This window comes from Grampus griseus (genome assembly GCF_964374135.1).
Source record: "Grampus griseus genome assembly, chromosome: 17".
NCBI classification, from domain to species: Eukaryota; Metazoa; Chordata; class Mammalia; order Artiodactyla; family Delphinidae; genus Grampus; species Grampus griseus.
In genome coordinates, this window is record NC_139011.1 from 69,741,560 (window position 1) to 69,802,507 (window position 60,948).

General features: G+C 42.9%; 2 protein-coding genes across 5 annotated transcripts; one reads left to right on the forward strand and one right to left on the reverse strand.

Moving 5' to 3' along the window:
* Positions 1 to 15,417: 15,417 nt before the first annotated feature.
* On the forward strand, positions 15,418 to 16,005 carry CRH (corticotropin releasing hormone; the record flags this gene model as incomplete). The annotated part of the gene is made up of 1 exon (XM_082675250.1): positions 15,418 to 16,005. The coding sequence occupies exon 1, from the start codon at positions 15,424 to 15,426 to the stop codon at positions 16,003 to 16,005; it is 582 nt and encodes a 193-aa protein (XP_082531376.1). The 5' UTR covers positions 15,418 to 15,423.
* Positions 16,006 to 17,395: 1,390 nt separating this feature from the next.
* Positions 17,396 to 59,840, reverse strand: TRIM55 (tripartite motif containing 55). 4 transcript variants are annotated; one of them, XM_082674495.1, is made up of 11 exons: positions 59,534 to 59,840; positions 58,864 to 59,036; positions 52,095 to 52,260; positions 50,035 to 50,130; positions 38,593 to 38,826; positions 38,220 to 38,242; positions 37,991 to 38,115; positions 36,536 to 36,747; positions 34,952 to 35,204; positions 33,493 to 33,580; positions 17,396 to 18,442 (listed from the first exon to the last, which is right to left on the reverse strand). In XM_082674495.1, exons 1-11 carry the CDS (start codon positions 59,699 to 59,701, stop codon positions 18,337 to 18,339), a joined length of 1,644 nt encoding a protein of 547 aa, XP_082530621.1. In that variant the 5' UTR covers positions 59,702 to 59,840; the 3' UTR covers positions 17,396 to 18,336. The 4 variants fall into 4 exon arrangements, with proteins under 4 accessions (XP_082530621.1, XP_082530618.1, XP_082530620.1 ...); XM_082674493.1 differs by having other exon boundaries at positions 18,311 to 18,442; positions 34,917 to 35,204; XM_082674492.1 differs by lacking the exon at positions 33,493 to 33,580 and having other exon boundaries at positions 34,917 to 35,204.
* Between the last annotated feature and the right edge of the window lie 1,108 nt (positions 59,841 to 60,948).

Below are 60,948 nucleotides of genomic sequence, written 5' to 3' on the forward strand. Positions count from 1 at the left end.
GAGTGTTTCCTTCAATTCTCTTTCAGATTTTTCATCATTAGTGTATAGGAATGCAAGAGATTTCTGTGCATTAATTTTGTATCCTGCTACTTTACCAAATTCATTGATGAGCTCTAGTAGTTTTCTGGTGGTATCTTTAGGAGGCTCTATGTATAGTATCATGTCATCTGCAAGCAGTGACAGTTTTACTTCTTTTCCAATTTTTATTCCTTTTATTTCTTTTTCTTCTCTGATTGCCACGGCTAAGACTTCCAAAACTATGTTGAATAATAGTGTGAGAGTGGACATCCTTGTCTTGTTCCTGATCTTAGAGGAAATGCTTTCAGTTTTTCACCATTGAGAATGATGTTTGCTGTGGGTTTGTCCTATATGGCCTTCATTAGGTTGAGGTAGGTTCCCTCTATGCCCACTTTCTGGAGAGTTTTTATCATAAATCGGTGTTGAATTTTGTCAAAAGCTTTTTCTGCATCTACTGAGATGATCATATGGTTTTTATTCTTCAATTTGTTAATACGGTGTATCACATTGATTGATTTTCGTATATTGAAGAATCCTTGCATCCCTGGGATAAATTCCAGTTGATCATGGTGTATGATCCTTTTAATGTGTTATTGGATTCTGTTTGCTAGTATTTTGTTGAGGATTTCTGCATCTATATTCATCAGTGATATTGGTCTGTAATTTTCCTTTTTAGTATCTTTGTCTGGTTTTGGTATCAGGGTGATGGTGGCCATCATAGAATGAGTTTGGGAGTGTTCCTTCCTCTGCAATTTTTTGGAAGAGTTTGAAAAGGATGGGTGTTAGCTCTCTCTAAATGTTTGATAGAATTCACCTGTGAAGCCGTCTGGTCCTGGACTTTTGTTTGTTGGAAGATTTTTTTTTTTTTTGCGTTATGCGGGCCTCTCACTGTTGTGGCCTCTCCCGTTGCGGAGCACAGGCTCCGGACACGCAGGCTCAGCGGCCATGGCTCACGGGCCCAGCTGCTCTGCGGCACGTGGGATCTTCCCGGACCAGGGCACAAACCTGTGTCCCCTGCATCGGCAGGCAGACTCTCAACCACTGTGCCACCAGGGAAGCCCTGTTTGTTGGAAGATTTTTAATCACAGTTTCAATTTCAGTGCTTGTGATTGGTCTGTTCATATTTTCTATTTCTTCCTGGTTCAGTCTTGGAAGCTTATGCCTTTCTAAGAATTGGTCCGTTTCTTCCAGGTTGTCCATTTTATTGGCATAGAGTTGCTTGTAGTAGTCTCTTAGGATGCTTTGTATTTCTGCAGTGTCTGTTGTAACTTCTCCTTTTTCATTTCTAATTTTATTGATTTGAGTCCTCTCCTTCTTTTTCTTGATGAGTCTGCCTAATGGTTTATCAATTTTGTTTATCTTCTCAAAGAACCAGCTTTTAGTTTTATTGATCTTTGCTATTGTTTTCTTTGTTTCTATTTCATTTATTTCTGCTCTGATCTTTATGATTTCTTTCCTTCTGCTAACTTTGGGTTTTGTTTGTTCTTCTTTCTCTAGTTCCTTTAGGTGTAAAGTTAGATTATTTATTTGAGATTTTTCTTGTTTCTTGTGGTAGGCTTGTATAGCTATAAACTTCCCTCTTAGAACTGTTTTTGCTGCATCCCATAGGATTTAGATTGTTGTGTTTTCGTTATCATTTGTCTCTAGGTATTTTTTGATTTCCTCTTTGATTTCTGCAGTGATCTCTTGGTTATTTAGTAACGTATTGTTTAGCCTCTATGTGTTTGTGTTTTTTACATTTTTTTCCCTGTAATTGATTTCTAATCTCATAGCATAGTGGTCAGAAAAGATGCTTGATATGATTTCAGTTTTCTTACATTTACCAAGGCTTGATTTGTGACCCAAGATGTGATCTTTCCTGGAGAATGTTCCATGCACACTAGAGAAGAAAGTGTAATATGCTGTTTTTGGATGTCCTATAAATATCAATTAAATCTATCTGGTCTACTGTGTCATTTAAAGCTTGTATTTCCTTATTAATTTTCTGTTTGGATGATCTGTCCATTGGTGTAAGTGAGTTGTTAAAGTCCCCTACTATTACTGTGTTACTGTCAATTTCCTCTTTTATAGCTGTTAGCAGTTGCCTTATGTATTGAGGTGCTCCTATGTTGGGTGCATATATATTTATAATTGTTATATCTTCTTCTTGGATTGATCATTATGTAGTGTCCTTCCTTGTCTCTTGTAACATTCTTTATTTTTAAGTCTATTTTATCTGATACGAGTTTTGCTACTCCAGCTTTCTTTTGATTTCCATTTGCATGGAATATCTTTTTCCATCCCCTCACTTTCTGTCTGTATGTGTCCCTAGGTCTGAAGTGGGTCTCTTGTAGACAGCATATATATGGGTCTTGTTTTTGTATCCATTCAGCGAGCCTGTGTCTTTTGGTTGTAGCATTTAATCCATTCATGTTTAAGGTAATTATAGATATGTCTGTTCCTATTACCATTTTCTTAATTGTTTTGGGCTTGTTTTTGTAGGTCCTTTTCTTCTCTTGTGTTTCCCACTTAGAGAAGTTCCTTTAGCATTTGTTGTAGAGCTGGTTTGGTGGTGCTGAATTCTCTTAGCTTTTGTTTGTTTGTAAAGCTTTTGATTTCTCCATCAAATCTGAATGAGATCCTTGCCAGGTAGAGTAATCTTGGTTGTAAGGTCTTCCCTCTCATCACTTTAAATATGTCATGCCACTGCCTTCTGGCTTGTAGAATTTTTGCTGAGAAATCAGCTGTTAACCTTATGGGAGTTCCCTTATATGTTATTTGTTGTTTTTCCCTTGTTGCTTTCAATAATTTTTCTTTGTCTTTAATTTTTGTCAGTTTGATTCCTATGTGTCTCAGCATGTTTCTCCTTGGGTTTATTCTGCCTGGGACTCTCTGTGCTTCCTGGACTTGGGTGGCTCTTTCCTTTCTCATGTTAGGGAAGTTTTCAATTATAATCTCTTCAAATATTTTCTTGGGTCCTCTCTCTCTCTCTTCTCCTTCTGGGACCCCTATAATGCTAATGTTCTTGTGTTTAATATTGTCCCAGAGGTCCCTTAGGCTGTCTTCATTTCTTTTCATTCTTTTTTCTTTATTCTGTTCTGCAGTAGTGAATTCCACCATTGTGTCTTCCAGGTCACTTATCCGTTCTTCTGCCTCAGTTATTCTGCTATTGATTCCTTCTAGTGTAGTTTTCATTTCAATTATTGTATTGTTCATCTCTGTTTGCTTGTTCTTTAATTCTTCTAGGTGTTTGTTCTTTAATTCTTCTAGGTCTATGTTAAACATTTCTTGCATCTTCTCGATCTTTGCCTCCATTCTTTTTCTGAGGTCCTGTATCATCTTCACTATCATTATTCTGAATTCTTTTTCTGGAAGGTTGTCTATCTCCACTTCATTGAGTTTTTTTTTCTGGGGTTTTATCTTGTTCCTTCATCTGGTACATATCCCTCTGCCTTTTCATCTTGTCTGTCTTTCTGTGAATGTGGTTTTTGTTCCACAGGCTGCAGGATTGTAGTTCTTCTTGCTTCTGCTGTCTGCCCTCTGGTGGATGAGGCTAAGAGGCTTGTGCAAGTTTCCTGATGGAAGGGACTGGTGGTGGGTCAAGCTGGGTGTTGCTGTGGTGGGCAAAGCTCAGTAAAACTTTAATCCACGTGTCTGCTGATGGGTGGGGCTGAGTTCCCTCCTTGTTGGTTGTTTGGCCTGAGGCGACCCAACACTGGAGCCTACCTAGGCTCTTTGGTGGGGCTAATGGTGGACTCTGGGAGGGCTCATGCCAAGGAGTACTTCCCAGAACTTCTCCTGCCAGTGTCCTTGTCCCCATGGTGAGCCATAGCCACCCCCCGCCTCTGCAGGAGACTCTCCAACACCAGCAGGTAGGTCTGGTTCAGTCTCCTATGAGGTCACCACTCCTTCCCCTGGGTCCAGTACGCACACTGCTTTTTGTGTGCCCTCCAAGAGTGGAGTCTCCATTTCCCCCAGTCCTGTCGAAGTCCTGCAGTCAAATCCCACCAGCCTTCAAAGTCTGATTCTCTAGGAGTTCCTCCTCCTGTTACGGGACCCCCAGGTTGGGAAGCCTGACGTGGGGCTTAAAACCTTTACTCTAGTGGGTGGACTTCTGTGGTATAAGTGTTCTCCAGTTTGTGAGTCACCCACCCAGCAGTTATGGGATTTGATTTTATTGTGATTGTACCCCTCCTAGTGTCTCACTGTGGCTTCTCCTTTGTCTTTGGATGTGGGGTATCTTTTTTGGTGAGTTCCAGTATGTTTTTGTCAATGATTGTTCAGCAGTTAGTTGTCTATAGTTAATATTCTTAAAGAAATTAAAGAAAATATTATACCACAAAGCAAATATAGGAACTATGAATAAAGGATGGGGAAAAAAAACCTAAAAGCCTGTAAGTTGAATATATGGTTATAAAATAAAACTAATTGAAGAGCTAGAGGATATTTAAGAGCCCTTCCAGAACATAGAAGACAAAACAAATTGTCCTAAAAAGGAGAGGAAAATAATAAACACAGAAGGGCAATGGAGGAGGAACATCTCATAATAGAAGTCCCAGAAAGAAAAAACACAGAGAAAATGTAGGAAATTATCATAGAGATGATGTAAGAGTCGGGATTGTGAGGGCAGCAGCTGTACCACAACCAAGCTGGATGAGCACACTGTGCCCTGCCTTCTCTGCACAGCTACTGCAGCCCCACCACAGCTGGTGGGCAAGTGCAGCCCACACAAGGGACACTCCTTGAAGCACCTGGCCTCCAGGAGATTTTGTGATTCTGGGCCCCACTGATCATCTCCTAGACAAGACCACTCCTTCAAGGCTGGGATAGGTAGCTGTTTCACCTAATACATATACACAAACAGAAAGAGTGAGGCAAAATGAGACAGGGGTATATATTCCAAGCCAAACAACAAGATAAATCCCTAGAAAATGACCTTAATGAGGTGGATATAAGCAACCTACCACATAAAGAGTTCAAAGTCATGGTCATAAAACTGCTCACCTCAGGAGAAGAATGGATGAACACAATGAGAACTTCAATAAAGAGATAGAAAATATAAGAAAGTACCAAACAGAAGTTATAAGTGAACTGAAAAATACACTTGAGAGGGTTCAAGAGAAGACTGGATGAAGTAGAAGTACGAAGCAGTAAGCTGGAAGACCAAGCAATGGAAACCACTCAGACAGAGCAGCAAAATTTTTTAAAAAAATTTTTAAGTGAATATACCTTAAGCGCCTCTAGGACAACATCAAGTGAAATAACAGTCGCATTATAGGGATCCCTGAAGGAGAAGAGAGAGAGAAAAGGCCAGAAAAGTTTTGAATAAATAATGGCTGAAAACTTTCCTCATCTGGGGAAGGAATCAGACATCCAGGTCCAGAAAGCCCAGAGGATTCCAAATAAGATGAACTCAATGAGAGCCACACCAAGACACATTATAATTAAGGTGGTAAAAGTTAAAGATAAAGAGAGAATCTTAAAAGCAGTAAGAGAAAAACAACTTATTACATACAAAACCCCATAAGGCTATCAGCAGATTTTTCAGCAGAAAGTTTACAGGCCAGAAGGGAGTGACATGACATATATAAAGTGCTGAAAGGAAAAAAATATTCTCCAGGATAGATCACATGTTAGGCCACAAAACAAGTTTCAATAAATTCAAGAAGATTGAAATCATATCAAGCATCTTTTCTAACCACAATGGTATGAAACTAGAAAACACAAGAAGAGAAATGGAAAAGCCACCCAAAAAAGTGGAGATTAAACAACATACTACTGAATAACCAATGGGTCATCAAAGAAATCAAAGGAGAATTTTTTTTTAAATCCCACAGAAATATGACATACCAAATCTATGAGATGCAACACAAGTGGTTCTAAGGGAAATTCATAGCAATACAGGCCTACCTCAAGAAACAAGAAAAAGCAATCTAACTTTACACCTAAAGGAGCTAGAAAAAGGAGAGCTACAAAGCCTAAAGTTAGTAGAAGGAAAGAAGGAAATGATAAAGATCAGAATGGAAGTAAATGAAATAGAGACTAAAAAGACAACAGAAAAGATCAATGAAACTAAGAGCTGGTTCTTTGAGATAATAAACAAAATCAATAATCCTTTAGCTAGACTAACCAAGAAAAAAAGAGGGCTCAAATAAATAAAATCATAAGTGAAGGAGGAGTAATTATGACTGACACCACAGAAATACAAAGGATCATAAGAGAATACTACAATTATACATGAAAAAATTGGACAACCCAGAAGTGGACAAATTCCTAAAAATATACAATCTACCTAGACTGAATCATGAAGAAATGGAAAACCTGAATAGATCAATTACTAGTAAGAAGACTAGATCAGTAATCAAAAAAACTCCTAACAAGCAAAAGTCCAGAACCAGACACTTCACTGGTGAATTCTACAAAACATTCAAAGAAGATGAAATACCTCTCCATCTCAAACTTCTGAAAAAATTGAAGAGGAAGGAATGCTTCCAAACACATTTTATGAGACCAGCATTCCAAACTCATTTTATGAGGGCAGCATCACCCTGATACCAAAACCAGACAAGGACACTAAAAAAAAGAAAAGAAAAGTAGAGGCCAGTATCCCTGATGAGCATAGATACAAACATCCTCAACAAAATATTATCAAAACAAATTCAACAATGCATTAAAAGGATCATACACCAGGATAAAGTGGGATTTATTCCTGGGATGCAAGGATGTTTGAACATTCACAAATCAATCAATGTGATACAGCACATCAGTGAATTGAAAAATAAAAGTCATATAATCCTCTCAAAAGATGCAGAAAAACCATTGATAAAATTCAAAATTTATATATGATAAAAACTTTCAATGAAGTGGGTAAAGAGGGAATGTACCTGAACACAATAAAGGCTGTGTGTGACAAACCCAGAGCTAACATTACACTCAAGAGTGAAAGCTGAAAGCTTTTCCTCTAAAATCAGGAAAACGACAAGGATGCCCACACTTGCCACATTTATTCAACATAGTATTGAAAGTCCTAGTTACAGCAACTAGACAAGAAAAAGAAATAAAAGGCATCCAAATTGGAAAGGAAGAAGTAACACTGTCACTTTTTGCAGATGACATGTAACTATATATAGAAAACTCTAAAGACCCCACCCCCCAAAAAAAAACTGTTAAAACTAATAAATGAAGTTGCAGGATTCAAAATCAATATGTAGAATTCTGTGGTGTCTCTATATACTACTAACACACTATCAGAAAAAGAAATTAAGAAAACAATCCCATGACAATTCCATCAAAAAGAATAAAATACATTAGAATACATTTAAGCAAGGAGGTGAAATACCTGTACCTTGAAAACTATAAGACACTGATGAAAGAAATTGAGGAAGACACAAATAGATGGAAAGATATTCCGTGCTTGTGGATTGGAAGAATTATTAAAATGCCCATAGTACCCAAAGCAATCTACATATTTAATACAACCCCTTTCAAATTTCCAATGACATATTTTACAAGTGATTCTAAAATTTATATGGAATCATGGAAGATTCTGACTAGCTGAAACAATCTTGAGAGAGAAGAACAAAGCAGAAGTATCATTCTCCCTGATTTCAAACTATAGTTGCAAAGCTACAGTAATCCAAACAGTATGGTACTGGCACAAAAACAGACTCATACATCAACGGAACATAATAGAGAGCCCAGAAACAAACCCACACATATATGGACAATTAATTTATGACAAAGGTGCCAAAAACTTACAATGGAGAAAGGAGGATCTCTTCAATAAATGGTGTTGGGAAAACTGAACAGCCACAAGCAAAGGAATGAAACTAGACCACTATCTTAAACCATACACAAAAATTAACTCAAAATGGATTAAAGACTTGAATGTAAGACCTGAAACCATAGAATTCCTAGCAGAAAATTTAGACAGTAATCTTACTGAGATGCTGGTCTTAGCAGTGTTTTTGTGGATCTAACTCCAAAGGCAAGGGAAACAAGAGCAAACTAAAGAGCAAACTAAAAAGCTTCTGTACAGCAATGTAAACCATCATCCAAACAAAGAGGCCATCTATTGAATGGGAGAAGATATTTGCAAGTAATATATCTGATAATGGGTTAATATCCAAAATATATAAAGAACTCATACAACTCAACAACAAAATAACAACCCAATTTTAAAATGGGCAGAAAATCTGAATAGACATTTTTCCAAAGAATCCATTACAGATGGCCAACAGGTACATGAAAAGATGCTCAACATCACTAATTAGTAGAGAAATACAAATCAAGACCGTAATGAGATATCACCTCATACCTGTTAAAATGGCTATTATCAAAAAGTCAAGAAATAACAAGTGGTGGAAGGGATGTGGAGAAAAGGGAACCCTCATACATGGTTGGTGAGATTGTAAATTGGTTCAGCCACTATGGAAAGCAATATGGAGATTTCTCAAAAAATTAAGAAGAGTACTACCATATGATTCAGGTACTATACTTCTAGGTATTTACACAAAGAAAACAAAAATGCTAATTTAAAAAAGATATATGCACTTCTATGTTTATTGTAACATTATTTACAATAGCCAAGATATGGAAACAATCTATGTATGTACTGATAGATAAATGGATAAAGAAGATGTGGTACACACACACACACACACACACACACACACATACACACACACACACCCCAAATACTACTCAGCCATAACGAAGAATGAAATCTTGCCGTTTGTGACAATGTGGATGGTCTTTGAAGGTATTATGCTAAGTGAAATAAGCGAGACGGAAAAAGACAAATACCATATAATTTCACTCATGTGGAATGTGAATAAACGAACAAACAAAATAAAACAGAACTCACAGATATAGAGAACAGATTGGTGGCTATCAGAGTGGAAGGGGGCTTGCGGGTGGGCAAAAGGAGTAAAGGAAGTCAACTGTACGGTGAGGGGTGGTAACTAGACTTTTGGGGGTGGTCACTTATAACGTATATAGATATTGAGTTATGTTGTACACCTGAAACAACAATAATGATAATAATAATGGTAATAATAATAAAAAAAGGATGAGGAGAGAAGTGGAGAGATGGGAAAAGACAATCCTAACTAAATAACATTAGTAGCTTGATCCAGCCATGTCCGTAGCTAGATACATTCCGGAACGTCCCAGCTATATAAGCCAATAAATTCTGTTCTTGTTTTAAAAAAAAGAAAAGAAATGAGAATCAGAATGACATTGAATTTTTTTATCAGCAACCCTCAATGGTAAAACACAAGGGAACAATACTTTCAAAGTTCTGGAGGAAGATTATGTTAAACCTGGAATTGCATACCCTTGCTGAAGTATCACTCAATTATCTTGGTTAAATAAAAACCTTTTCAGAAATTCAAGAACTCGCACTATTTTTTATTGCTGAGGAATATTCCATTGTATGATACCACCAATTGGAAGTGTTTCCAATTTGAGGCCATGAAGAATAAAGCAGCTATAAACATTTTTCTGCAAAAAAAAAAAAAGCAATTCAAGAACTCAGAAAATTTACCTGCCATACATCTTTTCTTAGAAAGTTATCTGTGGTTGTGCTCTAGCAAAATCAATGCAGAAATCAAGAAGGAATAAATCATACGACTCTGGATAGTGAATTCAATCAATAAACAGAAAAGAGAAGTCGCAGGAAGCGAGCTGTGCACCAGACCAGTCCGAAAGCAGCAGGTTAGAGTACTCAAGTAGAGGGGTCTTAATAATAGGGGAAGGCGGGCTTCCCTGGTGGCACAGTGGTTGAGAGTCCGCCTGCCAATGCAGGGGTCACGGGTTCGTGCCCCGGTCCGAGAGGATCCCACATGCCACGGAGTGGCTGGACCCATGAGCCATGGCCACTGAGCCTGTGTGTCCGGAGCCTGTGCTCCACAATGGGAGAGGCCACAACAGTGAGAGAGGCCTGTGTACCACAAAAAAAAAAAAAAAAAAAAAACCAAAGAAAACCGGGAAGGGCTTGATAGATTGCTGTCGTAATTGAAATCTGAAAGAAATTGGGAAGAAAAGTAAGACAGTAATTCTGGGAAAAACCAAACTGGGAATATAAAAGTAATTGGTAATTGTAGAAAAACAAAAACAAGAAAGGAAATATATCAGAGTCTATGACTTTGTTCTGCAGTGAACACTTTTTACATAGTCAATAATTACAAACTATATTGATTTTTAACTTTTAGATCAATCTATAGTCCACACACAGAGTGCTTTAACTATAGCTATGTAAGTATTAACACTGACAATTTAAAAGTACAGTTGAGAGATCCTGGGATATCAAGGTGCAGGAGGGTGTGTGAAAAGCTGAAAGGATACTAACATTTTACAATCCAGAGAGTTAAGAGATATTGTTTATATAGGAAGGATCAGGAGACTCTTTGAATGTATTACTTAAAGGTGCAAGGGTAAGATGTAGAAGAAAAATTAAAAAGCAGATCATTAGGATAGTGATCAACAATGAAGAATGAACAGAAAGGGGTACATTTTGACGGAATGCCATGCAGTCAATCAAACAGATGTCATTTAGATATAGGAAAATGTTTGAGATATTATTTTAAGTGGAAAAAAGTAGATTATAAATTTTTAGTTATAAAATGTTATCTAGTAATTTCTATATGGTAGGTTTGTAGATTTTTAAAAATACTCCATTCATTGTCTACGGTTCATCCTTTCAAAAGGTTTATTGGGTATCTACCATGTTTCAGCACTGTGCTAGGGGCTGGAGTAACAAAAATGGCAGTTTATAAAGAAAATCAAGTCTCTGCCACACATTTGACAGTCCACCAAGGAAGATACATATTGTATCAGTAAGGATGTAAAAATGTGAGCTTTATGATGGAGGACATTCATGATGTTAGGAGAACATAGAGCATAGGTCCCAAACCTGATCTAGGAATCTGGGAAAGATTCCTCCGAGCAATTACTTTTAAGTTAAGAGGAGGGGGAGGCAGAGGAGTTGTTGTTAGGCAGAAATTCACAATTAGGAACACAGTCTGATCCCAATTACATAAAATACATGAGCTCAGGAAAAATTCTCAAGGGAAACAACAAAATATTAATGGAGATTATATTCTGGAATGTGAGGAATTTTGTATTCCTCTTTATACTTTTCCAATTTTTCTAAGTTTTCTGTAAGGAGGATGAATGGCTTTGATAATCAGAAGAGATTAATAAAAGTTACTGTTACTAGTGAAGCAGTTAGATATTTGTGCTGTTTGAGGTCCTCTCCGTAGCCCTACCTATGGAAGTTACAAACGATTGCCAAACCACCTATCCACCCTTGGCGCTGTTAAAGGCTGTCATTGGATGGTAGATTCATTTCAACAAATGTTTCAGTTAGCAAACCTGGCTTACATCTTCATTTGCCATGAACTTTGCTAGTAGAAGCATATGCTGGGATCTCCTCAAAAGTCAGGGAGATGCAGATGGCAGGAATATGCCCAGCAGGTACCTATTATTTCTAATATTTCTTTATTCATTGGACTTCTGTGCCATCTTTTTAAATTTAACTATACCCTGTATTATGTTCTTATTCAAAAATGCGGTTGAAAGCATGAAGTAATCCTTGTTTTGTGCCCGTATTTCTTGGATTGTGTTTTTAGGTTCTAAAAGCATTTAAATTGGTTCTCCAGTGAATCCTTTCAAGAAGTTATTCCTACATGTAAGATTGAACCTGTCAGTGGTGATTTTTACAGACTTGGGTATTTAGTTTGCTGTACATATAAGTCCTGTTGCAATATGTTATTTCTTCAATCACACATTTGTATCATTATTTTGAGAACCGCATATATACTTTATCAAAAGATCTCTTTTTTTCCAAAGTAAACTAAGGTGGAAAATCAAATTAATGCAATGTAAGTTGGCAATGCCTTTAAAACTCTCATGTTATAATGATGAGATTCAGCTGACAGGTGAATTGCAGTGTGTGCACAGAGATCAGGTGCTAGGGCATCAGCATGCACGGAGAATCCCTGTGATCTCACGCCTTAGGAGATTTATCAATATACAAAAGTCGGAGAAAAGGTAACTCAGGATGGATGTGTGAACATGTTGCTTTACCTAAATTCAACTTCTCACTTCAATTTGTTTCTGTGTCTCTCTGCTGGAAAAGGCGGTTCAAAGGGTATTGTTATATTATGGAAATACTACAGCTGGTAGTCAAAAGAACTGGATTCTAATTCTGACTTTTATCACTAACTAGCTGAGAGACTTCAGGTCAGTCCCTTAACCTCTCTGGTTCTCATTAAAACTAAATGATCTCTTCCAGTCATTTCTAATGTGAATGCTGAGATCTAACTTTTGGCTAAATTGTGGCGAGTAGGGGCTACTCTGCACAGTTCCTCCTCCGCTGAGATCTAGGCCTTTTGTTCTTCACCCCTAGTCAGAGCCACTTTGCGCAACCTACTGCCTACTCTAGGAAAATCTCACAGCAAGGATTCAGCAGTGTTGAGGGAGCCATACTAAAACAACATCCTCCATATGGCCCAAGAGGAGAGAGATCTGAAAAGGTTTGGGGTTAGTCAAAGCCTAGAGTAAGTTGTATCTTCTCTGGAGGAACCTCCCACGTCTCCCCAGCTAAACCCATGGTCTTATCCCTTTCCTAGTTCTTCTGTATCCGTTAACCTCAACTTCCCCTTTCAAATCTACTTTCACCTCCAGGTTGGTATCCAAGCTGAGATATGCCAATGGGGACAGAAGAGGGTTCTTTTCTTACTAACATAAAACACAGTTTTCCTCTAAAATCTCAACCAATTTCATAATTATGATCTTCTATTGACAACTCACATCTTCCCCAGAAGACACATTTCTTTCTCTGTTCTCTTATGTCAAAACTACATTCCATAGTGCAATGGTCCAACTATGGGCTGACTTCTCTGGAAACTGCCAGAATTTCTCTTTCTACCTTCCTTTTGTTTCTAAGAGCAGTTGTGGATTATTATAGACCCAAAAATAGGAGTTGAAATAAGCATTGCATCATTTGTCATGCTAGCTACAAAGGAAGTAGCTACGAAGGAAGTAGCGGAGGTAACCAGGAATGAGGAAAAGGAAATTTCTGATAAACAGCTCTGATGGTTATATAGAAGCTGAACTGAATCATAGACACCAGAGTTTGGAATTGAATTTTGAATTGCAGAATTAGAGGTAACTGCTTCCCACCTATATGATAGTATCGATTTATTTTGAAATTTGAGTGTGGTTTTATAGGCATTCCATTCTGTGGTACTGCCAGAGAACATTTATTTATTTACTAGTCTCCCATGCAGCACATTTGAATTTGGAAAAAGAAATAATTAAAACAACAACAACCTGGGTGCTCCTGATGTGGATAGTATCATGGATATTAATAGTATTTGGAACTAAAATGAATTAGGTTATCTTTTCATCAGTGAAAACATGTAACTGACAAATTCAGCCCTGTAATCAAGCAGTTTAAGCCTTTCCCATTATAGAATAGGAAGTTAGAAGGAATGCTCCTGTCATTGGGCTTGCATTGAGTAAACTAGATAAAGATCGTTTAACTCACTCACCTCTCACTGGTACTTTCTCTAATTTGGAGACAGAAAAGTCCAAAATTAATTTCAGATTCTGAGAGAAGAGACAAAGGAGGAACAGTGAGTTTCTGGGAGAACTTAAAATCTTTCCTGACTGAACCTGGTTTGTGCCTCTTCATCATGGGAGTAGCTCTTGCATCATTTTAAAAACTTGGGCAGTGTTTCAAGAGACTTATTGGTCTTGCCTCTGCAGACTCGTAATTCCTTCATCTGTTCTTGGGAGGAAAAAGCAGTTAGAGGCTTAAAAGCTGGACGTCTCTGCACTCCCATCTCCTTGTTCTTCATTCTTATCCGGGCAGAAAGGTAATGGGACACTTTAGCAAAGGGATATTTTCCAATACTGAGGTGTTGCCTGACACAGCTGGTCAGAGAAGTTAGGTGGGAGAGGGGAGGGGAGGATCCAGAGCCCCCCCATAACTGGTTACTGCTTTTCCCACAAGACCGTGTGTTGATAGACCTCCCCTCCTTCACTCTTTCCCTTCCTCTCCCCTCTCAGTCACTGTCTCTTTCCTGACCTTCAGTTTGGCCTTTCCTAGTAAGAGGGCAGTATGTTTTCACACTTGGGAAATCTCATTCAAGAATTTTTGTCAATGGACAAGTCATAAGAAGCCCTTCCATTTTAGGGCTCATTGACGTCACCAAGGAGGCGATAAATATCTGTTGATATAATTGGATGTGAGATTCAGTGTTGAGAGAGCAAAAATTCTGCCCCTCGTTCCCCGGCAGGGCCCTGTGATTTATGCAGGAGCAGAGGCAGCACGCAATCGAGCTGTCAAGAGAGCGTCAGCTTATTAGGCAAATGCTGCGTGGTTTCTGAAGAGGGTCGACGCTATAAAATCCCACTCCGGGCTCTGGTGTGGAGAAACTCGGAGCCCAAGTCCGTTGAGAGACTGAAGAGAAAGAGAAGAGGGAAAGAAGAAGAGAGTGGGGAAAGAAAGGAGAAGGGAAGAAAAGCCCTGAGAAAGCCCCGGAGCCGTTCCTCTGCAGAGCGGCGCAGCGCTCCGCTCACCTGCAGAAGCGCCTCAGAAGGTAGGGAGCGCCTAGACGGAAACGCGCCTCCAACTTTGCACTGCCTGAGCTGCCACGGTGTGCGCCGCGCAGCCAGCTGTCCCTAGGCGTGCTTGTGTGTGTGTGTGTGTGTGTGCGTGTGTGTGTGTGTGTGCGCGCGTGTGTGTGTTTACCGACTGTGCCTCAGGATTCCGATAGTAGCTGGGATGTGGCTAAAGCGAACTTAGACGGCTGCTCATCGTTACCCGAACTGGCAGTTATCCCTCGCTGGCTGCGTAAATGAGCCCCCCATCCATCCCAACCGCCGAGAGAAGGATGCAAGGGCTGGGATGGAAAACGACGAGGAGGAGGCAGCAGTTCTCAGTTCGGAGGAAAACGCTGAAACATCCGGAAAGGGTGGGGTGGGGGGTGGGGGGAGATGTGTAGAACAGGTGAGATCTTACATTTGTAGGTCTTCTCTAGGGCTCGGGGGATTGGTTTGGGGGACCGTTACAAAGGGCACTCAGGGACCGTCCCTTCGTGAGTCTCGTAAGAAGAGTCAGTCCGGCCTGATGAGGGGCTGAGCTTTGGCGCCGAGCCCCGCAGGCGTCCCTTTTCCTGCTCCCCGTCTCGGCCTGCCTCCAACTCTGGAAGTCCGAGTTTGCGCGCTTCAGCACCGCGGACAGCGCCCGCCCGAGCCCCCGAGCCAGGTCTGTGGGTGTCGTCCTGTAGGAAGCCCCCCATCCCCCGAGTGCACCTCCCAGTTGAGCGCAACTCTGATCAACTCTTGCTTTCTCTCTTTCTCTCTCTCGTTCCGCCCTCTGCCCACCTGGGTGCCGCACCTAGCGCCCCTAACATGCGGCTGCCGCTGCTCGTGTCCGCGGGCGTCCTGCTGGTGGCTCTCCTGCCCTGCCCGCCATGCAGGGCCCTCCTTAGCCGGGGGCCCGTCCCGGGGGCCCGGCAGGCCTCGCAGCACCCCCAGCCCCTGGATTTCTTCCAGCCTTCGCCGCAGTCTCAGCAGCCGCAGGCTCGGCCCGGCCTGCTCCGCATGGGGGAGGAGTACTTCCTCCGCCTGGGTAGCCTCAATAAGAGCCCCGCTGCTCCGCTCTCGGCCGCCTCCTCGCCTCCTGCCGGCAGCAGCGGCAGCCGCCTTTCGCCGGACGAGGTGGCCGCCAACTTTTTCCGCGCGTTGCTGCAGCAGCTGCTGCTGCCCCGGCGCCCGCTCGACAGCCCTGCGAGTCCGGTGGAACGCGGCGCCGAAAACGCCCTCGGCGGCCGCCAGGAGGCACCGGAGAGGGAGAGGCGAGCCGAGGAACCTCCCATCTCCCTGGATCTCACCTTCCACCTCCTCCGAGAAGTCTTGGAAATGGCCAGGGCTGAGCAGTTAGCGCAGCAAGCTCACAGCAACAGGAAACTGATGGAGATTATTGGGAAATGAAACGGTGCGTTTGGCCAGAAAGATTCTGCATTTAACACAAAAAGTAAAAATAAAAAATAATGCAGTATTCTGTACCACAGCGTTGCTCTGATACCATTTGTTTATTTTTATATAGCTTGAGACGTAGAGGATGTACAGCAAGAGCGCCCATACTCCTTAGCATGCACAAAGTGTATTCACGTGCAGTAACAGCAACATCCTGTAATTTGTACCGTGTACTTATAGTTTCTATTTCCAGGTGTCTTTAACAGTGTTTTATAGAGAGTATAGACCCAGGAGGAAATGTTTTGAAGAAGCAGACAGAAGTCACCCAATTGATTTTGTTGTGGTTTGAGCCAAAAAGAATGTCATTCTCTTGGGTGGGTGAGACAAAATCTGTAAGCTCTTTGAACCAACTTTTCCTTGTAAACGTTTCAGTAATAAAACAGCTTTCCAATCCTTGGTCAATTTGGTTGTGTAAGAGAATGTTGAATATTTATATTTCTAATAAAAGCTGCAAAGGTAATCATGACTTTATTTTTCCTCTTCAGTGCTCACAGGGGAATATACCCTGAGCTCCTTACTTCCTCCAAATTGACTTCAGCACAAGAGAAAACAAAACTCCTTGCATTTTATTTTCTACTAAAAACACGAACCTATGTCAGTGGCTTACACTGCAACCACCTTGGACTCATCTCTGCACCTCAGATTACTCCTCTGAGGTTAAGTTAAATAATTTGGAAAGTTGTTTCCAGTTCTAAGGCTTGGTAATTCTATAGATGGAAGATTGATTCATAATGGAAATAACATCTAACCCTGATTACCTGTAAGATGTGAAATAATTGGGGACAGTGGGGAAGGAGGAAAAGAAAAGAGGACAAGGGCTGTGGTGGGGCTTTCCTCCAATTAGGGGCCAAAATGCTGCATTGTTTTCCCACGAGAAAGGCTTACTTTATCAAACGATTACTTTGGTACCATTAATTATCTTTTTTTCTAAGCTATTTTCCACTGCTGTCTTCTAGTAGGAGAAACTTAATAGCCCCTCCACTTAAAAGAACTAAATGTAGTTGCTGTAAAATGGCCCTTGGGAACATTTTTTTATAAAGCACATTTTGACTTTAATAACTTCACAAATACCTCATGTATGTCTATGCCAACCCTAATCACTTTAATTCTTAGGAATACGAACTATCTCTATGCACTTCTAAAATCAAACAGCACACCTAATTAGTTTTACAATGCACTCGCCTTTGGTAGTTTAGTTATAACTTTAAAAATTCAGTCGAATGTTTAATACTTCAAAATCAATTTGGATGGATGAGAATGCTTCTTCTCTTGAGACCCTTTAAATTCACTTGATTAGTGGATCAATAAGATGATATGAAACATAATAAATCATTGTAAGACTAAGTTGTTAAAAACAGCATTTATTTAAGAGTTCATACAGAGTAAAGTTAAACTTATGTTTCGAAGGAGGCAAAATTATGGTGGAACAAATAAAGCATGATTTAAAAACATATAAATATATTTGTACATGTATAATGTGTATTGTGTGTGTGTATATATATATTTAAGTACATGCAGTTATTCTACGGTTCAGCAGATTGGTGCCTCAGTGGATACATAAGAAAATAGACAGTTCCTGTTGAAAAGTCTTCTTTAGTTAAAGTGCCTGATATCTGCATATCTAAAACTAAGATTAGAAAAGTGTCACAAGAAGTGTCCTTGGCCTTTAGCCTTCTGGACTATGAAAGTATCACCAGAGTCAAAGAACATTTCTGGATATCCATTCAGCGACATCTGTTGTGGAAAAGAGGAAAGCTTTGTGAAGCATCTCATATCTTTGGTCAATGATTTACCTTTTGTCCATATATTGATAAATCAGTCACTTCTGAATTAACACTGAATTTCACTGACCACCTGCACTGTTAAAGAGGAAAGAGAATAAGAGCTACTATGATTTCACAACAAAAGACAGTGCCTATTAGAGATGAGAGAGTAGTGCCCACATTTTTCAACACCTGCCACTTGTTACTGAAACACACACACACACACACATATCACACCTACAAACCCTTCATAATGTTTCCCACACAATAAAAGATTTGCATAAGATCAAGTTCCTTTTTTCCCAATGCTTTCTGCAGCTGTTTTCTCAAAGCATTGTTTTCCCTCAATGTGTTAGCTAAGTCATCTGGAATTAAAGGATATTTTTGGTAGAAATCCCATTCAGAGGTCCCTTTCATCACCTGCATACTACTAGTTTTATCTAGGTTCCCTGCTGCCTGTGTGAATCTCAGCCAAGCAGACAGAGGTGCAGCAGTTGGAATGAACATCATTCATTCAGGGAGTTCAACCAGGAAAAGGAGAAGACATGGCGAGCTGGCTGAGAATCAGCTCCATTCCCACTCCCTGAAGCTGCGGCCTGTCCCTGGAGGGGAGTGTCCTCAAATCCAGTCTGCAACAGAAGAAAATCTGCATCAGAGGAAAAAGAGGCCAGTCCTTTTTGAGTTGATCCAGTCCCTTTTCTATTGAGGAGAAAGGATAATAATAATTATATAGGACATAATTATTGTTAGGAGTGGAAAGTAAGCTCAGGTTATCTTGGCCATGACCAAGAGCCATGAAAGGAATTCACACTCATGATCTAAAAAGGGGCAACAGCAATGCATGCCCCTTGGGAAACAGTACAGGCTATTCTACTTTTTTTTAAAGTCCACTTGTACATGATTTACTGAGATGAAAATAACATTAAAACTAGTAGGAATTTGGGTTTAGAAAAATCTGCAAAATAAATAAAATCCTGATTTAAATGACTTCACTACATCACATGACATAATCTCTCCACTGCTAAAGAATTTCTACCAGCATGTGAAGAATATATATATATATATATGTGTGTAATTTTTGCAAAACTGCAGGCTTAGTTTTGAGCAAATCATGAATAAAAGGACTTTTTTCTCCAGGCAATAAAATCTAATTACATAGACATTCCTAAATAGATATCTATCTTTTATAGATACCAGACAGATACAAGTTATGATTTTGAAGTCATTGATCTATCTAATCTCCTAAGTGAAATTTATTTATGATGCCTTGAGTTTAAAAAATAATCACTCAGTGGAATGAGGGACAATCATAAAGAAGTCTTGCTGAAATGCAACTTGATGTAAAAATGCAGACTGCTTACATTGAAGGTACCATGACAAACACAGTTCTCTGAGTTCTTCCTCAGAGAACTACCAAACACAGACTAACATTCTGATGACTTCACTGGTAAAGTTATCCCATGGGATTAGAATGCCACTGATACCAAAGCAATGAGGTAGGCACATGCATTCAACCCAGAAGCCCTGGGTGATGTTATGAAGCTGCTGTATGAATGGACAATACCTGGCACAGGCAAAGCAGAACTTCAGCAAGTATGTTGTTTTGTTGCCACTCAAACTATTTTCAAGAGAAAAAAGAGTACTTGTCCTGCATTTTACCAGATTTTACCCTAAGCATATACTGGGTGCTGATGTTTCAAGTTCACTAAAATTTTCCCAAGTCCTTATGGCTTTAGGATTATCCTTCCCCCTGCCATGTCATGCCCTGATAGAGAATTAAGAAGGGCCATGGAATCATATTAGCCACAGTAGAATAAAACTAAAGCAGGTAAAAAAATAAAACTAAAGCAGGTAGATTTCTATAAAGGAATAGTTGAGACATCAAGTGTGATAGGGCTTTTTTTTTTTTTTTTTAAAGAAGATGTTGGGGGTAGGAGTTTATTTACTTATTTATTTTTGCTGTGTTGGGTCTTCGTTTCTGTGCGAGGGCTTTCTCTAGTTGCGGCGAGCGGGGGCCCCTCTTCATCGCGGTGCGCGGGCCTCTCACTGTCGCGGCCTCTCTTGTTGCGGAGCACAGGCTCCTGACGCGCAGGCTCAGTAACTGTGGCTCACGGGCCCAGTTGCTCCACAGCATGTGGGGGTCTTCCCGGACCAGGGTTCGAACCTGTGTCCCCTGCATTAGCAGGCAGATTCTCAACCACTGTGCCACCAGGGAAGCCCGATTGGGCTTTTTTTAAAAGGCTGTTACTAGATTCTGTTGGTAATGGGTTAGCCACTTCAATGTCCTTGAAGTTGACATGGAATAAACATCGTCCTGACAGAAGCCGGTGCCTGTGCACTCGTGCTGAACTCTTCTCTTCCCCGTCATAGTCACCTTACTCTCGCGAATCCTGAAAAAACCCAAGTGATCTAGGCATATCATTAATGTGTAAAGTACTTTTCTCTGGCCATTCTGTGTGAGTGAAGAGTGAATTCTGCCTCGATGAACAGACCATCAGGCTGCATTTTGTAGCCTCTTTTCCTTGAAGGCAATTTCTAATCTAGAGGAAACTTCCATGACAGTTGTTCTGAAATATCTGAAGGGTGAAACTAGAGTTGGGTGAGGTATTTTCTGCAGAGGGACGGAATCTTTGTGACACTGCTGGTGGCTTGCAAGCCATTTGCGGCTGCTTTTGGAATCTGTATATATTTTAGTGCTTTTTTTTATACTCGAAATTAAAATCTATCTTCCATTTTCAATGTTTTAGCTGTTAATACCCTACAGCCTTCAAGACTTGGTATTAAATAGTTTGGGTTCGCTACTTTTACACTCTCATGTTTTCAGTCAGTTATTAGATTCCAAACAATATGGACCAATGCTATCTTTCAGAGAAGAAAGGCTGCTTCCAGAGCAGGGGACTAAGAGCGGAGATTATCCTGAGTATCTACAGGTGATTATACCGTCTCCCTGGTTTTACTTATGTGAACTTGAGGACCACCCCGCCGTGAACCATCTCAGCAAGGAAGTTTTATGCAAAGAGGCTTAGCCTGGTTTTGAATTCCAGTTTAACAACTTATTAGCTGTATGACTCGGGCAAGTCACTTAACGTCTCTGAGCCTTAGTTTTCTCTTTTGTGAAATAGAGGTGACACCCTATCTCACAAGGTTGTTGTAGGGCTGAATAAATAAAGTAATGCACCTAAAGCACTTTGCACATGACTCATTTATATTAACTGCTTCATAGATGTCCGTTTCCTCCCTCCCTCCTTTCCTTTTCCTCCCTTCCTTCCTTCCTCCTTCCCTCCCTCCCTCCCTTCCTTCCTCCCTCCCTCCCTCCCTTCCTTCCTCCCTCCCTCCTTCCCTCCCTTCCTTCCTTCCTCCCTCCCTCCCTCCTTCCCTCCTTCCCTCCCTTCCCTCCTTCCTCCCTCCCTCCCTTCCTTCCCTCCTTTTCTTCTCATATTAGCAAAGAGGCTCCTCTGCCACACAGAAACACCTGGGGACTGTTTGTGAGGAACGATATACAACAGCCAAGACGCCCCGGTAAAGAAAGACAATAGTATTTGTGATGCTCATCTTTCCATCATGTATAAGTTTTAGTTCCTTTGGCATGCTGTAATCGTGGTTACTCATCACCCAGTCCAGTGTGCCTCCACGTGGCCCAACTTTATATATGGCTCTCTCATAAAGGAAGAATGAGTTAAAAATTTAGAAATCTTTCTATAAGCACAGCCCATTCAATCATAAGCAGACATTTTCCCTACAGCCTTCCCCAAGAGAACTGTATATATGTATTCCTTTAAATAGTTTTCCAAATGCTGGCTCTCCTTCATCACAGGAAGTGCTGTTTCTTGGGAATAATGATGTCTCATTGAAGCTGAACAAAGGACAGAGAATAATAAGCACTGATCTCCTCTACCTGCTTTTGAGTTTGCCCTGCATTCCAGTCTATTCTGAGATGTGTGCCAAGGGGAAGAAAGGATTGTTAGTCCGATATTATTTCTAAACTTTACACACTTTCCTCAGGTAACAAATGAACAAACTTACAACCATCATTTAACACTGCTCTATCAGCATGGGGCTTCAGATACGTTGAGAAATGTGATTTTTAGTCATAAAGTAAAACCAGGAAATGGAACAGAGAGGCAGAATTTTCCATCTCAACTGGGAGACCCAGTTCAGTCAAGATCCACAGGAGACTAGCTGAAGGGAATGATATACCTTTGCTTAAAGGAAAGACCATTTTTCTCACATGAACTTGACCAGAAATCCTGGGTATCCATGAACCAGACTCACTCAGAAACACAAAATCTTTTATTTTCCTTTGATTTATTTCCTGTTACTATCAAATGCTGTTTGAAAGGAAAAAAAAAAATAGTGTCAGATTCTGATGCTAGGCTATCCTTTCCCTGCCGTGAAGAGCAGGTGGTGAGAGTTGCTCCTGCTTAGGGCTGAGTGATGTGTGTAAGCATCATCCTTGTTATGTCATCGAGAACCGTTTCTTGCTGATGGGGATAAAGTAGCATGAATTCTGCCAGAGGCTTGTGGATGTCTTCCTCTGTGTATAGGACAGTTCCAGGTTCTGGCCTGAACTGTGTTTGCTTGGTGTTTGTTTCAAGTGTTTGCGTGGCCTGAACTGTGCATGGTATTTTGAAAAAGGCTTGAATGAGTTGCAAACATTAAAAAATTAGGAGCAAGGGTGTGGAGAAATAGAAACTCTTGTGCACTGTTGGTGGGAATGTAAACCAGTGTAAAATAGCATAGCGATTCCTCAAAAAACTAAACATAGAATTACCGTATGATTCTGCAATTTAGTAAGAATTGAAAACAGGAACTCACACAGATATCTGTACAACCATGTTTTCCAGTGGCGCTAGTCACAATAGGTGAAAGCAACCCAGGTATCCATCAACGGGTAAATAGATAAACAAAATGTGGCGTATACATATAATGGGATATTACTCCATCCGAAAAAGGAAGGAAATTCTGACACATGCTACAACATGGATGAACCTTGAGGACATTATGCTAAGTGAAATAAGGCAGACACTAAAAGACAAATTCAGTACAATCCCACTTACATGAGATATCTAAAGCCGTCAAATTCATAGACAGAAAGTAGAATGGTGGTTGCCAGGGGTTAGGGGGTGGGGGCAATGGGAAGGTATTGCTTAATGGGTATAGAGTTTCCATTTTGCAAGATGAAAAAGTTCTGGAGATTGGTTGCATAATAGTGGGAATTTACTCAGTGCTACTGAACTGAACACTTAAAAATGGTGGTTAAGATGGTCATTTTTATGTTATGTGTTTTTAACCACAATTTTAAAAACAATATTTTTAATTAGGAGATTTCCCATTAAAATTTGGATTAGCAGGTCCTCTTGGCAAAGCAGAAATTTAGCAACCCAGAACCTACAGGAAGGTCTGAGAAGCACGGTCACTTTGGGCTGGGATGCACTCTCCCACAGAGTTTTCCACAGTGCTCACCACTCCCTTTTGCCTCCCCTGCTGCAAGGCTGTTTTCAGCGGTCATTTGCCACTGCGCTTGTACAGTTGCTATGCTCAAAGTAAGTTAAGAGGAAAGCAAACAATATCATGTATTATATTTGTGCTTCTATCAACATTTTTTCTTTCACCTCACCTGCTTTTTCATTAATCATACCTTCTTGGTCTCTAAAGGCACACAAGCTTGTTGCTCTTAACAAAAGGTTAGTTTTTAGTAGGAAGGTGTCAAAGAAAAGAGAAGATAATACTCAATGGAGTCTTTGGCTTGACTTTTATGCTGAATGGGATGAATATTTTTAAAAATCCAACATGCTTCTTGTGGCAATATTCTTGACAATCAAAGCGTGAAACTGCCTTCCGCGTTTCACTGAGGCCAAATGTGTCCCTGGACACTTAGCGCAGGGGATATAACTGGGTGCCGTTTTGGAGGAAATGCTCTTGTTTGGGCTTGGGGGCAACACCAGTAGCCCCCTTTACCTAAATGCGGCCCGGCCCACTTGATTCACTGACTGAACAAAACGAAACAGACGCTTTCCTGATATTCACTCTGGCATAAGACAGGGTAGCCACATTTATAAGAGGAATTATTTTTTGCTAGCCTAAAATAAAAGAGTGAGCTGTGCCAGGTCATTGTGATGAGTAACCAGTGCCCTCAGGCGGCCTCTAAGCTTCCCAGGGCCTCTGTAAGGTGCCAGCCTCAGCCCTTCCCCAAATGAGCATCTGTGTACACCACCCACGATTCTGATCCGTTACAATGTAACTGTCCTGCGTTCCATTCCCTCAGGCTTATCCAAGTGATAGTAACTGATTGGATAAACTGAATTGCAACTGAGACGTTAATGGGCGCTGATGGCTCCAGGTCCACCCCTGCCAGATACCATTTTACCTAGAAATGGCCCTGCCTCACCCTGAGGGCCGGGCTGTTGTGGACATGTCAGCCACATGCCCAGCACGCAAGGAGGTGCTGGGGGCAGTGAGGAAACTGTGTCCAGCCCCACACCTGGGCCCCCCGACTCCTCTCTGCCGCCGTGAATGCCAATGACAAATTCAACCTGACGGAAGGATCTGGTTACCATGCATGTTAAATGCCAGTCTTTCTAGGTCAATCCAAAAGAAGCCTTGAGCCTCCACAGTGAAAGCCATTTGCCTTAAAGGAATGTGGGTGAGAAGGGTAAGGCTAGACTTGAGGCCACTGAGTGGGCGACCACCAATGTCTGTCCCGCACCTGCTGGGCTGGGTCAGCAAATCAGAGCCAGATGCTGGAAACAGGTGTAAGGAGGAATGCCGAGGTCAAGGGTAGAACGTTTATTCAGAAAGATTCAACCCAAGCATTGGCCTGCTCCCTGCTTAGCCTTCCTGAACCCCAGGCCCTTGGATAACTTAAGCATTATGGATTCCAGACTGGAAAAGAGAGTACAGCCAAGACCCTGGGCCAGTCATCAATGCCTGAGAAGTGACTGGGGCGTGGTCTGTGACTCACAGCCAAGGGTCTAAGCCCTGGAAACTCGGTTGGGAAGGTCCATCATGGGCAATCCTTTCACAGGAATGCAGTCATCTCTGCTCAGTGGCAGAGAAGTCAAGGTATGTTAGGAAGGCAGCACAGAGCTGTGACAATACAGCACGTTCTCCGCAGACGCCAGAGGAAGGAGAAAAGAGGTACCCCTCGCCCCACCAAATGAGCCCTGGAAGGAAAACATTCACTAAAGAGCATTTTTTGCCCTTGGGAAAATTTACAGTTCTGCACACTGAGGGATGGAAGGGATGGATGAAGGGAGTTGATCTCGGGGCTTCGTTGCCATTAGCTGTCTCCCTCTTGCTAAGTTAGGGAAGATCAGAAACCAGGACTATGAAACGAGAAGAAATTAAACTCACTCACTTTTTCTTAACCTGGAGGAAGATGTGTGGTGTGCTGTCTTTGGTCTGTTTCAAACATGGTGTCTAGGAATTGATGGGGTCGGTGGGGAGCAGGAAGGAGAAGTGAAAATGCTGATATCACAGTTCTGCAAAAACCTACAGGCAGGGCTTCCCTGGTGGCGCAGTGGTTGAGAGTCCGCCTGCCGATGCAGGGGACACGGGTTCATGCCCTGGTCCGGGAAGATCCCACATGCTGCGGAGCGGCTGGGCCCGTGAGCCATGGCCACTGAGCCTGCGCGTCCGGAGCCTGTGCTCCGCAACGGGAGAGGCCACAGCAGTGAGAGGCCCGCGTACCGCAAAAAAATAAAAAAATAAACCTACAGGCAGCCCTCTTCTCAGGCATAGACCTGACATTGTGTGTCCAGCACAGAGTGTGTGTGTTCTCAGCCTTTCTGAAAGGAGAACAGAATTACAAAGGATGCTAATTAGATCATTAATTCCTCACAAACGGGACTTCTTTGCCTTGTTTGGGGGGAAACAGGCAAACAGGTTTTCAAGAGCCGTGGGAGGCTGATGGTATTGCTGTGCCCAATTCATGGACAGGAAAGCATGGGATGGTTGAGCAATTGGCTCAGAGTAACGCTGTGGGCTATGCTGAGACCATAAACCCAAGGAGAAAAGAGGCAGCGAGTGCTGCTGAGCATGCGAGACTCAGGGCGCAGGCTGACATCACCCCAGGAAGTCAGAGACAGGGAGGCAGGTGGGTCAGCAGCCTGGGGTGCAGCTGAAGGACTGGTGCACTCATTTGCAAGGTATGCGCACATCACTGCAGGCAGTGGAGGCCAAGAACCGACTTCTCTATGCCCATGTGTCATGAGTGGTGAGTCAATGCGGAGAACCCTTGGTCACACTATTTTTGCCTCAATCCCATCAACCCAGGTAAAGTGGGGATTCACCCACTTATCCTAGATGTGGGCACGGCCTCCATTCTGCTGCACGCACACACTCCGTGGTGGTGGACAAGGGGTCACCGGGCACCAAGCTCCCAGCTGCTCCATGATTTGGAGCAGGTCACTCATCCCCTATAATCTTCCACTAAAAAATGAGGAGGTTTAACAATTCTTACTGTGCAGGGTTGTTGTGAGGTTTGAGTGAGAGAATCTGTCAAAGACCTTGCCCATTAGTTACAGTCATTACCACGTGGCACTGGTTTCTCACGATGGTGGATTCCTTCTTTGCTTTGTTGGTTGTAGTGGGGAAAAGGCCTGGAAATCACTGAGATTCATAAATAAAGACAGAAAAAAATCCACAGGATGTACAACACTAACAAGAGTCTTAGAATCAGAATAATAAACATTTAAAAAGTACGGGAAGCAAAACCCAACTAGCTATGTCATAACAGCTCCCCCAGAGAGCTCTCCCCAGTGCCTGCGTTACTGTTTTCAGGAATCGTAGAGCTGTAGGTGCAGGTTGCCAGGGGAAATGAATTCATTACGCTGCTCACAAACAATTTACATTACATTTCTTTAAAACAGATACATCCAGTTTAGCTTCCTATTAAAGTGACTTTTACTAAGGAAGCTATTTGATCCTGAGAAATATAGCCTACAGTTTCAGTATAGAATTTTTTTTTGTGGCCCTTCTAGCAAAGTCCCCAAATTGACAGTTATTAGGATGTCACTTTCCCAGCAGGAAAAAAAACAAACAAACCCAGAAAGAGAAAATTGCAGTTGCAGGATACAAATGAAAAAGCATTAATAATATTCATATAATAGTCTCATTAAAACTGACTTTTTTTTGCGGTACGCGGGCCTCTCGCACTGCTGTGGCCTCTCCCGTTGCGGAGCACAGGCTCCGGACGCGCAGGCTCAGCGGCCATGGCTCACGGGCCCAGCCGCTCCGCGGCATGTGGGATCTTCCCAGACCGGGGCACGAACCCGTGTCCCCTACATCGGCAGGCGGACTCTCAACCACTGCGCCACCAGGGAAGCCCAAAACTGACTTCTTTAAATAAAAACCTTACTTCAAAATTTTTTCTATGTAAAAATGCCTGCATTTCATTATCAGAACTTCTTATAATTTCCGGGACTATTAAGTACTGGACAATGTTATGCCGTAAATGTAGGCTAGTCCTGAGTGCTGATTGGTTGTCTCTCTATTTTTACCAAGTGAAATTCCAGCATAGTCAGGGTTCCTGGCTTATCAGCGATTCGATTCATAAGCTTGAATCTCCTAATTTGTAAAACACAAGCAACTGCTCTCAGTAGGGGTTTCTATTTGAAAATAATTTGACACCCTGAATCCCTCAATTCAATTTGGAGAACATAGTTAAATTTTCATTCATTTCAGTTTGTTTTGGAAAATTAAATAGATCATTTCAAAGAACACAGGACCTATAGTCACACTCATGGGAAATCATATTCTTGGTCTCCTGCTTTATTTTTTAAAACGTTCTGTGATACCTTGTGAAATTAATCTTGCTCAGAAAAGAAGCTTTCTGGACCTATGGCCTCAGGCATCTCTCGCCTCTCAGTCCCTAGTGGCAGCTGGAGTTGATATTTGCCCTTCAGCTCGGAGTGAATGATTTGGTCTCAAAGGTTATTTGCATGAAAATTATTTTATCTTTTTGTGTGTGACAGCTCGTGGGGACCCAGAGCTCCACACACCTGCTTTTCCTTGGAACGTTGGCTATTGTTCATCCCAGTTTAAGAAAATATTAATATTTTCAAGGGGACTGAATCTTGGATTCATGAGAAATTTGCTAAGATCTCGGGTCTGGGGTCACATGTATTGGTTTCTGAGACTCTAGGAAATAAACTCTGGGCTTTAAGAATCTTGGCTAGAGCCGTGTGTCTTTCTTTCCTCCTTCCTGCCTTCCTTCCTTCTTTCCTTCTTTCTTCTAAGAAATGTTTTCTATTTTCCCTTTATACACCTTTATAACCTCACAGGACAACATTTATAGAACCTGGGCTGGGAACTAAGATGGCCATGGGCTGGTTTTCCTTGGAGGTACTTCCCGCACTGGACTCCACATATCCCTTTTGCTATTTTAGAGTGAAGAGCCCCAAGGTGTGGGTAACCCACATTGTCCCTGATGTTCTGTCTCTGAGCTCATGATATATTCAATAGGAAGCATCTGGGAACACTCAAGACAGGAGGAAGGACCATCTGCACCTTCTTGTCAACACTTGGGTTGGGAACCTTGGACCTTCTCAGCCAAGAGGACAAGCCCAGGGTTGGAAGTCCCTGGCCCGCGACAGGGTGGCCTCTGCAGTTCCGTGGAAAGTGGTGTAGCCAGGACAAGTAGTGAACGGGGCAGAGGCATGTCATTAAAATGTACAGACATATTAGCTCATAAAGCAATTTACATCTAAACTAAAAATAGGGCCCCACAGACCGGTGAAAACGAATCATCAGGCTGCAAAGTTCAGCCTTGTCACTTAAAAGCATCAGGGACCTCAGCCATCGCGGCCCTTGCTATGCTTGGCCCTGTGCGTGGCTGTGAAAGGAAGGGGAGGCCGGTGTGTTGGATTTAGGCCGTGAGGTCTTCCGTGGCCAGCCGTTTGGAACGTCTTAAGGATCGTCAGCATCTTCCTCCTCCAGGCTCTCCCCATCGGCCCTCTAACTTTTCTACCCAACCTTAAAAAACGGTATTGATCTATGAGGGCGAGGACCTCTCTGTATCCATTCAAGCAGGCAGACACAAAAAGAGTTGTTTTTTGTTTCAACACTTATCTTGGGATAAATTCTTCAAGAAAATATAACAATGCTAATATAGGCACCTAAACAGAGTTTCAAAATACATGAGGCAAAGCTGATAGAACTGCAAGGATGAAGAGGCAAATCCACAATGAGAGTCATAGATCTCAAAATTCCCCTCTCAGCAATTGCTCAAAGAAGTAAGCAGGAAATTGGTGAGGATGGAGTGGAGCTGAACCACACTCTCTGACCCGGTGGACACTTACAGAACGCTCCGCCCAACAACAACAGAAAATACAAGGTTTTCAACTGCACGTGGACATTCACCAAGTTAGCTCATACTTGGGGCCATACAACAGATCTTAATACATTTGAAAGGATTGGAATCATATAACGAATATTCTCTCTCCACAATGGAATCCAACCAGAAATCAAACGGAAAGCAATCTGGAACGTCTCCATACAATGAAATACTGCTCAGGAATAAAAAGAAATGAGCCACTGATACATGCAACCGCACGGATGACTCAAGAGCGTTATGCAGCGTGAAGAACGCCAGTCACAGGAGTCTATGTATTGGATGTTTCACTCATACAATCTCCTAGAACTGGCAAAACTATAATGACAAGCAAAACAGCAGCTGGGATGCAGGAAGGAGATCAACCGCAAAGGCACGTGAGGGAACTTCTTGGAGTGACACAAATACCCTACAGCTGTACTGTGATAGTGGCTACACGATGCTACGTACTTGTCAAACGTATTGGCCCGCACACTTAGAATAGGCGCATTTAAAAATTCACATCATCTGTCATCTCTTCATCCATCTACTATTCCGTGACTACCTTCACTGTGTACGTTCTAAGTCTTTGCTCTACTGGGCAATGAGGCCTAAGTACCTTTAGGTGGACTTAGACATGGACTTTGTGGAGTTTATGGCATCTCAAGGGGTAATCACGGCTGTGTAAACGTTCAGCTCAGTGGGTGCCTAGGAGGAGATTTGGAAACAGTTTGGGAATTAGGGGTTTATGTAAGAGCTTCAAGGCAAGAAATACATTTTGAGAAATGCAATGGGCTATCTATTTCACTGAAAATCTATTATTATTATTGTCGCCCAGAATGATTTGTGTCAGGCCTAAGTCCATAACCCTCCCAATGAACTCATCCTGAAACAATTTATAAAATTCTCAGTACTAGATTTTTCATTCTCTAATGTTGTGTAAATAGATGAATCCTTTCATCGAGTAGTTGCTTCCTTTTCCTCATGAGAAAACTAAGGCTCAAAGAAATTAAATGTCAAGAGTCAGATGCAGAAGGAACAGGACAGGAACCTAAGTCCTGTGTCTTGATTTCATTGATCTTTCCTGAGCCCCAAGCCTTAGCAGAGTTTCTATCCAACTTGTTTGTCTATTTTCAGACTTGAAGAATGGAATGTGGAAGGTGGATATTCTATCCTTGCAACTACAAATAGCTGCGATATGGTGAAGGCTTTTAGGGTCTCTGACAACTACAGCTTCATGCTCTGGTGAACTAGATAAGTTGTGGTTCTTTACAGAGGTAGACGTGGCAGAGATTTTAATGTCAACAACCCCATCTCCAAAGCAACTGGCTTTCTGCAGGTGTGTGTGTGTGGGGGGTGGAAGTGGGGCTGGGGTCCTCTGACCTTGAGGCAGCTGCCAAGTTAATCTACCAAATAGGGAGACATTTCTCTGGAAATCCCTGTTCCCTGTACAGCTCTCATCAAATGGTTTGCATAAATTCTTCCAACCAAAGCCACTAAGCCTCACTGGGAAGGGAGGAAGGGGAACACAGAGGGGCTTTCAATTGTTGCTGCTCCCACTTCTGGAAAAATCTAATGGCCATACATATGCCCAACAAAATACCCAGTTATCCATGAGGGCGTAGTCCCTGTGTTAACACTTGGGTGTGATTTGCTTGTAAGTAGGTAGGAAGAGAAGGGCAGCAGAGGAAGCAGGTTGGACAAGGAAATCACCCAGGAGATGGGGCTCACAGAGACTGCTTTCCAAGGGCAGCCGACCTCATCACAGTGTGCTTCCCATCTTATTATTGCCCTGTCTTCTGAGGTTGACTAGGGCGTGGTGCAATTTTTAAAAAAATAAATTTTAAAATTAATACATGAAGTAGATCAAACTCTCTTTGCATTGACTGAGCATACAGCAGCCCTGGTCTAGAAGGGTGGGAACTTAGAGGGCCATTTTGCAGCTAAAGACCAGTTCATGGGATTTCCCTGGTGGTCCAGTGGTTAAGACTCCACACTTCCACTGCAGGGGGCACGGGTTCGATTCCTAGTCTCCTGACTGGGGGAACTAAGATCTCACACACCTTGCAGTGCGGCCAAAAAAAAACAACAACCAAAAACAGTTCATGTATATGGGCTTTGCACAGTGTGATATAGGGCTGAATCCAAACCTTGTTGAGAAATTAGTTTTTCTTTGAGAATGAAGGTGGGGAAGGCAACATGTACCTCTTCTCAAACAAAAAGCAGGATCCCGGTTCACTACCAGTGCAGAGTCAACGTCTGTTTTTTTGCCATGGCCAATTTCTGACGCATAATCTGCCTACGTAATTAGCTGAAGAGAGAAGGTATGTGATAAAGTAGAGTTAACACAGCATCAGAAATCACAGGCAGCAAAAGCAAGGGCAGGCTGTGCGAATGGCCATGAGGAAAGCACCTGGAAACATTTGCCTTCTTAAAAGGTGTGCAGTTCCACGGATGGGGCTGAAGTGAGTTTACAGATCCGCCAGACCCTTAGATGCTTCTGAAATTCTAAGGCAACCTTGTTTCCTGACAGGGGACCGTATGGTTAAGAGAGGTAAGGCTACCAGTGAATCAAGAACTTTTGTGTCACATCCTACATGTTCACAGAAAGACTAATGACGAAGTGTGAAGTTCTAACAAGCTAACACTGCGTTGGACAAATATTAATCTAGTGAGCTGGGTTCTGAGGTAGTGAAGGTGAATCAAACCTGCGAAACCTTCACAGAGGTGGGGAATTTGACCTCTGTCCATCTGTCCATACCCTCTTTGAGGCAGGGATCAAAGAGTGGTCCTGCATCATGAATAGGTTTCCTTCGCTACGTGAAAGGCCCTTTCTCAAACACCAGGAATGACACAAGCAAGGTTCTTTGAAATAAGAAGGTCAGTTCACCCTATCCACCCCGCCCCACCTGCCTCAGCCTCATGACGGGCATGTGAATGACACAGCATCCATGACATGGGCTCAGTGGATGGCAGACAAGAAGCGTGACTCTCCCCCTGCAGCCTCAGAGAAGCATTACACAGATATGTGGCGACAAAGCCCCAAACCTGAATTCTCAGAATGTCAACTGAACTCTTCAGACAATTATTCAGATCCAGTTATTCAGGATATTCCAATGATGCATGGAGTTTGCTCTCTCCCCATTTGCCCCACTGAGTCCATGGCCAATACTTCCTCCCCTGCTTTTCACCACAAATAATGACAGGAGGAGGAGTTACGCATCTGAGCGTACGATAAGGACACTCAGAACATTCTAGGGTACGCAGGTTTCTGGCTGACTATTAGACACTGGGGCGGGTCCTACTCACAGTTATAGACATGACAGGGACCCATGGAGAGCCGACTGCCATTGCTGAGCAGACAGCTAATGAGGCAGAAAGGAGCTATGATTGGAGCTTCCAGAGGAGTCAATGTCAACCAGGGAAAAGTCAGCAAGCCAGAAATAGCTGAGTCGTTTCGGCACTAGTCACCCCGAATCACTTCTGAGCTACAGGCACAGGGAGCTGGGTCTCGGGTCCAGCAAGGTCATTTACTCAAAAGCACATGGGGTTTGAATCTTTAAATACGATTCATTAAAGCTGATAATTTTCAAAAGGCTGCGAAAGGAGAAGGATGTCAGTCCCTAAGCAAACCTTCTAACAGTAAAATCAAGAAAAGCCTTGACCATGAGAACGTGTATCAGAAATAATGTGCTGTTTGCTGGCTTTATGACTCTTCTTTGGTTCTGATTCTTTACGGCCAGTAGATGAACGTTGGCCGCTGGCTCCTTATGCACTCAGATCTCACCTGGCTGAAATGTCCCTGATGTTGCTGTCCCCGTGGCACCCTCCTCTCAGGGCTCCCCTCTCCCAGGAGAGACACTGTAGAGTCTCAGGGTTCAGAAAGAACTAGAAGTCGCCTGGCCCACCTGCCCATCAATGCAGTTACCTGGCCACGTCCTGGGCACCTGTCTGGTGAGGCAGAGGAAATGCTGCTACATAATCGATGGAAACCCTGCGTATTCCTGAATCAGGCCTTTGCTGGTCCTCGATCTACCTGGAGAGCAGTGAGTCCTCACAGCATTACGGACATCTTTTGAAACTGGCCTCCCCTAATGGCTATTCTGGAGGGTCCCCTCCCACTGGATTACTGAATAATTGCCCACGGAGTCTCTGTTCTGAGTCGGGATCCCCCTCCATGCAGGATTAGATGATGGAGTGACTCTCCTCAGGGAGGTGCCTCAGGGCCACGAGTGCTAAGAACTTGGTTCTTTCTAGGTGGCTGAGCCTCAGAGTCGGGGAGAAATCCATCCCTGGGCCTACGGAAGAGGAACACGTATGGAAGAGCTACGCGAGATGTTAGTCAAGGGAAAAGAAAATATTTCCTACCCATTAGAGTAAAAATCAAGCACTGAATCTGACGCCAGATGTAGTGAAGTACAAGAAAAGCCAAGAGTGCTAGGCAGATTGCTAACTCCTGCGAGAGAACAAGAAGACAGCTTCACTGATATTATCACAAATAATATTTTTCAACATCATTTAGATAGATTTTTCATTTTCATTTGGGGCGTTCTCCTGTTTCGGGTTATTATCGTATTACTGTTTTCAGAAAACAGCTCCTCCTGACTCAACTTCCACTAAATATGTAAGGAATCCCATAAACTTTCTAGAAATAAAGTTCCCATCAATTTTCTAGAAAAGTTTCTATTCCATTTTTTTAAACCTAAAAACAACCACAAAAGGTTTCCTTACACCAAACGTTTAGTTTTGTCATTTTTCATCTGTGAAAATGAATACATGGCACAAAAGCATGTTCATCTGTGAATTTTCCAAAAATCATTTCCAATTGTTACCTCATGGAAATCGAGGTTCACTTGAGCAGATAGTCAAGAGACTAATTTTATGATTTCTGAAAAAAATGCTATTTGTTGTTCGTAATCACCTGATGACCCAGGAGCACAGAACGCGAGCATATTTCTCTGCCAGCCCCGTGTCTGGGCAACACTCACACGCACACGTCACGTAAGAATACTCATGGGTATGGAGTAACCATGAACATTCTTCTGTGTGAAGAAACTGTGCAAGATTTCTTCTATGGAATCTTTGAGCCATGCAAACATCTAACCCAGCGTTAGGGAGAAGACGTGGACTTCAAACTTGCATTATAAAAAGAAAACAAGAGGTATTTAATGACCCTTTAAAAAATTCCAAAGGAAGAAGACCTGTGCTTTTCTTCTCCCAGGAGCACATGCTTAGGAAGCCCCAGTTTAATTAAGCCAACACTAACTTTGCCCAGCTGTCACTGGCACACTCCCAGAACCCGTGAATCAGGTTATTTTTTCCAGAGTGGACACAGAACTCAATTGAAACGTGTTCCTTGGGGGTTGTTGGGAACGACACAAAAGCAGGTGATTAGTCTTTGGAAGCTCAAGGAGGATGCAGAAAAGGCCGAGCAAGGTCAGGTGGCCTTTGCAGAGGGGAGCTAGGGACACCAGCCAGTCACTGCAGACGAGCCACTTTCACCTGCAGGCCTAAGGGCCGGGCTCGCTTGCATCCCTCCCCTGGGAAGCCAGGTGTGAGGTCGCCACGCAGGAGCAGAGTGAAGTCAAATTTGTGTTTCTTGTGTTTCATGTAAGGCTTAGAGAAACAAGCCAACACGCGGCGGGGGGAGCCGGGGATGAATTGTTTCTGTTTTTCCCAAGGCCCTGGGTTCTCTCTGCCCCTTTGGAAGCCCTTCCTTCTTGCTGTCATCCCGGCTGGACCCCGGGGCGGCACGGGGGGGAGCATTCAGACACCAGAGCATCGACACTAACCTGAGAAGTAGCCGCAGGTGAGCTAGTTTCCTTACCACTCACTGCTGCCCTCTCACTGGCTGCGGCTTCTGCCCCTTCTGCCTTCCGCACATTCGGATCCTCAGAACCTGAAGGCCCTACGTGCCCCAGACCTTCGCTCCCTGGGGTGGAAGGTGGGTTTGTGGTGGTTTTCCGCGTTTGGCCTTTATACCAACTAGGGTAAAACAAGGGATCCGCAGTGTCCGTTGCTGCAGGGACTGGAGTTTCAGACTCTGTGGTCTGCTGAGAGCCAGTGGGTACAACCTCCCCCTTCATAGGACAGATACATTCAAAAGTAAAAAAAAAAAGAAGAAGAAGAAAAAAAAAGGCAGTTGATTTTAGTTCCCTTGCGGTTTGAAAACTCAGAGGTCTCTGCGCAGTGCCCGATCTAGTGCAGGTTTCAGCTCACCCCACCCTCCGCAAGCACTAAAGGCAAGAATGCAGCTAGCGGCCCTCTGTCTCGGCATCTGCACGTGCCCCCTCTTCTTTTCTGGGCTTGTCTTTCAATATAGATGGTGGCCTGGGCAGGCAGAGAGCAGAAGCCTAAAACAAAGGTTGCTGATAGAATATCAGATATGGGAGAAAGGGCAAATTATTGACAGGCATTCATTTATTTTTATGTTATATGTGGGCCCCCAAAACCTCTTTTCTAAAACCAAAAATTGATCAAACCCAACTCTCATTTAGTTACCATACCACTTTCGATTTCAGTGCAATTGGTATACCCAGAATTTCAAGATTCTAGGAACTATAAATAGTATTTTAGCCCAGTTTCCTATGGAGACAGAGAGCACAGGATATAATTCCATCTCTGAGTTCCCTCTCTGAGGTTTTATTGCTATAGATAATTCCGATCCACTTTGAAACCAGGACTTGTTTTTCTTTTTAATGCATCTTCATTGTCTACAAACTCAACAGGTTGGGATCTGTCTGCTAAAGGTGTCATGCAGTCAGTACAGAGGCTTGAACACCAAACAGTGACATCTTAGAATCATAACGTCAGTCAATCAAGTACAGTATCTGGGATGAGCTAATTTCCTAAGAAATTTTTAAAAACAATTCTGTCAACACATAATCTCATCAAATGACAAATACACAGAAAACTAAGCTTCATCTATTTGCTCATGGAACAAAAGCTATAGTTCTGTTTCAGGGTAAGCAACAGGGGCATAAACTAGCACGGGTTCTCTGTTTAGTTCCTTTATTACCTACGGAAAATTCAAAGTTCCGAAAGTATAACCATTTTTATTTCTCAACCTATATCCTACATCTGTACTCAATCCTCATGATATCAGCTCTCTGTGAACTACCATGTTACACACACACACACAATTTCCAAAGAGTGCCTCAGCATTGAGGGTGTCATTGGTGAGGAAATCATGTGAAACTAAGTCTTGCCAACCAGTTATAACCACAGAGAACCTGCTGAATCACCTAGAGGGCTTTCTCCCTGACACTGCCACTGCCCTGAAATCTTCTGTCTTCCACATACTAGTGTCTGGCACAGAGTTTCCTTTCCGTGAGGTAGAATAAATTGTTCAGGCTGTTCAGCAAGGAAGCACGCATGCGTGGCCTGTAAGAAGGCGCTCAGGAACGGTTACCTGTGTCACCGGGGCATCCGCAGCGGGTGGCAGGGCTGGGGGAGGCTCTGGGGCAGCCTGGAGCTCTGAGGTGGGCGGACGGGACTCCAGACCTTTCTCTGGGGTTTCATCTCCTCCTGATGACTCTGTTCGAACATTTTCCGCCTCTTCCACTTCTACTACCTCTTCTCCCTCTCCCTCCCCTTCTTCTCCTCCTTCTTCATCTTCATCTTCTGGTAAGGCAATGCATTTTCATATCGTTATGATTACCACTGCGACCACGAAAAACACTACTGACCACTATTTATAGCTCAGATTAAGGTCAGGGCTGGGGAAATCCTGTCCATCAGACACTTAACTGTAGCCCGAGTACGCCACGGGCGGGGGCGGGGGCGGGGGCTCGCGCTTCTAATTAAATGTGGACAAATGTGAGAAAGGTTCCAGTGATCACCATCCTCCTTGTTCCCCTCGCCAGTACAGAGCCCTGTCCTCACCACCGTGCACCCTCCACCTGACCCCCGGAGGCTGTCCCCATTTTTATCATGCTCTGTCACATTCGCAAACTCCCGGAGGGCTGGGACCGTCACTTATTTACCTCTGTCAAATTAAATGGAAACACAACTCTCTTCCCTGTGTCAGAAAACACCGGCCCTGTTTAATTTATCACATTCTTTGTTCAGTGAATGCTGACTTTTGCCACAGTTAACGCCACGACTCTTTTCTTAACCAACTGATCTTAGTATTTCCTCAGGCGATATTAATGAGAGACGATATTAAGGATTTTTCTAAAAAGATTCATCCTGAAGATTTGCTTCTAAAGTTCTATCTGTGGGCACTGATACAAGTTTATGGCATTATAGTGGTCGAGCCAAGGAATCTCATCATCTAAATGGGCTCCTCTTTTCAACTCTTTCATCAGGATCAATTTCCAAGCGTGGCATTTCTAGGCCAAATGATAGGGATGTGTTTAGAACTCATTGAGTGCATCTGATCACATAGCCTCAGTTTTACTTCCAGGTGTGACTTACTCTATGACCCATTGCTTTCCTTGCCCTCTAGAGTTTAACTGAAAGTGCTACAATGTCTAATCCAAGTGTCTACTATGTTTTATTTATATCTCATGCTTAACCTTGCACCTGATGACACTTCACATTATTATCATTATGGCTCGCACCTTGTGTAGGGTTGAAGTTGAGATATTACCATCACCATCGATTATTAAATATTTGACAACCCAGAGTTAAATACCTAATGCCAGAATTATAATAAGCACTGTGATATGCAAAGCTAAATAAACACCGTCAACAAACTATATGATTCTGTCATGAAATCGAGCTTCACGCTGGATTATGATCCTTGTAAAGTTGTCGACGTCCATTGAGGAGATGATCCTGAATCCCCCTTTCCTCCCACTGAACCCATGTGACGCTTTCACACACCTGCAATTTTGGCCAAATGGTCACAAGAATAACAAACCTCTGTAAAAATCAATTTCGCGTATTACTTTTTCTTCTCTACTGAGGTTGACTGCAAAGTGGTTCATGTTCTCATAACCATGTTCTATTTTCTCCATCTGAAATGCCTTCGATGCTTCAGAAATTCTGCAACAAAGACAAGTTGCCACTTTCTGTCACTGTGTAAAGTTTGATAGCCTTGGGTAAAAATGAAAAGTATACTTTTTTTTCATGAAATGAAAACTACTTACTTTTGTAACAGGGTTTTGGCATTCTGTGGAAGCAAACGAAAGACAAGCCTACTTAAATTCATTTCATCAAAGACGGTGTTGAGATTTAATTCTTTCCTTTGCTGACTCTGAACATCTCATAGCTTAGTTTCTAAGTGCTGTAAAGAACTGCTGTTTTATACCAGAACCCTTTCATATTTAAGCAATGCCATGGTCCCTTAAATATATGCTTATGAAATAGTTTAAACAGATGGAGATATAAGCACATATATTTTGGTTGAGAAGATAGATCAAAATGAGATGTACAGAAAATAGCGAAAATGTGATGACAGCTTTTCAGGATCATCTCCCCACTGTCTTGGTTTGTTTCCTCAGGGGCCAAAGGGGTACTTACCTGCAGAAACACTGCCATTTCCGGCTCGTCCATGAACTGTATTCCTGACTCAACCAACTTTGACACGTTCTCCAAATGGTCAGAGTACTTTTTGATGAGAGCACGGACATGTTCCAGCTTCTCCTCTTGGGTTCGGGTGATGACTTGGGTCATTTCGTTCTTCCTCTCCTCCAAGATGCCATACAGGTAATCAAACTTCTCACAAAGTTCCTGTTTCTGTTTTCTGCAGCATTCCTGTTAGTTGGGTTAGCTAATGTTAGAAAGTGTTCAAAAGCGTGTCTATCTGGAGAAATCACCTGGACATTTCGGGAGAAAAGAAAATTTACTTGCGTAGGATATTTTTTCTTTTCCCTTAGCCTGTCCCTTAGGTATACATACCCACTGTGCTGATGTGTTGAAAATCCCATTTTTATCATATTTGATACTTAGACCATCCCAAATCAATCAAATTGGCTAAATAGATGGATGATTTTTTGTTTTTTGGGCTGCATCACATGGTTTGTGGGATCTTAGTTCCCCAACCAGGGATTGAACCCGGGCCACGGCAGTGAAAGCGCCGAGTCCTAACCACTGAACCACCGGGGAATTCCCTGGATGATTTTTCAGTCTTCTGTTCTTTACAAGTGGAGAATTTCACAGAAATTAGGACAGATTTGGTTTTAAATTATATATTTTCTTTGGAATGAGTATATGTGTGTATTTGGAAAAAACCATGGTACTTCCTGATTAGTACCCTTCAGACTCTCTCTGCTCCATCTACATTGCTATTGTCCTAGTTTCAGTCTTGGAGCTGAAGGATGTAGATTCTGGAGCTCCCCAATGGCCTCTGTATCTGGGGTTCCCTCCTTCAAGTCAGCTCACACACTGTAGCCAAATTCGTTTTCCTGGCGTACAGTGCTTCTTCTTTACTATGACTCCCCACTGCTCAAAGAATCACATTTAACTTCATAACTAGCTTTCAAGCCTGTCCATGACCTGTTTCCACCTTTCCTTCATAATATTCTACTATCCTCCATCACATATCCTGTGTCCGGCAAAAAATGAACCACTCGCTTTCTTTGCTCGTGCTCTCCCCTCCATTTAGAATGTTTTTCCCCAATTCACAGTTGCAAACTCTAAGCAATCTTAAAAGACACTGTTGACATACCGCTTCTTCCATAAAGAATCTCGATGACTGAATGTCATCTTTTAATCCTCTGAAATCCTATAATGGTTACTATGTATGGCATATACCTGTAGCCACCAGGTCCTCTATGTATCCAGTACTGTCCAAGAGAGGGAATACTGGATCTAGTCTTTGATTCCTGGAGAGAAGGTTTGCATGTGAGGTCAGGCTTCTGCACTTGCATTGTGTGGCTGAAGCATCTCCCATTCCATCCAGCTCCCTTTACTCTGAATCCATGTTTAAGCCCTAATTAACTTTCCAGTTGGCCTTGTCATTGGCCTTTTGGTTTTCCAAGTTCCAGTAAGCTTGGTGTGTGTGTGTGTAGGCCAATTTCCTTGGACCCGACCATCTCTGGGTCCATGACCTTTACAACTTAGAGCAGGTTTTGAGCCATAATGATCCAACCTAGGTCTCCTGCCTGGTAGGGGCTTCTTGTGAATCCAGCCATTTATCTCTGACATCTCCGACCTTTTTGTTTGTTTGTTTATTTGTTTGTTTTTTGTGGTACGCGGGCCTCTCACTGCTGTGGCCTCTACCGTTGCGGAGCACAGGCTCCGGACGCGCAGGCTCAGCGGCCATGGCTCACGGGCCCAGCCGCTCCGCGGCATGCGGGATCTTCCCGGATCAGGGCATGAACCCACGTCCCCTGCATTGGCAGGCGGACTCTCAACCACTGCGCCACCAGGGAAGCCCTGACATCTCTGACCTTTGTATGACCCTTATTACATGTTTTTTCATTTTAGTAAACATTCTTCCTTTCTTAAATATCTAAACTACGGTCTCCTTGAGGATAGAATCTGGGTCTGCCTAGGACACGTACCACTTTGGATACTAGATGCTCAGTAAATCTCCATTGAATAGATTTTTTTTAATGATGTTTTATCTTCCCACAATTTATCTACTATTCTCAGAGTAGGCAGGGGAGGATGACCCAAACCAAATTGTTGATTATGAAGATACTCCTCAAATGTGCAAGAAATACATCCCTCACCCTATTGCCTCCTTTGGATGCAGTCAATTCTCATCACAGTTTCCAACCAATTATAATTATAATGCACAAAGGAGAGCCAATGGTTCAAATTATTTTATTAGTGAATAATAGCTATTGCTGTCATCCACCCATCCATTCATTCATTTAACAAACAGTTCTTAAGTGGGACATTTGTGTCAACCACTATCCAGGACTCTGGTGATCCAACAATGAATTAAACATAGTTCTTGTTCTCAAGGAGCTCACAGTTTACTTAATGGGAAAGACTATGGGCCAGTAGTAATAGTAATACAACCTAGTAGCCTGAAAAATCAAACTATGTTAGAGATTCATACCAGGTTTTATAGAAGCATAGAGGTGGGGCCTTAATCAACCCTCTGTGTGGGCGGGGACCATTTGAGGGGAGCAGGGAGGGGTTGCCTCAGAAAACACTTCTTAGAGGAAGTGGTGCCCGAGTTTGGCCATAAAGGATGAGTAAGAGCAGAGGAAGTACAGGGAGGTGATGAAAATGCTTGTGGTCTCGGCAGTTGTCAAAGTAATAAGACAAGGGCCCACGCAGCATGTCCAGACATGGAAATTGCTGGACTTGCCAAATTTCCATCCATTTTTTAGCCATTTAGCTTGAGATTTGGACCATTATGAGGCCTAGGAACTGTAGCCTCTTAGTATCTTCCCAATCAAAATTTCTTCCATTGTAGTACTTACTGTTCTAAGCTTACAGGCAACCATGTGCCCACTGCATTTCTCAAATATGCCTTTGATGTCCAGAAGCTCTGCTGTTTTCTGTGATCATACATTGGTTTCTAGCTTATTTTTCTAAAACAAATTGTGCACTTGAAACATTTATAATGAATACTATATTAAGATGTATTATTGGTAGAATATCTTTGTTTCATAAAAGTTTTCTTCTATATGATTTAATATGTGTGACCATTCAAGCCTATGAAAGCCAGTGATTTGCAGTGAGAGCGATGTGAAGTCAAGTGTCACAGCTAGTGTATTCTCTTAAGTCAAATAAAAATTAGATCACTTATTTCAGCCATCTAAAATTTACTCAGTGGTTTAAACAGGAAAACTACTTTATTCTTATATTATTTTGAATTCCAAGTATTATTTTATTTCTACTCTGCTTTTTTAATGATTTGTACTATATTGAACTTTAATAAAATTACTGTCCTTTTAATAGCAACTGTTATTTGCTCATACCTTACAGTGTAGGAAATACTACCCCATGCGTAGTATATGCTTAATTATTATTACATGACTACATAGTGTGTAAAGCACTTATAATATTACCTGGCACACAGTAGGCACTATGTCAGTGTTTGTTAAATTTAGATTCAATTTTCCTTAATTTGAGCCATTCAACTGTAGAATTTTCAAGCTGCACAGACTACCAGAAGTAACTGCTCCAAACTAACCATTTCACCTGTGTGGAGACTGAAACGCGGCAGCGTTAAGTCACTTTCTCAAGCCATTTACCGTTGGTGCCTGGTATAGAGCCAAGGTCTCTGAACTCCTGGGTCGTTGCCACTCCCACCACACAGTTGTGATATACTCTAAAGTAACTTGGAAAAAAAAATGTGTGACCTGCTTATGTACTGAATATATACCTTTTAACAAATCTACCGTGCTGAAAGTAGGCTTTTAAAGGCAAGAATCCTCAAATTGTTTCAGAAATATATTCATTATAATTCTTTCAGCAAAATTCACCAAGTGCTTACTGTGTATCAGGCATTATAAGATCTCAGAGCTGGCCATACTTTCCCAGTGTTCAGGGGGATGGCAGAAAAATGATCGTATTTTCTAATTTCTAACAGAAAAAAACACTTGTGTTTTTTCTCTTGCTGAACTTGCCTTTAATATAATTCTATGCAAAATATGTAAGAGTTGGACAACTCTGTTTCTAAAAGAGGAAAAATGCATGCTCCTTTTCTGGAATTATGAAATTGGTACTTTGGTACTTTCAAACTTTTAGAAATTCACTTAAGATGTTCAGGTTAACCTAATGTCAGATTAGAATGAAAAAATAGAAATACTCCATGAAATTGAAATTCTTCTATTTTTCACGCATACTCTTTGAGGTAGAAGCAATACACAAGATACTAACATGGTCACCCTTCAGTCTTTCTAGGCTAGGAGACCTTCAGAATTGCGGTGAAAGTCAGTGAATTTCAAACAGCTCAGTTTATCAACTTGTCCTCTGAGGTAATTAGGGAACAGGTGTATATGCTATAAGAAAAAAACAAAAACAAAAAAACACACTCTCAGAGGCCAACTTGCTACTGACAGTGACTGATTACTCTGATATCAGTACCTACTGTGCCTTTGTAAGTGTGGACCTGAAATGCTTTTAACAGAGTCTTTCTAGCAACATAAAAATGGAATGGAAAAAACGTGGACCTCTGCATCATCAAAACCTCTTCAGAGAGTACACTTTAAAGGATGATTGTTGCCTGCAAAAGCATGATAGCAACCATGTTTATCTCTTCTGCACAAAAACTTCCTCACCTCAAAGATTTCTCCTTGCTTTTATCATACCTTTCATTTATTTGAGTAAAAAGGCATGTATCTTTAAGCTCAGTTCCAGGCTGTGTACCTCCCCCCATTTCTCTGTATACTAATTGAATCAACATCTATACATTCTGAACTTTCAAGTTTATTTTTTCAAATATTGTCCATTTTATTCCTTTTGATGCCTGTAGTTCCTATGTCCCCTCTATGTGGGGTGTGGTGTTGGATGTGTGTGTGTGTGTGTGTATGCGCACACGTGTTTCTGCATGAGTGTGTTTAGCAATTGAAGTAACTTCCATCATAAATGCAATGGTGTTGGCCTCCAACTATACTGTGATGCAGAGTCTCTGACTGCAACATGACCTTCCTCCTGGGGCTGCCAAGACAGTTATGTTTATTTATGTAGAAGAACAAATTAAACTTGTCTGTAATACTTTAATGGAAATAAAATCCATCCCATCTCTAGGGAGAGCCCAGTATGGAGGCAATATACCAAAAAGGGGTGATTTTATAAAAGGAAGACTAGTTTGCCCACATTGAAATGGTAAAATGATGACAGGTAGAATATTTGTTTCTAACCAATGCCATAATATCTGGATGAAAAGAAAAACATTGAGTAGTCATTTGGTTGTTTCCTTAGAAGTGAGTAGATAACCTTCAATATTTACCTTAAAAACATTGTTTAGATGTTGCCTTTATAGAAATGTTAAAATTGACAGATTCTAATTTTTAGCCATCCTTATATTTTAGTGGCAATAAGAAAAAATAAGATACATGACTGCAAAGAGAAGTTTTCATGGGAAAAAATCAGCAATAGATGATCATCTACTAAAGAGTAGATAGCCTGCCAAGCAAAGCACCGTTATGAGGTTTTATCATTAGATTTTCAGTGGTTCACCCTTTCCCCAGGCACTTATTACTCTTTGAAAACAATCTTGTTATTTGTTTGCCTTATTGTCTAACTCCTCTACTGGAATAAACCTTCTTAAGGGAAGGAACATTTTCTGTTTATCTCATCTTTATCTATTTCCCAGCATTACATGTGCAGAATATGGCATATTCTGCATATATGTTTGAACGATTGGATGAATGAATGATATATGAATTGTATTTAGGAATAGTCAGCCCTCACTCACAAGTTCCTACTTTGTTCTGTTCCCAAGACATAGGTATTTAAGTGGATACTCCAAACCTCTTCTTCTTTCAACACTCAAAAGAAAACAGCAAAAAATAGCTAGGCAACTTCAGGGAAGACATTTAACTCAGGACAGTTTTTTTTTTAATGTGTACAAGAAGGGATGGGATTGGATGATTGCTAAGGTCCCTTCCCACTCTACAGTTTCAAGGCTCTACAACTTCAGGTAAATGTGGAGTTATTTGGAGCCTTTAGACTATAAAGTGCCTCTTTATATATGTAAAATGCCTTTTTCCACTCATGGCAAGTTTCAGAGTGGTCATCACAGCACTGAGATGTGAATTACACATCCTAGCCCAGCAATGTCAGTCCCAGGTTTGGAATGTGCCAAGGCCACCACAGGAAACCTAAGACAATTGTGGCCACTGCTCTTACCATGTAAGGAGCATAGCTCTGTGACCAAAATAGAGCTGAAGATAAGCTCTGAGTCCCATCACTTGTCAGTGAGCAACTGGGGCTCTACTCGGCCCATTCATATCTACACCACATTCCTCAACTTTTGAGACACCCTTGTTCAAAACAGCAGCTCTGGGTCTGGAAGGGCCCACTCAGCTTCATTTGACATATGGTACTTCAAAATTCCCTTCATTAAACCAAACAGGGTTTCCTTCCCTTTCCCCTCAACACCCCTCTCCCCCCCAAAAAAAATCAGACAGTAGATTAATAATATTAAAGAAAGAACTATATTAAGGTAGGAAGATTCTCCTGAGGAATTCAAGTCCAATCCTTCATTGGTAAAGCCCAATTCCAATCACGAGCACATGACAGAAGCCCCATGAGCGCAGACTAGGGTGAGAACCCAGGTCTCTGACAGGCTGCCCTAGAAAAGGGGCAGACAAATTAGAAAACTATCATCCCTCAAGGCACACAGACTGGAGTTCAGCCCCTCCCCCATCCACTCAGTGTCTCTGTGCAGGGCTTAGTGGAAGAACTCTATTCAATGGCCATGGGTCTCAGGACTCCCAAACTTATGCTCTTTTCCACCAAGTTGCATTACCACCCACTTCGCGTTAGAAGAATAACTGTGTTATAACTTACGGCATTTCAGTTCTTATTCCTGGGTTTCTTGGTATTAGGGGTTCTCTGGACTAGTCCAGATCATTTAGAATATCCTTGAGAAATCCTCTGAAGGCTGAGGGTCAGGTGAGCCTGCGCTGACTTGAGCCCCATGGTGCAGCGAAAGCATGAGACCAGACCAAGGCAAGCTGAGCAGCTGTTTCATTCACTGCCGTCTGCTGTTGGATAATCAGCATGTTTCCTGGAAGGGGCTCAGCCTCCCTTTGTTGCCAGTATCTCGAGTTATCACAAAGCCTCAAAGAATAGAGCTAATATCTGCTTCCATTCATTTTCGATCTTTCCCACTGCAGGGAGTTGCTTCACCCGGCCATCATAATTGACCAAGACCTTGAGGTCTTATTCCGACACCATTTAAAAGATGCTCCAGATGCTCCAGTGGTTCAAACAATTATTAGCATCATTAGATTACGTGTACTCTTTCCAAGCTGAGAGTGACAGCAACACAAGGTGACACTTACGGAGCCCCCAGCATGTGCCTCTTAGTCATCACAGCAGCACTGTGAAGGTTTATTAACCCCCCTGTACCACTGAGGGAGTTGAGGGACGGGGAGAGGAAGTAACTTGACCAAGGTCATATCATTAAGTGGCAGAGCCGAAATTCAAACTCTGACATCTGTTCTTAAGCATAGTCATAGTTCTGGCATGCTGTTTAGAATGATTCTTACTCTAGTCATACTTCATACTTGTAACTAACTGCACGGACAACGTCTCAAAGCTGTTTGGTTAAAATCATTGATTTGGAAATATAATGGATTTGTTGTCATTGCAAAATCATTGGAGGATTTTATTAAAGGTGCCATTTTTCAGATACTGGAAATGCTCAAGATCAAATAGTTATGATTCAGCTTCAGCTGTTTCCCCTAGACGGACGTCCACGCAGAACAACATTATTTCTAGGCCGATCTGCCTCGGGACGGCTAGTGTGAGTAGCCTTCTCTCTTGGGTTTCCAGTGACCTAGGATAAGCGCCATTTGGAAGGACTACAAGAGGGAGGTTACGTTTTCTAGGGATGAGGAATGAAAGTCAAGCACGTTTTTCTGGAAGCAGAGAGCTCCCGAGGCAGTGCAATTCTCCACCCCCGACCAGCAGTCCCCCTACTCTGTCCCAACCCATCCCAGAACAGCTCCAGGCCTGGAGAGGCAAGTGTAGCTTTAGATCTTGCTGGGCTCGTCTAGAACAGCCCAGAAGGCCCTCCAACAACCTGCAATCACAAGCTCTGAGAACGTTTCAGGCTGAGCCACCTCGGTCAGGAGGGCTAAGAAGACTGCAGGTTCCTCCATCCCCCATCGGCCCACAGCAAAGAGGGAATGCCACTCCTCCCCAGCTCAGTTCAAATTCCCTTTTGTGACTGCGATCCGTCTCAAAGCCACTCTCATCATCAATGCAAACTCACATCAACTGCACACATTGTGTTTAAAGGATCACAAGGAGTCCCCAGCGTGATTTATCGCAAGCTCAGCGGCTCTCCAGGGCTGATCCCGGGCCGGCTGCCTGCCCAGGCCAGCCCTGCAAGACATTACATGATTAGGGACAAAATTAGACATTTGCAAGGGCAGGTGTCAGGGCCCCGAGTGGGAGGCCATGTAATTAGGGAAGGATAGTGCCCACCCCAGGGGCTGCTCCATTTCCTGTCCCTATGGAGCTCTTCACCAATCAGAAAAGAGAATTCTTCAAAAACAGCTCCCCACCCCCTGGCTGGGAGCCGCCGATGGCTTCTCGGAAAATGTTTCCAGGCAGGTGATGAGCAGAGCCACAAAGGGAAACAACCACCCCAGGCAGGACAGGAGACACAGGAGCTCTGTGACCCTGACCCCTGGTACAGAGTTCACCTGCTTGGCAAGGTAGACCCCAGTGCGCTTCACTGCCCTGCCCTGGTGCTTGGCCTGCTGATAGGACCCTGGCTCTGCGGGAGGCCCCATAAGCGATTCCAGGTGCACGATGGGGCCATTTATAGCTGTGTCTCTGTCCTCAGGGCCTCTTCAAATGGAGGGTGTTTGCATCAAGTAGGAATCATAAAATCAGAGACCTCTGGGGGGCTCTGAGCCAATCCCTATGTTTCCAGGTGAGCCACTTAAACTGATCTGAAAGAACTGTGCTTATCTGAGCCCTATTCATTCATGTATCCTTTCTTTTATTGGTTATTTTAAAAATCTCAGGCTTCCTTTAGAAAAATGTGAAATACAGGCATATATAAGGAAGGCCTTGAAAATCACCTGTCATCCCACTATTCCCTGCTCTTACACTTTTGGTTTCTGGCATGTTTTCCCCCTATGAATACAGACATTCTGTCCTGTTTATATACCACGTCTTCATCTTATTTCCTTAAGTTAAAATCCAAGGGGTGAATGAAATGCGTAAAGGGGATGGACTCCTCCTGACAATTTGCTGACTCATCTTGAAGCCTCCTGGGGGAAAATTACACAGCTTCCTCTGGGGTACTGTGAAAATACTCGTAAAAGTGTGTACATTGGACCAATGTTTTTATCAGTAACAATAGGGGATGTAATCCTGACCTTCACTCTTAGGAAGTTCTTTCTGATATCTACAGTTAATCCCTTCTGCGGGCTTAACTTCAAACCTGTTCCTTCTTGTCTTGTTCTCAATGAAAGAACAAACAGCTGCTTCCCACTGTGCCCCTGACAGGCCTCCAGGAAGAAAACCTGTTGTCAAGTCTCTCCTCGCCCTCTGTGTCCTCCGGTGCTGCCTAAATGGAGCAGAGCCCTTTGCATTTGCTCAAGGCCCAGCGTGCCGCACAGGACTTTTGTCGTTTGTGTTCTCCAGCCTCAACGTCCCCGACAGAAAGCCTGTTCCCCTGACAGAGGACTCTGATGAAGGTGCGAGCAGAGACCAGCATAGAGATGACCTCACTTGTCCACAACAACACATTCCTATTTATACACTCGAGACTCAGTGTGGTACCACACTGAGTGCTGATTCATGGCCTAATGATTAAGTTGTATTTGGCCTTTACTGTGAATACGTGAAAAGAAAAAAAGTTTATATCGTCCATTTCAGAATCTCTTTGATCTCTTCAAGAGAAAACTGTCCTTCTATAAATGGATTCCAGATCCATCATGAATCTTTTCAGGAATGTGAGTATGGGGAAGAGAGGAGACTGACTTTAATGATGTGTGAATCTAAAATGAGATGATTTTGGCCAACATCTTGAAGTCATCATCTAGGAACTGGCCTTTGGCTTTTGATAGAATTTGCCTTTCAAGCGATAAAATGGTAAGATTAGAGCACTTATCAGGCACTCACCATATGCCAGGCGCTAGGCTAAGCACTGTGTTTATGCTTACTTAACTCCTCACGGTTAACTCTATAAAACGGGTACTTTGCCCTGTTTTTCCAGGAGAAAACTGAAGGAATGAATGTACTTGTGAATGGATCTTAAAACATAACGTTTAGTTTAAAAAAAGTAAGAAGCAGAATGAGAAGAACAACAAAATACCGTTTATAAAATTAAAAGACATGCATATAAAACAACACACATTTTGTAGGAATACAGGTAAATGGAACATTAAACATGTTAGAGTAGTTATTTACAGAGAAAAGGAGTGGGAAATGGGGATAAAAGGACATAAATAGATAACAAGAGGGGCCGTGTCCACAGCAATAAAGACAACATGCCATTAACTGAGCAGTACAGGCTTCTGGGGTCCAAATAAAGCACAACCCCAAAGCTTAGAGCAGGGAGTAGTAATAAACTGCTCCAGGTTAAACAGCCAAAGACCTGGACTCAAACCCAGGTGGCTTGCACCTGCCCCCAGGCAGCAGGGCTGAACTAACCCGTGGACCTTCAATTCTTGGAAAGACATCTGCCACGTGGCAAAACCCCTTTGGCTTCCGCATTTATACAGTTTGTATTTGATCTTGAGAAAAAGTGGATTCCCAATATTTCTGACATGCCAAACCTAAGTGTGAGCCATTTGTTCATCAAGTTTTTAATTGAGTGTTTATTATGTGCCGGGCACTGGGCCAGACAGAGGGCCAGCGGAGATGAAGGAGCCGGGACTCTGGCCTCAGTGAGCTCCCAGATACTGACCCTCTCTCTCCCTGCAGGCAGGCAGCAACTCCACTGTTAGAGCTTAGATATGCAGCTGGAATCTTCACATGACTTTCTAAAGCACCAACTAGCATTTCTTAAGACCGTTTAGATTTCCACAAAGAAACTGTGCTATGATGGTGGAAAACACTCATTGTCACTACTGGAAACTGATTTTTCTTGTAGCTAATCTTTCAAAATGGGTTGCCCAAGAAAGAACACCTGTAACGACCACCTTGATAAATGTGGTAAGATCTGCCTTGTTGCCTCATGTGGTAACTTCTCTTTTCTGTGCCAGGAGGTAAATATTTTAGAGACACATCAGGAAGGAGGTCATCCTATATGGAAAGACTGAAATGTTGGAACGGGGATTTCTAGGGTGGCGTTGAGGAAGCCACAAAACCCCAGGGGTTCAGGCACGGTTTACACTCCCTTGAGGCCACCTGACTCACCTCGATCGTTTTGCAGGTGTCCTCCAGCTGGCTGATCACTCCCTGGACCCGATCATTGCTTCCCACAAGGACAGCAATGCCGTCGCTGAGCTCAGACTAATGGAGAGAAAAGAGGGGTGCAAGATTTTAGGGGCTTTCTAGTCAGCACTGACTGTGAGTTCATCTTAGTAGTGTCCTCATGGGTTCTTAATTTAGGGTCCATGGAACCCCCAAAGGAGGAACAGTGAGGCTGGGAGGCCTGAGAACCTCCTGATCTTGTAAATAAAATTCTGAATGGATGTGTGTATAAATGCATTTGTCTGGGAAGAAGTTTCATAGTTTTCATCAAATTCTTAGTAGAGACTGTGACCCTGCTAAAAACATTAAGAACACCGAATCATAGGCCATAGAGAATAGCACATTCAGGGTAAAGAATTCTAAGCATTGTTTATTGAATGAAGACCAAAATGTGACATCAGGGGCCCAAAATGAATTATTTGTCTAGTGCAGCTCAGGATCAGTTTTACTAGAGAAGTATTCATTTATTCAACGTATACCTATTACGCATCCTCTACACGCTAGATGCAAACAAATACTCATATTCTAGACTAAGTCATTACAAACTTAAAACTGTAACGTTCAACTGTTTCCAGGAAAAAAATTTCAACTTGAAATTCCTCTCAGGACTCTTTGGACCCCGAAGCGATTCCATTGTTCTTACTTACCCCCTTGCGAGGCTGGCCTCTGGAGCACAAGAAACACTGAATGAGTGGGACTCAGGAAACCTACGTGCTTGGTCCAACTCGGCCTTCAACTTCTCTATGATGTTGGGCAAAACATGTAATCAATTTGGACCTTCATTGTCTCACATATAAAGTGAGAAGAGTGGTTGTAAAACATTTTAAAGCTGCAGAACCCTTTCTTCAAATGGAAGCTAATAAATAATCCCAATAGGTAAAAAGTTTGCTTTGGCCAAACCGGAGCGGGATGGAAGCTCTGCCAGCCTGCCTCTGTCCATCCCGCATGGGCCTCAGGGCTCTGAGGGGAATGGTGTGACACAGGTACCATTCAGTTCTAACACGTATGACTTGAGGGGGGGGCAGGTAAAAGGGAAACGGGGGATAAGTCTTAAGTGGATTGAGAAATAAATAAATGTTATGGATATCTTGCTAAATCCTGCTTCTTTAGCAGTTAGTACTCACTGGTTGCAACTGGTGTTGCCCAAAGTTTGGTTTCCAAATTTAATTCCAACTCTGTACTGTATTTGGTGTAAAACACTGACCAAATGTGGAACCTCTGATTCTTACAGAAAGAAGCTGAGATGTGGAGCTTCTCAAATTCTAGATGCCAAGACTTGGTTGCAGCTCTCTGAGCACACAACCCCACAGTTTATTTACATCAAATGGATAAGCTTCTACTTGCCTGTGGGTGAAACCGGATTGGCAGGTGAGTGATAAGCTGGGACACCCTGTATTTGGTCAGAATGAGGGGTCTGAGGCCCTGGGGTGAGGGCATGGATGGTGCCCTCAGTGCTGGCCTAGGTTGAAAGGCTAGGAGGCCAGTTTAACCCAGGCTGGAGGGCCAGGCCAAGGGAACGTGTAACGCAATGTCATTCATTGTAATGCTACCAACTAGGAGTGCGCGAGAAAAGGCCTTGAGGAAGGCCAAAGGAATCTTTGGTTGGTGAATGAAGAAAAATGTTCTGAGTGGAGTAAAAAGTTATCCTTTTATTACCTATAGTCTGAACCTCAAATAACGTTTGAGCAGCTTGAGCTCGGACCGAGTCCCATAACAATGCACATCTTCAACAACCTCCAACGGGCGCAAACACAGCGACCCTTCCCCTCCGGACCCCTTCCTGACTCTCTGCATCTCTTCCCTCCCCCACCTTCCCCACCAGCCTGCAGGGCATTAAGCACGTGGAGGGTGCGCAGCATCCCTTCCGGCTCTATGCTCCGCGCCCTCCCAGCCTCAGGGCCCTGTGGCCCTGTGCATTGGGCATCTCTCCTTGGGGGGCAGCGAGTCAATGACGCAGGCACTTGGAAGGGGCTTCGGAGGAGGGGCGGAAAGGCCTCTGTTACCTTCTGCCTCTGGAACACGTGAGTGAGGGGAGCCACCTGGCAGTCCTTGTGCGCCCCGAAGACCTTGCACAGAGAGCAGGTGGGCACTTCGCAGTTCAGACAGTAGATGTTGATGCGCTCATCTTCGTGCTCCTCACACAGGGGCTGGTCGGACTTCTTTTCTGGTCTGGGAGGAGATATGTGGATAAGCGTTAGCTCCGGTTGCGGCAGAGCTGAGCCGGGTGGCCCCACGGGGTGATCAGCATTGCATCCTACCCGGCAAGACCCTGTACCCCCAGCAACCCTACCCCAGCAGACTTCCAGAGCCCCTTTCATGCGCTCAGAGCCCTCCAAATTCTCTACGGGTTTATCAACAGTGTCCTGACAAATTTCCAACCAGGCTGGGGGTAAGGACATGGAGACTGTGACCTGTAGCATTTGCCAGTTTCTCTGGTATGAATATTCCCCCCATTGGCCGATTTCAAGGTTTAAAAACGGGCTAGTGCAATTCCTGAAAGCCGAGCGCCGGATTCTTTCTTAGGAGCTGCTTCAGCACCATCTCTACATGCTCACAAGTCTCTCAAGAGAGACTTTACAATTACGGGTAAAGAGGGGCAGGTTGCCGATAAACAAAATGTCAAGTTTGCACCAGCTTTGGGGAGGCCCATTTGCCCCACCGCTGCAGCCTCTGGCCCCGGCAAAAGGAGTGAGCGTGGAGGTGGGCTGGGGGAGCCCAAATCTCTGATTATCCATCTCGGCGCTGGTTGGAAGTAGTTGTGTGTAAGTGCTTTTTGATTTGTTTGGGTCTCCTCCTGCCATTAGCCCAGAAAAGTAAATGTACGTGACTTCCTGCGGACTCAGCAGTGGTGAAGAGTGGGTAGTATGTGCTCAGTGAGTGTGAGCAATTACACTGAATACTTTAGGCAATAAGAAAAGTGCAAAATGTTCTTCTGGGACATGGTGGTACCCCGGAAGTCCAAATCTCACAGATAATCCGCAAGTTTCAGTTTTCCCAAACCAAACCAACCAAAACTTCTCAAAGCTGCCCAGGTCATAATGGAGCATTGGGTTTGAGATTTGCACTTCAGGGGTACCACCATGGCTAAGCAATGAAGAAGCATGAGAGAGGTAGTGACAAATTATTTTTGCTTAAGGATAACCTCTTAGCTGCGAAATCACCTGGAGAGCCCAGGTTCACGTCACGTGGTAGGGCCTGGTATATTTCCCTAACCATCATCGTGGTTTAGGTGTTAGAATACGTCAAGATCAAAATTATGTCACCTTGTGATGCTCTGGGCTCCCTCTGGAGATCATGGGGGGAAGGGTGGTTTTAGCCTACTTATACGAAATCTGGAATTTTGATATGTTCTATTCAAAGACTGAGGCTGTTAATAGTTTTCAGAATTGTTTGGAAAATTTAAATACAAATCCAAAATCTTTCCTCATTTTCCCAAACATACGATTATTTAGAAGCATCTCAGATTTGGAACTGAATTTTTATTTTATTGAAGTATAGTTGATTTACAATATTGTGTTAGTTTCAGGTGTACAGCAAAGTGATTCAGTTATACATATATATATTTCCAGATTATTTTCCATTATAGGTTTTTACAAGATATTGAATATAATTCCCTGCTCTATGCAGGAAATCCTTGTAGCTTATCTATTTTTTTAATATAGTAGTTTGTTTAATCCCATACTCCTAATTTATCCCTCTCCCCCTTCCCTTTCCCCTTTAGTAACCATAAATTTTTCTATGTCTGGTGTGAGTCTTTTTACATTTTGTATATAGATTCATTTGTATTATATTTTAGATTCCACATATAAGTGATATCATATAATATTTGTCTTTCTCTGTCTGACTTACTTCACTAAGTATAATATTCTCTAGGTCCATCCATGTTGCTGCAAATGGCAATATTTCATTCTTTTGTATGGCTGAATGATATTCCATTATATATATTATGGTCTATTTCCTCCACTGGAATGTGAGCTCTATGAGGGCAGGGGCCAGGGTCTGTCTCCTTTTTTGCGGGGTTCCCAGTGCCAAGAACAGTGCCTTGCACAGAGTAGGTGCTCAGTACATATTTGTTGAATGAATGAGAAGTAAAAGGGAATTTGCCAGATTCGTGGACAGTGTTCCCTGTGCTCTAACATAAAATCGCTCATCTGGAGAAGGCGTGTGAACTATGGGGAAAGCTTAGTCACTTGGCTCTCCTGAGTGGCAAAGGAAAAGACCAGACAACATCCTGAAGACTCCACTTATAAATGACAAAGGCCTCCAGCGGTTATCTAGAGACTAGGAGTGGTGATTCAAAGGCTTCTCTACCTCTAAAACCTTCCCTCCCCTGTACCTCCACCTCGTAATACATGTCAAGCAAGTGTCCAGAGCACATTAACTGGGAGATGGCACAGCTGATGCTACTGCAGCCCCTCTCCCCCAGGCATTTCCCGAGGGTAGCCTGTGTCCCACGTGCTGCTCTGATGTTAGCAGCTCTGACCAGGGACGATATTGTAGAGCTCAGATATTTGCAGGGGATGCAATACTGAAAATGTGGAAAAAATGTGGGCTCTTCATTTAGTTGTTGATTGTGATTACTTTTTCATGATGCAATACAGACCAAGGACTGCCTGCAATATTCCTTATTAGGTTGTTGTTGTTCAGCTGGCAACACAGGCCGAGAGGCATCCCCCACTTACAAATGGGTATAGAATGAAAACCTTCAGACACCTTACGCCACATAACACACTTGGGACAAATGTGGCATGTAGAATAAAGACGCAAAGGCGACTTCATGAGGTGAGGGTGTCCGAGCTCTCAGTTGTGGTTCGGGTCTCAGTACCAAATGCTGGCTGTGGCCCCCAGCCGTTCCGTGCAGGCTAGTCTCAGGGAGTCTGTAGCCTGTTCCCTCTGCTCTCTGGGGTTTCGGGGACCATCTTCAAGTTTCCTGAAGGATGGGCATCTGGTGCTGATGATGCATTTCAGGCAGTACTTTGGGTTTTTTTAAACATCTTTATTGGAGTCTCATTGCTTTACAGTGTTGTGTTCGTTTCTGCTTTATAACAAAGTGAATCAGCTATACGTATACAAATATCCCCATATCCCCTCCCTCTTGTGTCTCCCTCCCTCCCACCCTCCCTATCCCACCCCTCTAGGTGGTCACAAAGCAATGAGCTGATCTCCCTGTGCTATGCGGCTGCTTCCCACTAGCTATCTGTTTTACATTTGGTAGTGTATATATATCAGTGCCACTCTCTCACTTTGTCTCAGCTTACCCTTCCCCTCCCCGTGTCCTCAAGTCTGTTCTCTACGTCTGCATCTTTATTCCTGTCCTGCCCCTAGGTTCTTCAGAGCCTTTTTTTTTTTTAGATTCCATATATATGTGTTAGCATACGGTATTTGTTTTTCTCTTTCTGACTTACTTCACTCTGTATGACAGACTCTAGGTCCATCCACCTCACTACAAATAACTCAATTTTGTTTCTTTTTATGGCTGAGTAATATTCCATTGTATATATGTGCCACATCTTCTTTATCCATTCATCTGTCAATGGACACTTAGGTTGCTTCCATGTTCAGGCAGTACTTTTACAGTCAAACTGATCTCAAAGTTTAATCCCAACTCAGTTTCTCTAAGTGGTGGCCGTATGGCCTTAGGCGAGTTCCTTCAACTCTTTCAGGCTCAGCTTTTACTCATATCTGAAAATTGGACTAGGAGTCTTCTAATTAAATATGACAAAATGAACGCATTTATTTATTTGTTTCCTGCTGAAATCCCACTAAAATGAGAGTAAGGGAATAAAAAGGTATAAATCAATAAGGACAAAAAATGAGCAAGATAACAGCAGAGGAGAGATGCAACCAAATGTTGGAAACTAACAGCTGGACGAAGGGACGTGACCTGTTTGAAATGCATCTTGGTTCTGCTGGGAGCCTGCAGGGTAAAGGCGCACAGGACAAGCTGCTCAAGCTTTACAAGCTCCCCCTGCAAAGGCCCTGGGACTGCAGAGGCCAGGCACCCAGGAGTGCAGGGCTGTGGGGGGGGGGGGGGACTGGAAAGAGGAGGAGTTTTTGCACACTTTAGGGGATTACTTGAGGATGTGCTCCACAAAAACAGTAGAGTAAACCAACAAAGAGGACGACAAAGGATCCAGGAAACAAGGGCTTCAACCCAGGGGAGAGTCAAAGAAAAGTAGAAGGTAAAGCCAACCGCGCGGGGGCTCAGCCCTAATTGTCTACAGTGAAGTCAATAGATAATGTCTAAAACTGAAAAACCCAAGAATAGGAGCCTGCTAGTAGCATACACACATCACTGGGTGATAAGTGGCAGAAGAACAGCTGAAAGAATTAAACGTGGCTGACTCTGGGGAGTGAGACTTGGGGACAAAGAGGGAGTAGGGCAGGGAATGCAGCTCTCTTTCGAGGCCTTGTAGTGCGATTGGAATGTTTAAAATTATGCATATGCATAGGAATTACTTTGAATAAAATATTTAAAATACTCGTGAGAATTAAAGAATTACACATGATTCATGTGTATAACACCCTGAACAGTGGCTGACGCATATTCAACACATATTGGTTTGACTTGCTGTATTTTAAAGTTAATTATTATGTTCTTCTTTTTTTTTTTTTTTGGCCGTGGGACATGTGGAATCTTAGCTCCCCGACCAGAGATTGAACCCGTGACCCCTGCAGTGGAAGCGCGGAGCCCTAGCCACTGGACCACCAGGGAAGTCCCGTTATGTTCATTATTAATATTAGTGAAATTAGTTCCTTCTCGCATCGCCCCCCCCCCCCCGCAAGCTCTGGCTAGCTCAGCACCAGGCAGAATTCTAGATAAGAAGGCCAGGTTTTACTGAGACCTACAATCTCTAGCCATTCTGCGGGAGGCCAGAGTTGACCAGCCCCTGCCCTTTCTGCTTCCACCTTAATGTGGGCCAGGGTTCATCTCACTCTGTATTTCAAAGTTAGTCCAGAGTCACCTCACATACCCTGAGGCTTAGGATTCTGGACTGGTAAATCTGCCAGCCCTCAGGGAACCGCTGGGTTTATGTCCAAACGTGCCCGAGCTCTCTGTACAATTTGTGGTTTTGCTACCAATTAAAAATGTCCCAAAGGCAAGTCTCAGGTTCAAGGAACAGCAGCATAAGAAGAATTTGATCATCACAAAAACACCAGTAGGCTGCTCCGCCGTGAGCTTCATTGTTGGAGATTGGCTCATTGCTTTGCGTCTGTTCACCTAGGCACTAGCTGTGGCGGACGCACCGCGTAGACTTCAAAGCCCGGGTGCGTCGTGTAGTGTCACGCTACAGATTTCAACGTCTCCTCTCCTCGGGATTACATAGCAACGATTGTTATTAGTTCACATCGTTCAAGCTCTCACTGTGGCAAGTAGCAAAACAGAAAATTGTGGCAATAAATAGAACGTGTAAGATTTATGGTGTGGCTTAAACATCTGGTACTTACGGGGCAACTGCTCTGTGCGAGGCACTGTCGCAGGCACTGAATCAGTTGTTATATAAACAGCCTTAGTAATTAGTTGGTTATTAATTGGCTGGTTAACTTTTTTAAGAGACAGTGTATCTATTTGCATCTTGAAATAATGAAATAAAATGAGATCAGATCTTAATTACAGCAGCGGTACTTTCCTTCTTCTCAAGAGATTTTGGAAGCGAGGGAAATGGCCCACTCTGTATCTCTGCAATATGTCATCAGCAATTCTTCCTCCCAGTGCCATCTATATCCTGGCCCTATCTAATTTAGTTTTGAATCTTAAGCAGAAATGAATAGCCATAGCAATTGTAATAATTATATGTTCGATTTATAGAACAGCTTTCCTTCTAAGAGCACAAGGCTCTTCGAGCCCTGCAGATGTCCCGTGAATCCGTGTCTCCTACTAGGAAGCACAGTGAGATCATTTCTAGATGGTCTCAGTATTGCTGTCAAGTGCTATGGACTTGATTGCCTTGTGTACAGTTGAAAAAGGGCTCCTCGACACCAGCACTTCTAGGAATGAACTCCCCCTGTGTTGTCTCTAGGAAAGGAACTCTGTAGCCAGTGTGATTTGATGAATAAGAAGCCCTTTTCAAAAAACTAAAAAATGACTGATGTATATGCTGCATGTCAATCAGCAGGTGCGTGCCAGCAGTATTCAGGAAGAATAACCTAGAGAATAGGGAAACATAACCTGAGCTCCATCCTTTTTTTTCCTCCCCTGTCTCTAAACTCTAAGTTGCTAAATCCCAGGAGTCTACCTTGCTTTGCTACTTCCCAGAGTCACTACCATGACTAACTATGTCAGAGGATTTTGTTTTTATTATTATCCTCTAGATAATGTTTACATGAGACTGTCTGAACTAAGAACAGGCCGATGTGGGGAGATGCCATTTCTGTTCATTTTCTGTAGAGTTTTGCACTCTAGTTTTTCTGCTGTGTAGAATCTGGAGCTATAAAGAAGCTGTGTAGTGCAGAAACGTCTACAAGGGATGTAATACAAGGCTGGGGGTAGGGCAGCATTATGCCTCTTTCAATATCACCATCTGGACTGGATTAGTGTTAATGAGTTACTTCATTCTGAAATTGATACAAAAGCATGGGCCCCAGCTTCCTTCTCTCCTCCCAAGAGCAACTCTCACTCCCATTGGGAAGGACTGACTTGGAAAAACATTTTCCTATAAAACAATTAGCCCCTGATTGGTAAACAAGCATTCAGTATAGCGACCCACTGAAACAAACAAACAAATAATGAAGACAAGCTTCAGATGTGTCTGACACACAGGAGAACCCTACCTGGTGGACTCCTGCTTGTAGATGTCAATGATATTTTCCACCAGCAGGTTCCTCTGAAGCCCGTAGATCCCATGTCTGTCCAAAACCACTTCGTGTCTGCAGGATGGGCAACGGAATCGGCCCCCCGAGGCCACAGTGCTACCTCCTCTTGTGGGCAAGTACGGGTTAGAGGCCTGTTCCCGCCAAGCAAGAAAAGAGGAATTGAGCAACGCCACAGGTAGCTTTTCAGAGGCTTCCCTTCACTCTCTGTTACACTAGGAACAACATCAACTCCTGCTTTCAGCTTGCTGTGAGATCGTCCCTTAGGGCATTATCGGCAAGCATGTACCGTCTTCAGCATGAGGTGCTTCTCCGCCCGGCATTTCCATAACCAAAAGTTCCAGCCAGAAACTCCAACATTAATGTCTTGGGCAGTAATTCATTTACAATTTTGAGACAGATTCAGTTTTTTTTAAACAAGTATGATTCTTGGTATTGAAATAAAATTGGATTTGAGAGTAAGAAGGAGGCTGACAGCAAAGTACAAAGCAAATCACTTTAAAAACTTTTTTTCTTTTTTTTTTAACAAATGCAACCTTATACAACTTTCTAAAGAAATTACCTCAAAGTTAAGTGCTTGATTCGGAGAAGAGGGAATCTTTTCCACCCCCTCCATTCCAAACAAACCTACCTGGAAAATGTCACTGGCACATTTCCTACACAGGTTATGCTGGCAGGGGAGAATGACCACGGGTTTCGTGAACATCTCTAAACAGATGGGACAGATGAGTTGCTTCTCCAAGTTATCCATGGTCTGCTGCTCTTTGGAAAAAGACTTGTAATTCAAAGATGCGCTCATCTCCTGGCCGTCCCTGTGTGCTCTGCCAGGGAAAGGGTGCTTCGAATGGTTTCTGCAAGTGATTCCTGGAAATAATTCCAAAGATTGTGTGATCAAGTGTCCTTTACGTTTCTTTCCGTGGAGGACATTGTTTCAGGCCCAGGATCAGAGTGGGGCTGGAGCTGTTTTTAGCAGCCGAGGGTCACATGACAGCAGACAGACTTGTCCGTATAAGCCAGTGACAGGAGGATGGATTCTGACAGGTGACAGAGAACAGGGGCCAACATTTCCACCCCAGGGAGTGAAGAGAGTGGGTGGGAAGGAGGATTACAAACCTCATTTAGACGGGGTTGTGAGGAGAGGGAGGTGAAGCTGACAGTTGTCGACAACAAATGCAAATGTTGGTGCCCAGTCGCTGAGCTATGCCCCCTGTGAGCAATCAGCAAGGGCTTGGTGATGGGCTTCTCCAGGACCAGGGAGAACATAGTCCAAGAGTCTCACTGTATAACGAATGCCATTTCTGTCTTGAGAATTTAGGAAGCAAGTCACCAAAAGTAGCATGATCATACTATCCTAGGTGAAAACAAACGAAGCATGTCTGCTTGGCATATCATTATCCTGGCTTCACAAGGGTAATCAACTAAAAAGACTTGCTTAGTGTTAAATATTTCATCTTTGTGAGGGTTGTGAAATGGGAAAAATTTCAACTTAAAAACTGATTTCAAATCTTTTCACCACAAAAGTATCCACAAAATTTTTAAAAACTCCAAACACCAGTTGATCCAATTTTTTTAAAAAAAAGTTGTATAATAAAGCTCTAGTATGCTCTTTTCTCTCTCTTTTTCCTAATCCTCCTTCATCATATACACCACCACCCCTACACACACCTAGAAACACACAGAAAATTTGGCAATCTTTAAACATTTTAGTTTGCGCCAACAATCAGTAATGAGGTAGTAACTGGCACATGGGGTGGCAGACCCATTATTTTATTTTGCCATATAGTGGGGGACAAATATCAGTGCCATTTTCAGTGGAAGTGAAAATGGAATCCTGCTTCCACACCTGGGTTTTATCTGGTCTGAAATATCTGTGCCCCTCTGCATTTGTCTGTATTTCCCAAGTTGATTTTTTAAATGACAGTTTCCCCGGTCATTTCTGAGAATTCTTGGTCTGCCCTTGAGTCATCAACTTCAATTCTGATATTGGCCAGGATTTTGTGAAACAACTGTTTCATCTATGTGTTTTATTTAAAGATTTAAAATCAG

Bases quoted from the DNA above. Each gene is read 5' to 3' on its own strand.
- TRIM55 (XM_082674495.1), bottom strand. From the start codon at position 59,701: ATGAGCGCATCTTTGAATTACAAGTCTTTTTCCAAAGAGCAGCAGACC. The intron at 35,205-36,535 runs GTAACCGTTCCT...TGTCCTATGAAG, and splicing joins CGGATGCCCCGGTGACACAG to GGGGAGGTTGTACCCACTGG. The intron at 33,581-34,951 runs GTAAGGAAACTA...GTTCTCTCGCAG, and splicing joins TGAGAGGGCAGCAGTGAGTG to GAGTTAGCAATCTGCCTAGC.